Raw genomic sequence first — 53846 nt, 5'->3', positions numbered from 1 at the left:
TATTTGTTAGCTTATAAATAAAATTATCTCATGAAATATTACATTTTAAATAATTTATTTGTTTAATTGTATATTAAATATTTTAAAATTTAATTTTATTTATATACTAATAATTAAATAATAATGTTAATATGCATAAAAAATTCAAAAATTTTTGTTCTTGTCTTTTTGATATCTACTTGTAAGCTTGTAAATAAAATTATCTCACGATATATTACATTTTACATAGTGCAACTCTGTTTTGAGGTTTTGCCCATGTGTTCTCTTAAATTCGTGTGTTGGCAACACTATTATCCATATTATTTCATTTTTGAATGTTCTTATCCACCATTTCCATTTAATATGAACATTTTGAGCATTGAAACGAGGCGAAAGTTGCGACTGACTTATTTAATGATGATATGTCAAATTTTTTATTTAATGAAAGAAGTATTTGCTGGCGAGTTTATTCGTTTTAAATAAATTACAACAAAAAGGAATTTATCAAATTTAAATTGAATAATTTGTTGTGCGTTAATTGTTGTTGAAAGAATTGAAAATAAATTTTTTCTCTATATTGAAAAGTGAAAAGTTGTAGTTCAAACGACAAACAGCAAGCAAGCAGCAAGGCTATGAAAAATTTCATATGAAATGTTCGATTTCGGTGCTTCTCTGTACAAATTTTTTCAGCAGTATTTGAGTGCAAAAAATTGAGAAGATGACATAAAACACAACGAAAAAAAACTATAAAAAATGAAATAGTTAAATTAAATTTGAGGTTTTTACCTTTAATTAAATCAATTGAAATTTTAAATATATAATCTATATATATATATATTTTCAAAAAAAAAAAAATTAATTAATTAACACGTGTGTGTGCGTGTGCGTGTGAAATCAACAACAACAAGAGTGGAATTTAAAGATTCCAATTACGACAACTTCAAAATGGAATACTATTGGGGTTTGTACCTATTTTGTACTTTTTCTTTGACATGAATATAAGAAGAAGTTCTTGACATTTAATAATAAAAGAACTACAATATGTTTGAGTAGCCAGACATTTAAAAACATGTATATATATGTATTTGTTCATTTTTTTTTTATTTGATTTTACGTTGGTTTAACAGCGCATATTGTATTTTTTACATTCCTTCATAAACATGTTAGGAGTAATTCATTTAAAAGCGCCATATGTAGAAAAGAGATAGCATTATTACACTTACCGTTGATTTCTTTATTGAAATATTTTAACAGCAGTTTTAAGAAAAATGTTACTTTTTTCAAAGAATAAGTAATAAAAATAGAAAATAGGCAACATAACTATGTGCCCCACTGTTAATGAAGTTTTTTTTTGGTTTTTTTTTCTTTATTGTTGTTCGAGTAACGAAATCAATCAGCATTAACATAACATAACAATAATAGATTTAAATAATATGAAAACTGTTTGTATTTCAAATGTAAGTTAGCTATGTATATGTATTGTATGTATGTTAAGCGGTTAACAGATAAATTTATGTATTGTACATGGGATGTGTTTTATATTTAAATAATGTTCATTATTTGAGTACACAAAAAAAAATTAAAAAAAATAAAAATGATAAAAAATTTGTCATATTTAATTTAATATAATTATATTTAGATATAATGTAAAAATTTTAATTAGTTAATTACTTATTATTTATAGAATTTTCTTGAAGTAATTTATTTATTATTATAATTGTTATAAAATAATAAATTTATTATGGCAATAATTTTAAGTATATAAATTTTTAATTATTTGAATAATTGTAATTAAATAAATTATTTTTTATTTAAATAATTTTTATCAAATAAATTAGTTATTGAATATTATTTATTTATTAATTATTATTTATTTGTTAATTATTATTTATTTATTGATTATTATTTATTTATTAATTATTATTTATTTATTATTTATTAATGTTAATTTTTTCTTGTCGAGAATAACGCGTTTTATGACGAAATGAAACTATTTAATATTTAGAAGAGTTCAAATAGAAATGAAAAGGCAACAAAAATTTTATAAATTATTTATTATTTGAATAATTTTAATTAAATAAATCATTAATTATTAAATATATTACTTATTAATAAAATTATTGTCATTAAATAAATTATTTAATTACCAAATATATATATATTTAATATATATAAATATATAATATATATATATATATATAAATATATATATATATAAATATATAAATGAATAAATTACATTTTTGTAAATTTAAATAGTTAATAATTAGCAATAATTTAAGTTGAATTTATAGGTAGGCTAGGTTATACCGGCGAATCCAAGGAATACACTTAGGCCTTTAAGCGCATTGTGCTACGAATTTATAATTGAAAGAACAAAAATTGTTAATGCAATTATTATAATTTTAATTTGAAAAAAAAAATAAAGAAAAATTAGATTTTATAACCTTTTTACGAGAGTCAAAGTTTAGGTTTAGCAATATGGTTAAAAATTTTACGATTTCAAACATATTTTTAAACACTTTAATTCAATTACGTATATAATTAAGTAAATTTAATTTATTGTTAAAAAGTATGTGTTAAATTTTTGTATAGTTCTATAAATATAATATAATATATTAAACCCTGATTTTCAAATTATTCTTAAACTTTTAAGTGTAAGCCAAAAATTTTCATAATATAAAATCCGATGTCTAATAGTGTTTAAAATAACATAAGAGATCATAAAGCTATATCTGTAAAATTTAAAGAACAATTGTATAAAACTATTTTTCGTTTTTAAAATTGTTCTGGTATCACTTAGAAAAATAACTACTTATTGTGCATACAGAGATTATTGTAAGCTATAGTTATATATGAGGATAATTTTAGAAGAGAAGAAGAAGGGAGTATTTTTTCACCCCCATAAATACATACTGCAAAGATAGTTTTTTGAGCGTGATAACATATATATACATATAAAATTTTTTTTTTTTTGTTTTTGAAATAATACAATTAAAATCTATTTCATTTTTACGGAATGATAAAATAAAATACGACACAATATTTTCAGTGTCGTAAGCTCATTATTATTTAGTTATGTTCATTCTTCGAAATTAAACTCTTAACCTTTATTGTGTAGGCTTTAAGACCTGCGCAAATCAATGTCACACGATACATTGTTTTTAATACCGTACGATATCTTTACATATCCGGCATTGTAATGGTACCAGATTCAGGACAATGGACGTCGCAAAACAGTAAATATCAAAAAACAGTAAATATCAGTTTTTTTGATATTTAATTCTTATAAGCAAAATAGAAGAATTTGAGGAAAATTTAATAATATTGTATCCGCTAGCACGAATTTTTAATCTTAAGAGGTTATTTAATTTCTGGTATCATAAAAACATAGAAGTAGAGAGTCTTGAAAATGTCAAATACCTTTCATCTCATGGTATATATAGATAACATCAAGTGAATAGTAAATTTATAAGTTTAACTGTTAACTAATGTTAAAAAACTTTATATCTTATCCCTAAGAGAGGAAGATATTTTCGATATTGGCATTGGTGTAGCAAATGGACTTGATGTGTACCTTCCCTGAACCGTTGCTCTTCATAACTGTTCAATTGTTAAGGCAAATTTATATACAATTTTTCGTTAACTTGAGACGTTCTATTACTATTATTATACATTCACATATAGTTAGAGATTGATATATATATATATTCATATTAAGTTTCTCCATAATATATCTTATATGTAACTATATATCGTATAGTTTATATTAGACTTAGTTCCTGCAGTTGATAACATTTCTTGGTTTAAGCCGTTCTATTAGTATTCTAGTATAACTAGTTTCTCCAGTATATAGTTAACATGTTATATATCTACATATCTATATATACATCGTATAATTTATATTACCAACTCTTACATTTGGTAACTTTTTTGTCTCGAGTCATCCTATTAAAACTTTTCTAATATAAGTAGGTTCATCTTTATATAGTTTATTATAAGACCTTGCGTTCTACAGTTGGTAATGTGTCTTGAGTTAAGTTGTTCCATTACTCTTACTATTACAGTTCCTAATACATTTTTTTTAGTTTTGGCTGTTGTTGTTGTTGTCCGCAGGGATTTGCTTGCATAGTACCTTTTGGGAGCATTGAACCGGCCGTTCTTGGTTGCGAATAGTATTGCTGCGTGCGTTACTTATAATATATTTTTCTTGTTCTAGTATTTCTTTCTTATCCATTACAAGTGAATAAATAATTTTGAACGATTTTAAATTCTAGTAACCTTAGTAACCAAATTGAAATTGAATGACAGACTATTTCAAACCTTATACTCTCTTATTTAATTATATTATTATTGTGATATTTTCTATATAACGTTTTACGAACTTATTGTTTTAATGATCAAAATTTTAATTTATATCTTTTTGAGCGGGCTAAAGGTCAGTTGTTTCAATAAAATAAATTCTTCAATAAATTTTAAAAAAGATATATTAATTTCTTATCAGCAATATTTCGACTAGAGTTAGTGATACTTTGAAGATGACTATAGCCTATTATTGAAATTATAGTAATAAAAAGGTAGAGGTAAAAAGGTAATATATTTTAAAATTAATTTAAATTTGTGTATTTAAACAATTTACCAAAAAAATACATATATTAAGAATTTTTACTATTATACAAGGGTATTGTATAATTGTGCAACTGATAATAATTATATCTTATCACTTAATATTTGCATATGGGTCAGTAGGGGAAAAAACTTTGTGTTACATATTATTTGCAATCCAACAGGACTAAAAGATTATTTGACAGACTAAATTAATCTTATTTAATCTGTAAATAATTATATTAGGTTATATACGATTTCGTCATACAAAAAATTCTGTTTTTACTCTTCATGAACTACAAAGATATTAAACTTTCATTAAACATTCAAAATTATAAAAATTTATTATTATTTGTATAATCTTTTTACAAACTCAAAATTTTAACTATTTATTATCTTAATAGGCGGTTATGTTTATATGAATGGAGATACTGTTAAGCTACAACCACCTGTCGCCACTACAGTTTATACAAATGTAGATCCGGCAATGTTGGCTCCAAATTTGTATGCTTCGACTACACAATTGGCAGCTTCGGCAGCAACACACATTCCTATTATAGCAACCACCGCAACTCAGCCGCCCCATCCACAAGCATTACAAGTGGCAGCTCCACAACCAACTCAACACCAACAACTGTTACAACATACACATGCTCATAGTCACACCGCCGCCCATACGCAACAACCTACAATGCAAACAGTTCAGCCGCAAGTGCAACAACATCAGCAACATTTGCAATATGCACATCAACCGCAAGTTGCAACTGGTGGTGCTGCCGCTGTGACGACCACAACGATTGATAACACCGAATATGCCGTTATGAATGGCACTGTCTGCTATAGTCAAGATGATTTATCCGGTGCTGGTACAAATTTGGTCACTGTTGAACAGTTGTCAGGAGCAGCTGCATCAGCAGCTACACACAACCCACACGTACAACATCATGTTGTTGTACCCAATGGTGTTATACAGCAGCAGCAACATCAACACCATCAAGTGCAACAGCAACAACACCAACAGCATCAACATCATCAAATCTCCAATAGTGGCAATAGCAATAATATAGGTGGAATCGGCGCTGAAAGTAATGTCATGTCCTTGGAGCAATTGAAACAGAGTTTGGCTACCCAATTAGAATATTACTTTTCAAGGTACTTAACTTAATTTAAATCTCATTGTTATTATTTATATATAACTTAATTTTATATCTATAATCCATTAGAGAAAATCTGGCAAATGATACTTATCTGCTTTCACAAATGGATAGTGATCAATATGTACCCATATGGACTGTTGCTAATTTTAATCTTGTGAAGAAATTGACTAAGGACATTAATTTGATAACGGAAGTGTTGCGAGAATCCCCAAATGTGCAGGTACATGAAGACGGTAAACATGTTCGGCCAAATTGTAAGCGTTGCATTGTTATCTTAAGAGAAGTTGATGAAAAAACCCCAGTAGAGGAAGTGAAGGTAAGAAGTGAAAAGAGTTTTAAACTTATAATGTTTATTAAGAAATAAAATTTACAATTTGTAGAAAATATTTGTTCACGATAATTGCCCCCGTGTGATATCTTGTGAGTTTGCGGGTAATGATTCGTGGTATATTACTTTTGAGTCTGATGAGGACGCTCATAAAGCGTTCCAGTTTTTACGTGAAGACGTTAAAGAATTTCAGGTATGCTTTCAAAAATCAATAATATATGTCATGTAAATAATAATGTCTTAGTTTTTGTTATAAATATAAATATATAATCTAAATATATATATTCTTTATATAAACAAATTAATTATATAATTTGTTATTGTATTACAGGGAAGACCAGTAATGGCTCGTATGAAAGCCAAGCCTTATGTACACCGTCTACCAATGTCGAATGTGAACCCTAAGAGTAATAATTACAGGCTAACTTCTCCACCAGCGGCTGTCTATGATCCTAATGCTGCAGCTGCTGCTGCAGTTACATACAGTGGACCTCAACGTATAGTTTATGCTGCCAACGGTGCAATGGCGCAAGCACCTGTACCATATAATGGACAAGTACATTTAATCGTAAGTAAAAACTAATTATTAAATTATATGATAGATATGTTATTTATATGCAATTGTCTTAATATCTTTATAAATATTTTTATTAACTATTACAGCCATTCCAACAACAACAATTATATCCAGGATTTGTTGCTGCACCTTGGCAACCGACGGCTGCTGCTGTAGCGGCAGCCGCTAGCACGGGTCATGGTCAAAACTTCTATGAAATTGGAAACGTCTTTACAGCCAATGGCTTAACGGCGCAAGGTTTACCTGCTTATGCTACATCAGCACCACAGCCTGGTGCACCGATGGGCTCTTCGAAGTCTCAAGGCGGCGGTGGGCGATATAATAATCATCGGAACAATTCTAATAATGGAAATAACTCAACTGGTCATAGAAATAAGCCACGAAACTCTTCACAACAAATGCAACATCAACAACCTCAACAACTAGCTGGCGGAAATATTATTGTGTCAAATAATGTAGCCGGAGGTATAGTCAGTGTTGTGCCTGCTGCACTAGTAGATCAGCATTCTCAACACCAAACTCAACAGCATCAAATGCAATCACAGAATCAACCCCAACAAGTTGCTGTAAGTCAAACCCATCAACAGCATCAGCAACAAGGCGTCAGTTCCAATCGACACTTTTCAAATATGAAAACAAATACAGGTTAGTAAATCGTAAAATTAATCACAATGAAAGATGATGAAATATTTATTAATGAAAAAAACTATTATTAGGTGGTATACCAAAATCGTCCATGGAAAAAACATATGTAAATAGTGGCATATCTACCCATCACCTTTATAACACACAACCGCAATCAGTTGCTACTGCACATCATGTGCAAAATCAAGCACAACAGCTTCAGCAACAAGCAAATAATAATTCGGCGCTTATGCAACAAACTCACTATCAAATGCCTTCCTCAAATGCTGTGCCCACAGGTTCTATTCAACATGCTTCCTATGTACATGCAACACCAACAGTGTCAGCACAACATTTACAATCCCACCACCAACAACAATCACAACATTCACATGGTGCAGAATTACAAGATGATGCCTTAATTGGTGGCAATGAAGGGCAACAGCAATCTTTGCATGCACCACAACACAGTCGAAATATGTCTAGTTCATCATCTTCATTGGCAACTTCTGTTGGTGGTGGTGGAGGAGGCAAGGATCCACCACATTGGTCTCAGCCTAGACATCGACGACGACGACGTGATGATGATGGCAGTGGCATGAATTACTCACCTAATAACCGTATGAGTAATGTTGGAGGCGGCGGGGTCAGTATTTCATCGTTTTATACAACTAATAGCACATTTGTCCATACTGGGGGTGGTGGAGGAGGTATGGCTGGACTGGGTAGTGTAGGGGGAGGGAGCAGCATTGGATGCGTTGGCATCGTGAACGGAGGAGGAGGCGGCAGCGGTACTGGAGAAGTGCATTCAGTTACTAGCAACCCCACCACCACCGTCATCACTGCCGTCGGCACCAGCGGCACCCCAATTTCTAATTTGTATAAACTTAATCCAAGCCAAAATCAATCTCAATCTTCAAATTTAAATCATGCCCAAAATATGTCCAGTAACTTCCTTAACATCAATAATAATAATAAATTAATAAGTTCTACTAATACTACTAATACAAATACTATTAAGTCCACTAATAATTGTCATAATGAGATTACTAACGATATAAACAATTCAAATTTGAATTGTATTAATATAGCAACTACTACCACAACAATTACAATTACAACAACTACAAATATAAATTCCCAAAAAGCCAAAATAATTATGCAATCCTCTAATTCCCAGCAGCAATCCTATGGTAATTCGCATCATGGTCACCAACAATCTTCCTCGGGTCCATCAAGCAATGTTTCCCAATCGTCCAATAGTGGCCATCACTCAAGCCGTGGAGGTGATACAGGACATCATGGTGGAGGTTATATGCATCATCGCGAGGATCATCGCGGTGGCTATAAAGGAAATAATTACAACCCACATTACAATAGTGGATCGCATCATCAGTCCCAGCATGGATCGTCGTCATCTTCACATCATCCCCATCATTCTACCTCTCAACATCATCAGTCTCATCATGTTCCCTCCAGTCATCACTACAGCAACCACCATCATAGCGGTGGTGGTGGTGGTGGCGGAGGCAATAACATTAATAGCTCTAGCGAACGGGGTGGCGGACATCACAATCAGCAAAATCAAAATGTTCAACCAGTGCAACCTCCACAGTTCGACTTGGAAGCAGATGCGTTCCCACCACTGCCAGGTGAGAAAATCTATTTTAATAGTTTAAATTGTAAAAAAAAATATTTTTTAAAAAAAAAATTTCCAGCCAAAAGTGGCAATAAAAATTGGTAATTTAATTTTTGAATTTTGAATAATAGCAACATCTTCATCGGCTGCTTCTTCCGCAACATCAAACCTTTCCGCATCTAATATTACCAATAACAATAGCGCTTTAGCTCTAAGTAGCAAACAAACTGCCAATATAAGCCAGCAGAGTCATCATCAACAGCAGCAATTGGGTTCAAATGACGCTACTAATGCTACAACATCTGCCATTATTAGCAATACTTCTAGCGGCGATCAATATTTAAAGGCTTTCAACAACAATCTGCAACAAATACAGCAGAACCAATACCATCAAGGCTCAAATAGCAGCGGTACGCTGCCATTAAATAAAGGTTCCTTTATTAATACCAGTAGCAACTCAGGTAGTGGTAGTGGCGGAAATGGTTCCTCCGGTTCCAATAGCAATTGGACAGAAAATAGATTGTCTGATGTGGTTCGAGGTAGCGGTGGAAATACAAATAGCAAAGGCAATAAATCGCGAAAAGAATCTACTCATAACAAGCATTATCATCAGCAAAGTCAACAACAACAACAACAGCGGTCAAGTGCAATAAGTCCACCAATGATATCTGCCGCTGATACGGTTACTGTTGAGGAAGTCTCATCAACAGTCACAACTGCAGCATTGACCAAGTCCAATAATAAATCAATGACAAATAAACAAAATAACTCCTCATCTGTGATAAAGTGTATAACACAAAATAATAAAAATATAAATAATAATACGAACAGTAGTAACAGCAATATATTAGCAATGCATGCTACTGAGATTAGTAATAGCAACACTAACATCAACCACGATAAAACAATTAACAAGACTGAGGAATCATTTACTACAGAAGCTATTAATAAACAGCAATCAATTAGCGATAATAGCAACGAAAGGTCTAGCAACAGTAATGTAAATAATAATAATAATAGCAGCGCGAAAATATCGATTGCTACACCAGCTACCTCATCGCCGAACATACTTGCTGTTACCTGCAACGTTTCCACTATGACTACAAATTTAGCAGATTGTAGCTTAAGCAATCATAAAAAGCCACCCGCCATTGCTGCTTTACTCGCCAAAAAAGATACGCCAAAAGATGCTACTAAACAAAAAAATGCCTCGACATCCACTTCATCGTCATCAATTGAAAATATTGCAGCAGCTGTGGCTGCTGCAAATAGTGCGCGTTTAAGTTATGCGCAGGTTGCACAACGAACTGATGGTAATAGAGATACTGCTGGAACTTTATCACCAATTGCCATTAACAAAAATGAGATTGTAACTGGACCAGCTGTGGTAACCACTACGACCCCAACAGCAACAACTGCTAAAATCGAAATGACTGCAACAATTGGTGAGAAAACTAACGAAAAGTCTGCTGCTAGTACAAATGTAATGGTGGAAAAAAGAAATAATTCAAATGCTACAAATCAAACTTTTGTCCCTACTGGTGCTTTAGCCGGAAACAATAACAATAGCAATATTGGTGCTGTGAATACAATTGGAAACGTAGTAATGCGAGGTGAAAATACAAAAGATAAAGGTAAGTACTGAACAAAACAAAATATAATTGTAATATACATATATATTTAATTTATAATTTTTTTTTGTTTTTGTAGATGCTTCTCGTGAAAATAGACAAAGCACTGGTAGTAATAATAGTGCTAATAGTAGTAGCAGTAGTTCAATAACGACAGCTACAGTAAATGTTAGTCGTAACCGTTCCGATGCTAAAGACAAAAATGTACGTGACAGAGTTGATACTGGCGATAGTAATAGTAGCGCTGCCAATTCGTTTAGTCGTAAGGCTGGACGTAATAATTAGGATGTATGATAGCATAAAGAATTTACATGAACCCAAAAATGATTAAAATAGTTAAGAATGCACATAAATTCTTACGTATATATATATATGCCAAAATAATATATAACAATTTAAAAATGTGACGTAAATTTGATTTTAATATATTAAAAATATAATATATAATACATATAAAGTAATAGTATATATTATGATAAAAATAATATACATTATTAGGTGATGTATATGATAAAATTATTTTATACAGATTATAATATATATAATAAATTATATAAGTATAAAATATGTTAATATATATCATAACGTATCATTATAACGTATGTAATAAAATAACAATTAAAAATAAATAATAAAGTATAACGTAAAAGTTATATGACAAACTAAACATAATCATAATTTATATAATACATATATATTATTAATAAAATACGTAACATTTATAGTAATTAATATTTTATATATATTTATATATATGTTTGTATACATGTTTATATATATGTTTATAGAGTGCAATATGTGTTTAAGCTGCATTAAATATATTTACTAAATATTCTCGAATTATATTCAATATAACGCATATATGTATAACATATATATGTATATACGTAAATATATACATATAAGTATATATATTTTAATATCGCTAATATTTAGTTAATATGATATTTAGTGCAATGTACATTAATATTGTATTTTATACAATATAATATAAATGTAAGTAATGTATTATTTATATATATAATATTATATATTTAATATCTTACATATTTATACATATATTAAAATTGCAAATAGATATAACCAAAAATATGGCATATATATGAGAAAAAAAAATTAAAACGTGTTCTACAAAATGTATCCGATTGAAAAAACTTTAATGATGCAACATAAGCAAATTATCAGATTAGAAACTTGACTGCTAAAACTAAAAAACTATAAAATTTATATAGTACATACGAAAAACTTATAAGAAGTATTTTTGGCAAAAAAAAAAAAAACAAATTGTAGTTATTGATGATTGCGTTACGACGTAAGGGTTTCTTTGCACTAGAGAAGTGAGCTTAAATTTAAACTAACAAAAAACAACTACTAATGCTATTACTTACGACACAATATGATGAAAAATTGCTGGACATACCTTAATTTACGAATATTAAACTAAACTATTGCTTATATACTCGTTAATATATATATTGTAATAAATATATATGCATCTGTATATATTATAATGTTGCTTAAACTAGAGAATTTAACTATTTTAACTAAACGGGAAAAAAATTGGATGTGATTGCGGCAACAAAATAGAAAAAAATGTAAGTAAAATATTTCTTTATGCTGTAGACAAATTCGATATATCCTACATAATAATTTTATATAAATTTTATTTTTTATAAAATTTATATTATGGATATTTTGTATGGATGTATTTATTTTTAATTTACTTTATTCATAAATATACATATATTATTTTTGAATATTATTGTATATTGCTGTAATTCTTTTTATACTTTTATTTATTTGTCTTTAAAGTACTTCAAATTTATCATATTTGTTTATAACGTTTAGTTATAATTATTTAATATTTGTTACTCAAGATTGTTACGAGTATATTGCTACCTATTCTTCCGGTTTTTAAATTAAATATTTTATAATATTTTTAAAGTCCATATTTTTTAAAATTACAATGTTTTAAATTACACATTTTTCTTCAAAAGTTAAAATTGTAATATTTAAAATATTTAAATATTTTTTATAAATCACATATTCTTTTAAAATTACGTTTTTTTAATTACAAATTTTATTTTTAAATTGTATATTTTTTTTAATTAAATATTTTGTTTTAATTACATTTTTTTCAATTACATGTATTTTATTAAATTATATATTCAGTTACTTGTGTGTATATTTTTGTTTATTTGTATATTTTTTATTATATCACGTTTTATTAAAAATATTGATTTTCTATTTGTTATTGTTATCTACTTATATATTTTTTAGGTATTTATTTTAAGATTATTTTTAAATATGTATTTTTTAGTTTCTTTTTATTTTGTTATATATATTTTTATTTTATATAACATTATTTACATGTATTTTTCATTTGTTTATATTTATTTATATTTATTTATATTTATTTATATTTATTTATATTTATTTTTAGTTTCTTTAAATTATATTTATATATTTATATTTATTGATATATATTTTTATTTTCTTTATATTATTTATATTTATTTATATTTATTTATATTTATTATATTTTATTTATATTTATTTATTATTTATATTTATATTTATTTTTAATTTCTTTAAATTATATTTATTATTTATATATTATTGATATATATTTTTATTTTCTTTATATTTTTATTTTCTTATATTATACTTATATTTATGTGTTTATATTTATATTTATTCGTGTATAGATTTATACATATGTTTTTCATTCGTTTATATATATTTATAAGTATATATATGTTTGTATTTATATATATTTATAAGTAAATATATTTGTATTTATATATATTTATATATAGTTTTATGTATATATATTTATATTTATATAAATTTTTTGTTCTCTTATATATATATTTATATATAAATATTTATATTTTTAAAAATGTTTTATTAATTACTATTTAAAGCATATATGTTTTACATATTAATACAAATATTTAATATTAATTTAATTTTGTATATATCTATTATTCTATTAACTCTAAAATTTAATATTAATATTTTAATAATATTTAATATTTTGTTTCATTTTTAGATATCGATTTTGTATGCACGCTTAAGTTGTATTATACAAGGACCAGTCAAATATGTAAGGAAACTATTAATTTTAAATTCATCGTTTGTGAATAGACAAAAAAAAAACGCAACGCAATGGTGTGTTATAAAAATAATCAAATAATATTATAAAAAAATGTAAATGTTATAAACTTATATTTGAAATGTTTCTTTACGTGCGCAGGCATCTATACATATAAAATTATTTATGTTTATAAATCAAGTGTATATATGTGCGTATATTTGTGAGCTGTCATAAATTATAATAACTTATGTGACTGACACATGCATAAACTTATATCATAAACTTATGTAAAAAGATTAATTAATATGTATATGTCTCTATATATATATACATAAATATATCATAATATTATATACTGTATTAATATATAAAAATATCTTAGGTTAAATGAAATATTCAGTTTATAGCTAGGATAGATAGGTAGGGTAAAAGTACATACATGAAAAATTACAAGAAGTACACTAAAAATATTATATAAAACATGAAAAAATATGAAAAATGCTACTGGTTGCAAATGTAGAATAATAACCAGAAGTTCTAAGTATTTTTTCATTCAAATAAATTTAAAAAATTAGTGTACAAAAATGTATGCTGTAATAATGAAATATAAATATATGGTAGAGCAAATTGAAAATAACAAAACTATTAATAAAAACACAAAATTTGATAAATTTTCATTTGAAATTATGACGATGACGACGATGTACATTAACTATTTTATATATTAACTATTTTAATTAAAATTTCTCTATAATACAGAAATTTTTTTGGAAAATGCTTATTCAACTTATCATTTCGTTCAATTATTGTTAGTGTACGTAAACACATTAAGAAAAAAGGAAACAAAATACATAATACGAAACAAAACTAAAAATAACACAGATGCATTTCTTCTAATATTCTCAGTTAAAAGGTTTCATGATTTAAAATATTAAAATGATCTATTTATATATATGTTTATATATATAATAAATTTATATATATACATATTTATAAAACTTATATATGTATAAATAAAAATATGTTTTTCTTAAGTTTAAGAAATGCCAAAAATATTTTTTTTTATTTAAATGCATTTAATTTGGAATTTTATTTAAAAATTAATGTTTTTCCTTTTTTGTATTCCGATGCACAAAATTTAAATTGAACATATTCTATTAATTTAAATATATATTTTTGTTTGCATACATCATTTTGTTAAACGTTTACACAAAAAAAATTAAAATTTTTGCCAATACGTAAACATACATACCACAAAACATACGTCCAAATAGTTAAAATGAACGAATTATTAATTCAATCATATTATTCGAATGAAAACAGTTTTTTATGTGCCATAAAATATAAAAAAAAATTGCAAAAACCAATGAATCCAATACATGAATTCTTCATTATTTTTTATTAAAATACCTTTCAGAATGTACCAATAGAATTATATTTTTAATAAAAATAATAAAATTATAATTATTTTTCTCAAAACATATGTAATAAATATTATTGAATTTGTGCTAATCTTTTTATATATATAATTAAATTTAATTTTTTGTATTGCAAAAAAAAATTGTCTTTATGGAATGGTGAATTATCATTCAGATATATAGCAGCACAGCGCTAAAATTTTGTATAGCTATTAGTTGCATATGTTTTGGGCAGCACTAAGAGCATATTTTTCGTGTACATATACATAATATCATATATTAAATACATAAATAAGTATAGTATGATAGTATATTTGAAATGTAAAAACTTATGCATAAATAAATTGAACTATAACAGAAATGTAGTTTAATGAAATGCTTAATAATAAAAAGATTAAATAGAATTAATATAGTAAGTAAGAAACGTGAGAAACAGTTTTAAGTTCATTTAGTAATAAGTACATATTATAATAAGATAATTAAATTTAAATAGCAAATGCATTAAATATTTATTAAGTTATAATTTTTTGTGTCTTTATAGTTACAAAAAATATACTTAATAGGTGTCAGCTATTTGATACAGATGTATTAGCATTAAGTTATATATAAAACAATATTTAAAACGTTAATGTACCTAACAGTTTTTGAGTAACAAACACAAACGCGTTAATGTAACAAGCGTTATAATATATAATGTCATCTCATAAAACACATAGGAAAATATTAACTTATAAACTGTTACAAAAATTTATTTGTTAAAATTATATTATATATTGTTTTTGACTGCATTAAGAGAAGAAGGGAGTTACTTTAAGATATATTATAATTTATTTTCGCTTTTATTCCCTTTTTACCTTTATTTTTAATCTTATTTTAAAAAAGCAAAATCTATAATATCCACTTCAATATCTTGCTTGATAGATATACTACTATTAATCATAAATAAAAAAATGTATCATAAATTTTGCAAGTTTAACACAATAAAAATAGTGCATAAGACAATATGCGGGCTATTTAAATTCGGAGCATTTTGATGTTCAAATACACTTGTGCTAGCGTATTTTGATGCATTTGTGCTTGCTCGACCACTTAGATATTTGAGTACACTTTTATTCAAGTTTTTTTAATGTTTAAGCACATTTGTGCTCTAGAACTTCAATGTTCGAGAACGCTTGTGGTCTTGCATTTTGATATTCGAAGTCGAACATATTAATGTTCAAGTCATTACTTTCAAGCAACTCGATTTTTTTTAAATATTAAAAGTGTTTGACCCAAATGTTCCAGTTTGGTTCTATTCTAACTGTTCGAATATCGTAATACTCGAATACTATAAGCGCCAATATAGACCAAATATATATTAAAATTCTAAATCGTTGCTTGCTTGTGTTAATTTTAATGAATTTTAGTTTTAATCATTTAGTTTTCAACGTAAAGTAGCACTTTTCATACTTTAAAGTTAATTGATTATTCAAAGCTTATGTGTTCTATAAGCTGTGCTTTTTTTTTTGAAAATTATTTTAAGTTATTTTTATTTTTTTTATTTTTTTTATTTTTTTTTTAAAATTTTTAAAACTTTTTTTATTATTTTTATTTCAATTTTTTTTAATTCTTTTTAAATTTTTAAAATTTTTTTTTTGAAAAGTATCTCTTAACGTTGATTTTAAAACTCAAATTAGAATTGAACTGAAGTTTATAAACGGTAGAAAATCGTGTTTAATGTTAAAATTAAACTGTTGTAACATCCTATATAAAAAATGATACTATTTTTTTGTTTTATCTATTAAAAATTATTATGTTTTGCATACACCTATATAAAATCTTACATAGTTATATTACAATTTTTATGATTATGTACTCTTTAATACATTTTCCTTATTGATGAAACATTAAAAAAATTTTCTAAAAATTCTAAAAAAAAAAATTAATATATAATTTATAAAATAAAAAAAAAATTGATTTTGTTATTGACCTCTAATACTTGACATAATAAAACAATTCTGTATTTTCTATATAATTTTTTTTCATTTTTATTCAAACCTAAAATATATGATTTCATTTAATATCTTTTATAAAAAATAAACTACATACAACAAAACACATAACGTTATGTTTTATTTATATACCCTAAACACATGATTATATATTCAAGTATATAAAATCGAAAGCCTCTAAATATATTGAACTGAATATAATTATTTTTCTCTTAAATATATTCAATAAAATTATATATATTTACGGAGTTATTCATGTTTGTACACAAAACTTTGAATATACGAATAGATCTGAAAGTTGTAAAAGCGAATATAACTCAAAATTGAAAAAACTTAAAACAAATATTTTTTAAATTTAAGAGATTTAAAAATTTTTAAGATATAAATTTAATATAATTTTTGCTCACAGTATTTTTGTTTAGTTTTTAATGCTTAATAGTTGTTTAAAAAAAAATTAAGAAATTCATAACGAATGATATACACACTTAGTTGTTTAGAAAACTACTGAACCATTGTAGTATGTAGTTTTTCATTTGATTAAGTTTATAATTAGCAATTGTCATTTATATTATGCACTCATAAAATGCTAGTAACGTAATCTCTGTGCTATGCATACATTCTTAGATTTGATATACAATAAACTTATAAATTACTTTAAAGTTTTGAGAGACGCGAGTTTACATAAGCTTGAAGACTGTGATCAAATAAGAAGTTATGTGTATGTCTTTGTTTGGATTTATATACATAAGTATATATATGTACCTAAAACTGATATTCAAATATACATATATACATACATATTTAAAAATTTAAATAGTATAACACAACATCTTGATATACATTTATATGTGCATATATATTTACAAATACATGTATTACGTGTACAATAACATTTAAATATATGTAGTAATAATTACTATGGACTACATTACATGCGTTATAATAAATATATGATTTGCATATAACAAATAGTTTATTATATTTGCAATAGTATTATATCACTTATATAATAAATGTTATATTATGCTCACTACGGCATTATATGTACAATAAATATATATAGGTTATGTACGATAAATAATATATATGTTATGTACACTAAATATATATGTTATGTACAATTAATACATATGTTATGTACAGTAAATATATATATTATATATGTTATATGTCACATATGTATATGTATTTAATAAATATTGTATACACAATAAAAAATGTTTAGCATATATAATAGACAATTTTTACGCATGAAAAACATATATACATATATAATCTATAGATGTATTTGACAAATATTGTTTGCATTATAGATAATATGTGGCTTATATAATAAATACTTTGTTATATATGAAAAATAAATATGTATATGATGTATATGAGCATTTATTAAAATTTGTATACACTACTAATAAATAAATATGCTATATATAATAAATAATTTGTTATATATATGCATATATATTCTATATGTATATATTTAGATCTATACTATATATAATAAAATTTATTAAATATATTAGTGAATTATTCGGTTGCAATAATCATATAAGAGCTTTCCTAATAAACAGAAATATAAAGTTTTTTTTATAACTGATGTTGATTAAATCTAAAATAAAATACATAACAAAGTTATTATCAGTAATACAAAAATTTTCTTGTCTCAGTATAATAATTATATATATTGCATATAAAAGATGTATGTATGTATGTATATATGTATATTTTAAAAGGATTTTTAATATTTAGTTTTATAACAAACTTATTTTCCGCCACATCCACGTAATTTCGTGAATTAACGAATTTATTTTTAAATTAATATTAATTTCATCTTTATTTACTAAACATTGCATTTCCTTATATTGTTTAAATCACTTTATTATTATTATTATTATTATTTGTTTTTGTAAAATTTAATGATTGCTGAAGTGCCTATGACTAAACATTTTGATGACTAAAATATTTAACTAAATATAAATGAATAATATAATATGTTGTAAAAATAAAAAAAGAGAAAAAAAGTTTTTTTTATTTTAAATTTAAAAGCTCTAATCTTTTGAATTAATTAAAAATTTTTTTATTCTTTTTGCTATTTTTATACAAAACAAATTGTTTAAAACAAATTTTTTAATACCACAAGCAAAATACAAATGCACATAAAGTAAAATTGTTAAATAAAGATCAGTTCACTGTTCACTTAAAATTGATATAATTAAGTTTTCAAAGTTAGTTACTAACTTAACGATACAAAATAGCAAACTAGTTTGCTAACTAGTCTTACTAATGTATATTAAATTAAGTTATATCACCAAGTACTCATGTATATTTTTTTGTTTTCATACAATTTAAATTTATAGATAAAAAGCATAGATGTGAATTAGTTAAAATATAAAAGTTATAAAATTTATATAAGAAAATATCAGTTTGTACTAAAATGGTTACAATTTCGATAATCATTGTAAATACATATACATACATATAAGATAAGTATCTGAAGTCTTAAATATAATTTAGTATAAGCAAAAACATTAAGCAAAATAACAACAAATTATACAAATCAAATACACTTAATAAAATTATTAATAATAAGTATATATTACTACAAAGCAAAAATTTTAGATATTAAATAAATTATTTCTGTATATATTAAGTATATAATAACACTAAACTAAATAATATTTTTTTATTTATTAAAAATAATATATATTTAAATTTCATATTTAAATATCGTTTTGTTCAAAAATATGATACAGTGTATTTTTTTTAATGATAAAAACTATGTACTAAAATATTAATCTTAATTGATTATAAGATATAACAACATAATCAAATGGTTCTTTATTAAAAATCATTTTAAATTATTTGTATTAATATTATTTTTTTGAAATTACTCAAACTTTATAAACCATATAGTTATGTATGAGCACACGTAAAATATAATTAGAAAATGGGTCTGTTGCCAGTAAAATTTGATTTTTTACATGCAAAATTTTAAATACATATACATTTAACAAATTAAAATATATTTGAAAAAATTCTTAAATTGAAATTTTTCAATTTTTTAAAAGACGTATAGTATTGAGCTATGGACCCGTTCTTAATTGGAGCATAAAATTAATTCCTTTTATTTCTAGTTTCATTAATGGTTCAATGTACAATTCACTTATTTTTTAGTGCATCATAAAAATTACAATTAGTAGAACTTTTCATATATAAAAATAAAATGCATTGTATCACAAATTTTGTTAATTATTTTTAAGATTAATAAACATTAAAAAGAAATTTTTGAATATTTAAAATTTTATTATTAAAATCTTCAACTCAATACTGTTGATATGAAAATATTTTTTTTTTAAATATATTTATTACATATCTATATTTATATATTTTCCTTATATTTTAACCATTATATAAAAACATTTTTCATTTACATTCGAAAAAAAATTAATAAGTAAATATAAATTAATATGAGTTTATAAGTAATATATAAATTTTTTGTTTTATTTATGTTTTATATTTCAATCAATATATATTTTAAATTTTATACAATATTATGCGGGTTGTATCCTATTTCATAATTATTTTTATATAACTTGTCTTATAGTTTTTTATCTTTATATTTGTTTATATATTTATAAGCATAAATATATGTAATCATTTTTTTTTTTGTTTATTTTATATATTAATTGGTAGCGGAAATTCTTTTACTTTTTAGACAAAATTCAGTTTTATAAAAATTTGTAATGATTTTAATATACATTAACATTTTATTTTTTCTAATGGAGATTATATGAGCGTTTTGAATAATAATATATTATTAATAAATTAACAAACACTTGCAAATTATAATCTCGATAAATACTCTATTTTACAAAAATAAATCTAAATTTGTCAGAATCTCTGTTATTATTAGTCTTTGTTCTTTTTAGTAAAATCTTTTTTAAGTTTTATTAATTGGTTTCAAAAATATATATACGTAAACATTGTAATACAGAGTACATGTCGATTAAATTTTTTTTTATTGTAGTTTAAATAAAAATTTTAAATTTATTTATCAAAAATTAATATTTTATATTAATATTATTCTCAGTATAATACTAAGATTTAAAAATACATATTTCTGAAAATTGTTAGTACCAATTCAGAAAATTTAAAAAATTTTATAAAATGTTCATATAATCTTACATTAGTCTAATACTTCATGTTATTTCATATTTTTATATATTTTTGCTTATACTTTAACACTATTATTATATCCAAATCGCATATAAATACAATATTGCTTATAAGTCATATTTAAACTTTAGTTTATAATATTAAATATTTTTAATTATTCAATTAATTTTTATGTTGTTATTATTATAAATTTGTTATTTATGAATTAATTAGTCAATCAACGAAAACAAAATGGCAGTTCACTCAAAATTCATTATAAATAAAACGCTATGCAAAAAAATGTATTTTATTTTAGTATTTACGCACATTGTTATCAATATTATTGTAATCATTTTGTAATATGTAAATTAAATTGTTTTGTATTGTTATCTAATGTACCAAATTAGAAATAAATTGAAATCATTAATTCTAAGCATTCAATTCATTAAAATTATATATTATATAAATCGTTCTATACAAATAAATACATATGTATTTATATATATGCATAATAACATGTATGTATTGTGTTTATGTCTATATATCTATATATATGTACATCATATTTGAAAAATGATTAGAATATAAAAAATATTGCTTGTAAATAAAAAATAAAAAGCAAATTTAATAAAATAGAATAAAATTTATGATGTGTAAAAATTAATAATTTCATTAAACTGAATGCATCAGCAAAGCAAAATAGAAAAAAACATTTTTCATCATACAGTAAAATTATTTTAAATAACAATTAAATAAAACAGGAATTAAATTTATAATATAAATATGTAAAGAATTGAAAATTTTGCATGAACACAAAAATACAACAAATAAATATAACTGTAATAAAAAGAAACTATATATATATATATTATTATAAAATAAATGTAACAAAATTAAAGGAGAAAAAAACATTATATTTACTATTTTATAATAAAAAAAAAATAAAACAAATACAAATAAATATTTAGCAAATAAACGACAATTAACGAAATATGTAAAAGAAATTATAATTATATAAATACTTATATATGATTTGTAAAAACACAATTTGCAAACTTAAATAAATTTTTATTAAAGAATTCTCTTTTAGTGAATATACGCTAAATTTAAGAAAATAATTTATTTTATTTTGCTTTAATAAATTGTTTTTATTATATAAAATGTAAAGCAAATGTGAAGAATTACAAAACAAAAAAAAAAAAAAACTGAAATAAACAAAAATATATATTTTATTGTATTTATTTACATATTATTTAAGAAACAAAAAACAAAAAAATCTTATATGAATACAATAAAAATATTTAATTTTGTTTTAAAAAGAAGAGAATTTTTATGTTTTATTTTCAATTGTTAATTTTTCTTTTTATTTTATACTTTTTATATATAACATATATATATATTTTTTGAATTTAAAGAAATAAGAAATAATTATTGAAAATTGTAAAGTCTATAATGCAAAAAAGAATGAAAAAAGAACTTATTATTAATTAGTTTTTAATAAACAAAAAAAAAAAAAACAAAAAAATATAAATAAAAAACGCAAAAACTAAAAATAATTGCAGTTCTTAATTGTTATCGTGTTGTTTTGTTATGGGTAAAGTTCCAAAAATAATTTAGAAAAAATTGTTTAAAATATATAGCGTTACTATTTACTTTTGCTAAATAATAATATTTTTAGATAACAGTTTTTACAATAAGATTAAATTGAACAGATAATAATGTAGAGTAAAGCTGCAGATTCGTTAGACGTAAGTAATGGATAAAAAACATGTGAGAGGTAATTGTTTAACACATGGATATAACTTGAAGTGAATTGGGACTAAATGAAAATGATTTTAATTGAGGAAGAGATTTTTCTTCTTTGCAAATTACAGTTGGCAGTTGGTTAAGAATTGAGTTGTAGTGCATATAAAATCTTAGCAAAAATTTAGCTCAGGTGCCTATATACACTTAAACATAGTGTTTTTAGTTTTCGATGATATTTTTCTCCTTCCTATAATAATTGTCGATACAGTCGAGATAAGAAGGCAGTGGTTATCATATTCAACGGTAACTTAGAGTTGTACTGATATCGGTGTAATTTGGTTGACTATTCACAAGCACGCAAATAGTAAATGCTGCTTTTAGTGGGTTCAAGATAGTTGCTTTCATAAGGAGCATTTAAGTATTTGTGACAAGGGAGAATTGCCGACGAATATCTGTACTGTCAATTTTCAGAATAACTGAATGTCATCAATAATCGCTTAAAGCAAACTAAACAATAGCTTGCTATTTAGAACAAGGTCTGATGTGCTGCTTGAAGGAACGTTGAGGTTACTGATAGATATGTACGAAGACAAGGATACTTGTTCACTGTAAATTGAGTATGGTGACTAAGAATTGAGTTTTTAATCGAGAGCTTACCCGCATTTACGGACAATGAAAATCTATTCTTCAAAAATATTTCTATTTGTAGAAATTGATTGTAGTTGCCGAAATTACTTTTTTGCTCTAGAAAGTGAAAGTGAACGTAGTAAATTCATTATTTGAAGTACGAAAATGTTTTACAATTTAAAAAACCAGTTGACTATAAAACTATGGATTAATTATTTTAAAAAGTGTTAAGTGTTTTGACTTATTTAACTGAAAGTATCAGATTCGATTCGAGAGATTGCAAGTATCAAGTTTCGAACTGGTAGCCAAATTTGAAGCTCAAGTCAGTGTTAATTAGCCAACTGATCCAAAGCTGTACTTGACTTGTATTTTTTTAATTTTAAATTTTGTTAATTTGCTGTGAAAGTTCATTAACAAAATCACTCGCCGTGTTACATTAGAAGGATTTTTGTTTTAAGCTTCGCAATGGTGATATTTTACTTCGTTTGTGGTTCCAGTGAATTGCTGGTCTATTTTCAACAAAATTTAAAGGACCCAGTCATTGATTTTTTTCGATATTTCACGTAAGTTGTAAAGTGTTTCAGTTGGAGAACATATCATTGCTAATGTAAAAATTTGTAATGTCTGGTTTGCTAGTTAACGTGTGAATCTTTAAATAATTTAATATGAAATCATATAATTACAAATTAATGCAATAACGTAATAAGTTTACTGGTTAAAATAATTTGTACACAAACAAATCCCTAAACTTAAAGCTCGAAACAGTGTGTCACAAACAATAGTGGTAATATCTCCAAGGAAACCTAGAACAAAATAAATAGGTTATGTTCGGTTAAATACCTGGCTGCAAATCTAACACACATATATCTAGTATCTAGTGTTCTGTGTGTTACCAATTAGAGTAAGAACCCTATGCAAACTTGTAGTAGATATCACCTAAGATATGGAGACTTTCTGGAAAATTTATGCTTATCCGTGTCAATGCTGAACATAAACATAAGAGATGTTCCAAAAGCTTCTTTCTTCTCAGTTCTCTACTTTTGTCATTTCTGGTAATTATGTTGTATGTTGTATTGCTGAGAGACTGGGGACTATATATATAACCATGATAGTTTTGCAAGCCTTTTATAACTTCAACTGTTGTGCACATGCTTTTAGTAATTTTATAGCAGGTTGAACTGTTCTACCTTACCATTATCTATCTTTTTGTATCTTTGTCGATAAAATAAAAAAATCCAAATATATTTTTATTATAGTTTATATATTCTTCGCATATACGAGTAAGAAAGGTTTATTTTTTATTACATCTTATATTTAAAACTATGTATATATTTTTTATAAGGATTTTTAAAAAAGTTTTTGTATTTCATTATTGTTACCATATGTTGCGCTATACCCATATAAATGCGCAGAACATATTTTGAAATTAAATATTAACATACTTTGGAACATGTTTGAATATAGTAAAATTATTATTTATTAATGTAGTTTTTACACTTAAAGAAAATTATAATTTCTAAAACAGTACTTATTTAAATTTGCACATACATATTACAATATCCGCTTATATATGTTACAATCAGTTTAATATTAAAAGATATTTTCTTTAAGTGTAGTATATGTATGTATTTTACAATTATTTTTAAACGTTATTCTATTCAGTTTGGTTTATTAAATCGCTTAAGAATTACCTTTAAAGCATTTTTGGAGGCACAAATTTATCTACTAATAATAAAATAATTATATAAAAACAGTAAACTAGTAACCCTTCGGGTAAGGATTTTTTTTATAATTTTTAAATAATATAAAATTTAATTATTTCTTTTTTATAATTGCAATTTTGAATATATACAAAATAAATTTTTACAATCGGTCTTACTAAATTGTTTACATGTAAAATAATAAAAATTAAACTAGAAAAATATAATTTAAAGTTAATACCGGAATTTGATTAATTGCTTATAATTATTTTCATATTTTAATGTTAAATCGTAAAGTTAAAATCGAATATTAACAAGATTTAGGTAGTTAAATACTTTTGGTTATTTGTCTCTATTGCATTTATTTTATTTTTTTTTTAAACTATGTAGAAATAAAATATATTTTTCGTTACAGTTAAATTTAGGACTTTTCTATTTGTTTTACAATAGTTCTTTGATTTTTTTTATAATTAAAATAGGGAAGTGCTAAATAACCAGCTTTTTGAACAAACACGAATATTAAGTAACGTATAAGTAAAAATCATAAAAAATAAAAGCCCAATTTTATATCGAATTGGGCATATAATTTGTTTTTGACTTCCCTTAGAGCATTATATGCAGTCACTTCTCTTAAATAAAATAACGATTCACAGACTTAGTGAGTGTGAATGTTATTAAGAATTGCGACAATTTTCTATAACATCAGGCGTCAGTGCGATCTCATTTGTTGTGGTGGGGGTCGGTGTAGATGGATTTGATTTTGGGACAGTACAACGCGAAATCAATTGTTCATATGCCTTATTATGTAGGAAACAGACTAATACTACGGTCATATTATCGCCGCCAAGTCCACCCATCTGGCAATCTGGTGCTAAACAGAGATTCATCAACTCTTCGCAAATCTCTTCCGGTTGCATGCCAGCTCCAATACGCTTACGACAAAAATCGATAACTTCCTTATTGCTCATAACATCCCAGATACCATCACAAGCTATTATAATGAATTCCCAATCTTCGGTTATTTTACGTTTTTCAACATCCGGATAGGCTGCAGGGAAGAGAAAAGAAAATGTTATATATAATAATTGACTAGTAATATTAATATCAGAACAAAAAACATGTTAATAGTATTTAAAACATCGAATTGTGGTCATCGGGCATGGAGTAAGATATTACCAGAGCTAGGTGAAATGTACTTATATTATTGGAATTTCTGTTTGTTAAAAGAGAATTTGATGTACTAATAGATATGTTGATTTTTATGATAAAATTATACTAATATAAAAATAATTATAAATTATTTCCATACAATATTGGAAAAAGTAGTGCAGAGAATATTGTGGTTAAATTTTAATTGCAAAAAAATTATAAATGTATTCATATTTCATATAATATATATTTTAAAAAAGGGAACAGAGGTCAATTCTCTCAATTAATGTGGTTTTTGTGACAAAGGATTAATATAAATGAATATCAAAAAATAAATTAAATAATGTAAAACTATTAACTTGAATGACGATTGGAAAAACTTGGCATCTGATCGAGTCAGATGACAAAAATTCGTTGGGGAAGCACTGGTTCATCCAGAACTACTATGCTAAGAAAGAAAAAGATTAATTAATTCTGTTTATATCATTTAAGTAAAATATGTGATATTTGTCTTCGTTACTTAAACCAAGTGTGTGGAAAAACAAACTTGTCGGTGGGTTTACGTTCTGGAACTATTCGTAATTTTAAATGATCAATTGCTGCTTGCCTCTCCTAATTCGAATTACTTCAATATGCTACAAACATCTATAAGAATTTTTATAACAAAATGCAAAAGGTTGTGTAGTAGTAATTTGGTTATGAGAGAATGGGAGAATCCATTGCGTTACTCCAGGCATATTGTTAAAAGATGTTCGCCTTCCAAATGTTTTGGTTTCATTCCCTTATAAAGAAGATTTCTATGCCACATTTTTTTCAACTTCCTTTGAGAATTTTTTGAGGATTCTGATGTCAGTTTTTCAGTTCTATGGAAGAAGAAGGAACACCAAAGTTCTTCGGTGTACTCGAAATCGATTTTCTAAAGAATCAAAGTCCTTGACCTTTGGTTATTTTTGCGGAAGTCAAAAAGATCTCTATGCAACTCTAAACTTAATAATAATAAAATATCTATTCCAACATAGTCATATATTTCATATACTGAATTAAATTTTGTGAAACAACTTAGTATAATATTTTTTCAATATATTTAAAAAGAAATGCATATTATCTTATAAGGGCCCCTTGCCGTAAAGTATTTGTTTCACAACAACTATTTGAACATACTAAATTTTGGTTAGGGTAATGTTATTTAACTTGCAATAAAGCATAATTCATAAGTTTATCAGGCAATTTTTTTTAAGTTTTGTTTTCAAATTACTTTAAGAAATCAATAAACTGATAAGAATTTGTTAGAGATAACACCAAGTTACAAGTAAAAATCCAAAATAAAAACAGAAATCATATGAGTCATTTTATTTTTACCTGTAACGATTTGTTCTTCAGGCTTTTTTGCAGAATTGCGTTTGAAAACGAAGTCTCCAAGGGCACGGGAAAGTGCTAAATTACCATTCACACGATTGAATTCTACCCAACCGCCAGCTTTTGTGATACGTTTTGTCTCATTCTCATTATTTGGTTTATGGTCCATTGATAAGATCTCCACCTCTCCGTTGATACAAGCAACAGCACGCGAGTCTCCAGCATTTGCACAGTACAAATAATTATCTTTAATGAGTACAACGACAGCAGTGGAACCAGCCATCTGATCACCCCAAGACTCGTTATACAACATTTCATAATCAATATCAAGAAAAGCCTGAAATAAAATATATATTAATAATAAAAAAAAATTTCATAAAATGATCAATTTTACTTACTTGTTTTAATGCTAATTCCACATTATCTTTATATTCGGGACGCTTTAATATAAATTTATGTAAATGTTTTCCAGCATATTGTGCCACCGTTGCCCCACCATGACCGTCATAAACTGCAAAGAACGAAGTACCTGGATCATCTGGTAAAGATAATATATGTGTGTGTGAATCTTCCATATTAATTCGCCATCCCTGCATACAACTAGAACCAACTCTATATTGACTGTTCTGACAATATGAGGATTCCTTTGCAGTCACTGGTTCTGATAATGTTTGACCCATTTTAGATGTTGATTATAACGGTGAAGTAAATACAAGTCAGTATTTACCCAAGCGGGTATTGGCTAAAAACTACATATAAAAATAAAAATTTTAATAATTCTATTTTTATTATTTTATTTATAAGTATTTTTTATTTTAGTCTTATGACTTTAAAATCAGAAACAAAATTTATTTCAACTTAAAAAAAAGTTATAAGTACATTCTATAAAAATTTGTATTTTTGACTGAAGTAAAAAGCAAAGTAGTATAGTAAAATATCAATTTGTTGTGATTTAGGGTAAAAGGCTTAAAACTTCTAGAAAAAAATGTTAGACGGATTAGAGGTATCACAGATATATATATGCAGTGCGTTGCGTGTTGCCTGTGCTTATAGAAAAGTGTGTAATGATACAATTTGTGTCACGGCTGGATAGCTACCACTGGACACAAATGCAAAAGAGCTAAGCCGTCTTTATGACAGGCAAGACATGACACCGATGACAAATCAAAAATCTGCTGATCGCTCATATTCACTTAGAGGATGACAGCAAAGATTGGAGCACTGCTCCAAGAGACGATGGACATATGCATTATGCACAAATGAAACCACATAGGCTAAAAAATGTAGGTAATTGACGAAATGACGACAAAAAAAAAGAAACAGATGTTTTGAGCTCTGAACACCCTCTGTGCGAAATACCAAATCGGTGATCCCGAGAGTGTAAGCAGTCGTTCTTCGGGGTGATTTAAAGTCTCACACTGACTTATGATTTCGTTTGCTTTACACCTCGTTAAAAAAATGCTTCAACATCTGCTATTTTGTTTTTTATTTTACATATCTTATTTCATATATATTTTTCTAACCTCTCCTTTCTTTCCAATCTATTTTCAGTGTATGTTTTGTAGTTCAATGATGTCAGTTTTTATAATCGTAATAACCGTATAATCGTAACAATAAGGAGCTACATATAAATAAGCTGAAGGAAAAAAACATAATTTAAAAAAATACTTTCACTGCGGATTAAGTCATTCTTCTTTTCATAATAGCTAGTCCTAATAAATGCGCTTTATTTTGACTTTTTTTCGATAAACATGTATACGGAATTTACAATACTACATGAGTATAAAGGGACAGATGTACCTCGTACAGCAAGAACTATCCTAGCTCAATTGAGTTCAGGATATAATCGAGTGTTAAACAGTTACTTGTCGCACGTAAACACGTTTATTCTTAATGTATGCCCAAACTACGGTTCTACCCCCATGACGTCGGCCTTCTGTTCTCTTGTCCTACTGCACACACAAACTTTCGTTCAATTGACCTTTGGACTCATTCCATTGAAGTACCAGGTTTCTCCGACTGGATCTGAGTTAATCTTCAATTTAATTTCTACCAATCTCAATCTACCCCTTCTTTCTATTCCCCCTCTATCGCCTTTAACAGCCACCCATCCATATTCTAACACATTTAATCGTCATGTAAATGTTTTCCTGTTATCTGCTTTCAGGTCGCAAGCGGGTTACAACAACAAAATAAAGGCACATCTATAATAGTGGGGATTTTAATATATTTAAGTAGACATTTCCCTATATAATAATTCAAGTTACAGATGCTTAACATCAATCTTTTTTTTTCAATAAAATGTACCATGAAAACACGGCTAATATAGTTATCCTTGATGGACTTTAATATATTTAATTTAAAAGTTTCTTAAAATAAGATGTAAGTACTTGCCTTATATGTAAGAAGTCAGGTAATCAGATAATAATTATGGAATATATTGTATATAAGAGGTAGTCGTTTTTACTAGTATAAATAAAATTCCAAACTTTAATCTTCTTATATTAAAGAATGACGAGGTGGGGCTAAGTGGAAACGCAAAATATCCTGGATATTTTAACTTCTTATCATCCTGGATAAGAAGTTAAATTTAAGCCTCAATATAAACGAAAGGGTAAAAAGGCAGTTAATTATAACAGATTATTCACATTTACTCGTATATTTGCGGTAGTAAAACGGTAAGTCTTTTGATCTATTTCCAAGTTCAAATAGAAGTATGAGTAGATTATAAAATAATAATAATAGATTATAATATAATCTTAACATTTGATATTAGTTTTAGGATATTGTACTATATAATTATAAGAAATTAATTACATTTCATGATTTTTGACTAATGCAAAAATATTTTAAATTCATTCAAATTATTCAATAAATTCTATTGTAGCATAAGTATTTATAGATTCTTTTGTAATATTTAATAGAATTTGCGTTACTGGTTATTAGCATGAGCATGCCAGTTTTTTAAACTGATCTAATACGTTGTGAATTATTGTATGTCATCATTATGTAAAAATGCGTGGTCTGCTTTATTAATGTAGTAATTGCATTCATTACGAGTAAATTAAAAAAAAAAGCACTAGACACTAGACACGAATTACATATGTCAGGAAAATGTTTGATTATGATTCATTAGAAATTATACTTAAAGATACTCGTATCTTATATTTTTTAAAGCAGAGATACAACGATACTTAAGTAGTATATTTGCTAGTTCAATGAATTTGCAAAACAGTTTTAATCTTTTTGATAATGAAAGCTGTGTTTTCATGTCTTCTGATATATTCCACTTAATTATATATTTTTTTTTGTATTGATTCAGAAATAGAATTGGTGAAACCAGCTGAGCGTAAATTTATCAATAAAAAATTTAAATGGTTACGTACTACGTAGATCATGACTCAATATTACTACCATCTTGTGATCATTTACTTAACTAAATATTATACTGATTTCATTGATTTTTATACTATTTATTAGAAAACATATTGTGGAAATTTTTTACACTTAATGGATATAATTTTTTTCAGTGGCTTATAAAAAATAAATTTAGATAAAAGAATTATCACTGAAACTGATAGACATTAAAGCTATTAACTTAAAGTAGGTGACACGTGAGTTTTCATTGATAACATGTAGAAAACTTGAAGTTCTATATACAAAACATATACATATAGTATAGTAAAAGGTTTATATAAGTAATTTAAAATTCTTATCTATTATTTTTTTATCAAATAGATTTATTTTTTTTTTCTAAAATATATATTTTTCTGTGGTAGTAGTAGTTGTTGTTGTTGTTGTGATTTGAGTTAGTGCTATTGCGCACATTTACTCTTTTGTGGCTGGGGGGGCTTATCCCTGTCCCACATTAAGCTTTAACTATACTAGAATTATTATCATTTATTTATCTTTTAACCGATGACGGACCGTAGATCAGCATATCTTCCTGTGCGTCCTGAGGTGAGTTAGTGTTTTCATTATAAAATAATTAATTGAAATTTTATATATATATTTTATATATATAAGTGTAGAGATTCCAAGTTACTCAGCACAAATTGAAATTACTTTACAAACCACGTAATTTTTATTATATTTCAAAAATCAAATATTTTGACAGTTTTAAGATTAAACAAAGTATGTAGATCATCTACATATTACTCATTATTTGTATATTTATATATAGATGTAATATATCACTGTCATTAAGATATTAAGAAATAAACGTTTAAATGACTCAATTCTTGGAACAAAAATTTTTACTTACTTTTTAAGTTTTTTTTTTAATATTCATTATAGTAAATATTTGAATGTAAACAATAATATTTGCAATATGAAATAATTTATATTTACATTAAGTAAGAAATTATGAACTCCATTTTTGTTATTGTATTTTTTTAATATGACTCGGAAATTAAAACAGAATTTATATAATGAAATATTGTATGAATAATTATTCCCCATCTTGGTTACGTCTCCACAAAGATCCAATACTTTCATGTGGGTTTCATTCAAACGAATAAGGTTTAGTCTTGAATTTTCATCTGGGTTTCATTAAACTGAATGTTCTTTCATATCTTGAACCAAAGAACAATGCTAGGTGCATTAAGTCTTACTCTTTTACAAAAAATCTTGAAGATCCTACCATTATTTCCTACTATATGTTTATATTTAGAGAATATTCCCAAATAAACTTTACATACTTATAATTAATAAGTATATAAGTAAATTACTTATAGCTTGCTTGTCATTGTGAAAGAATTACCAGATTTTGGAGGTTGGCTTTTTCTATTTATCTGAGAACTTTTGGCAAACAAGTGTTTGCTTAAAATAGTAGAAAGTATACTATATAGAGTATTTAGAAAATGTATTTAAATGAATGACAACGCTATTCACAGTTGTAAATTTATCTTCATCAGCAAAAGTGAAAGTAAGTTCATTGACGAACTCTTGTCTTAATAACTCATATAGAATAAATAAGCTATGCTCGTCTTAATTAAAAGGCCTTTAGAGTAGAATGGTTAGAAGCTAGGAGCGCCCAACTAGATGACATTGGTTTGAAATCAGTTCTTGAAGGAGACTAAGACAGGCCCTACCAGTGACATTGACAAAGTTTTTTTTTGTAAGTACATTATATATTATACTGTCACTCAAGTGGTCTGTTGTACTAACCGTAGTTTTTTTTAAGCGGTCATTAGGTTTTTTATTAAATGTTTGCAGCTTTGACAGTTTTATTTTGTTCCACATATTGAACAGGATAACAAATCTGTCTTCCAGATGAATAGTTTGCCGCTGCTGCTAAGTTTTGTTTATTTACAGACGGGGTGTACAGACGTTGAAAAGTAGATAAAAGTAGATTTTGTAGATATGATACATAATTAATAGTAGTTAGTGTGAATATTGATATTCCCTTTAGTGCAGGGAGTCGAGCTGAACGTAAGAAGTCTAGCTCTTCTTATCCTATATGATTACTGGAAGTAGACTACTACAGTGTAAGAAATCCAGCTTAATGTAAAGAGTTTAGCTTAGTGCAAAGAGTGTAGCTAAGTGCAGGGAGTCTAGTTCAGTGCAGTGTCTAGCTTAATGTAAGAAGACTAGCTCAGTGCAAAGAGTTTATCGTAGTGCAAGGAGTTTAGTTCAGTGTAAAGAGTCTAGCTCAACCTATACAATCTGCTTACTGTAAGTAAACTTCTTCAGTGCAGGTGAGCTTAGCTCAGTGCAAGGATTTCAGTTCAGTGCAAAGACTTTATCGTAGTGTAAGAAGTCTAGCTCAGTGACAACAGTTTAGCTCAACTTATCCAATCTGCTTACTTTAGTCAAATTTCTTCAGTGCAAGGAACTTAGCTCAGTGCAAAGAGTATAACTCAGTGCAAAAAGCAGTCTATCTTAACTTATCTCAAATAGACTTATCTCAAAAATGCCATTATGGTTTGTTGAATCTCTTTGCCTGCAGTTGACCTTTATATTTCGTTCTATAATGTTCAATTCTAATTATTTCTGTAGTATCCCCTTGTCCGAAAACAGATTGTTTTAGTTTCAATTAACTGATGCTATCTTTAATGTCGGAGAAGTAAGTGATGAAGTAAGTTACGCTTTTTTATATATTTACAGAGAAGACAATATTTCTTCGAATTGTATTTTATCTTGCGTATTTGAGGAATTTCCAGATTGGTCCTGATATATGATCCACCCTAAGGGATGAGAGTCGCTATATATGTGCAGGGTATTCATTTAAATTTGGACACTTAAAAATATGTTGATTGTTTTTATTGTATAAGAAATGAAAATAAAAGGATTTTTTTTTGTTTAGTATTCGTGGATCTGTTTTATATTGTTAAAGATTTTCAAAAAAACACAGTTGGTATTTGTTAAATAAATTTAAAATTCTATTTAATTTAAATTTTAATTAAATATAAATTCTTAATTATATCTTTTGTACTTATTTAGATACTCATAGGTAAAGTATGGTATATAAGTGAAAATGTTTAAGTTAATTTAATTGTTTTAGTAGCTCAATAGAATTGTGTACTGACAAAAAATTTCATTTTCTATGAAAATTTATAAACAAAAGAAATTAATGGCTTAAAAATTATACTATTTTGTTATTGTTTGTTTGTGTTTATATTTTATTGAATTGAAATGTTAACAAATGTGAAGTATCTGTAGTGTATGTAGTGAAGTGTACTATGGTGCGTGAATTTATTAAGTCAATAGACAAAATACGTTGGCAACAAAAATTACAAACAATTCAGTTTCAAATAAAAAAACGCATTCTCCAAATGACTCACATTTTCCGATGCTATCGGCGATTAGTGATGAAGCGTTTAATTTTGGAAATGAAATAGTTTTTGCTTACAAGAATTCGTAAAAAATAGAATTGCAACAAAATTCGTTTATAATTAACACAACACAACACAACACACAACAATTAAATGCCGGTCTGCAAGAATTTGATTTAATTTTAATACACATTTTTGATGTTTGTGTTCAGTGCACATAAAATTAAACAAAAAGTATCTCAGGTTATTTTTAAACACTTCGACACACGCACCCATTTAATGCTGTAAATATTTCAGTTTCAATTCATAAAAAAATAATCATAAGATTATTTTCATAAGAATAAAGAGAAGTATCTTGTGGTTTAGTAAAGTTAAGTTAATAATTTTTATAAAAATTTAATTTTTAATATTTTTTGTAAATATTTTTAATTAATTTTGCACGTATCTCAGCTGAAATGAGTTAGTATTGCGTATTGCGATTCGTGCACGTGAGTTTAATTCACTGAATTTTGTTTTAAATGCAGCATGTGATTCATTTCGAAACACAGTGAAAACTCTAATAGATACAGTTATTATTTTATTCCATACTCTATTAGGAACTTAAGGATACAACAAATGATTTCCAACTATCTCTATTTTACGAAATTTGTCGAAGTTCGTTAAACGATTTGTTAGTTTCAGTATTAATTGCTCTTCGCCATGTAGTCTAACTATCTCTATTTTGCCAAATTTGTCGCAGTTCGTTGAGATTTGCCAGTTTCAGTACTGATTGTTCTTCGCCATATAGTCATTGGTCTGCTTCTACGCCGGGTTCCCTGGGGATTCCATGTTAACGCTGCGTTCCGGATATCGTAATAAGGCCTATTCACTCATATTTTCGCTTTTGAATTTCAACATTAATAGACGTTTGATTAGTTTGCCTCCAGAGTTCTTCATTTGATATTACTCTTGACCACCATATCTTCATTATGTTTCGCAAGCAGCACATACAATTAGATAGATAGAAATGTTTTCTAAAACGACATTTTTGTTTTTATTTTATTTGGGACAACTTAAACACTTTTAACCTGATAACTCTCTTCGACGAACAAAAGTTTGTTGTCGTTGGTTGGTATAAACTTAATAGGGTTTTCACTGTACTTCTCTTTAACGAATCTTTAACGAATTTCGTATTTCACTTTAACTATGAAGCGGTAAATTAATTATTATTTATTCTCAGAATATCATTATAAAATTTGATTCGGTATAAATATTTCATTTAAGCTTAAATCTCATCCTCCCTCAGCACACTATATACTATATACAAATGGTTGAACATATATAAGATACAACTGAATGGATTTATTTATTAAATTATTTGCATTATATGTATAAGCTATTATTTTATTATTTTTACAAGCTTCGGGTATTCATGTCTGTATGTTTTGCATTGTTTTGTACTATATTATACGTGTATGTATATATGCACTTCCGTGTAGGTCGGCAAATTTATTAGGTGTTATTTTAAGCAGCTGAATTAAATCTACAACATTTAAGAACAACAACAGATAAAAAGGTGAAATAAATAAAAGCAAACAGAACAGAGTAATTGCAAACTCAGAATAATTACTTTTCGGTTATATAAAATACACAAAGAACAGAAACACAAACACCTTAAATTTATGTACTCACATAAATATATAGGTACATACTATATTAAATTATATATATATATAAAATATTTCGTCTTAAAAAAAGCAAATTAAAGAAATTGTAAGCTTCGAATTTTTGTATTTTGCTCAGTTCGATATTTTATTATAATTAATTAACAAAATTTATGCTAATTTTAAGGTCATATTGTGACTGACTACCTCAGGCCTTATTGGTGTAGTTACTTAGCAACAAATAAAATTCATCGTGACATTTTAATCGTGATATTTTTATATAAGAAACAAGAAGGCTTTAATACGAAATGTAAATAAACAAAGTCAATAACTGGCTGAAGACTGCTTTAATAATTTTTTTACCTATCTAACTACCTATCCACCTACTTACCTAGCTACCAAGTAGAACATTTAAACGGTTGAGTAAATAACGTTTTCCAACACTGCTGGAAGAATTTACATGTCATCAATTTACAGTGTCGTTATTGTGCAGAGATACGGAACACTTGAGTGGAATTGGTGGGTAGGCAGGCAGCATTGAATGAAGCATAAACTTGTTATGAAAGCTCAGAAATGTTCTTATTTTTGAGAGCATATGAAGTGGAGAAGTAAAGTATTTGTACTGAAGTGTAAATGCTAAGTCACAACGGCAGGCATATGTTATATGTAGGTTAACGGGATACTTTTAATTTTTGCATGCACAACTGGATTATAGGACAACAAAATTGGTAAACCATGTACACATACTTTTAATGCGGTATGAAACTAATAGTATAATCAGGCGTGTATATAGGGTGATGAAAACAGTGCTATAACATTTTTAAACGTGTATCAAAATTGAAATAGAAGTTCGTTTTTGTTTGGTTAGGGTAGAATGGTGGTTTGCATGACTCTTAAACCAACTTTAATAGAAATAATCGTCCGTTGTAATATTGTGGATAAATCATTGTTTAGATTTCAATACAAAAGGACCACCAAAACAGGTAGAAATACCGTAGTAGTTAGCACACTGACAATGATGAAGGTAACAGACATAGGGAGGTCTATTTAAGTAATAAAGGACTAACCTTACACGTCAGTAAGATACGTTATGTCCCTACTTTGATAAAAAGAGTGTTTTCAAAGAAATGCCATCTCCTACAGACCAAAGATAAGCATTGATACATAAAAGGAAATACTGTCAAGTAATTATGGGCACACCAAGTTTCATTGTATATATTTCTAACACACAGTGACTCATCAGTACCGATTCCATAGTACTGAGTATGTGTTGCGCTTTAATTAAAGCAACTGTTAGGGAACCCCTTTGTATAAATTGGATCAAAAAATGTTAACTTCTAGTTGCCAACGATGTCCACTGATTCATAAAGAGCAACAAAGTATCCTACATCTTTGAAGAATTATAACCATGGTAAAAGTCATTATGGGTACACAAGGCTCGCTGCACAGTGATTCGTCAGTATAGACATTGTAGTACTTAGTAAATTTTGTTCAAGTCTTGAAATCTGGTAAGTATTTTTATATACACAGGATTTATGCAGCGCATAGAAATTTTTAAAATGTTATTACAAAAAATAATAAATTTGACCAAGTTATGTTTAGTGAATCACCTAAAATTGACGGATGAGAACTATAGGATAGAGAACCGATTACTTTTGACTAAAAAATGTATTTTACAAACGAAAATGCCTTACAAACGAAATGACTTACTTAAAATAAAATACATATAGCTTACTAATTTAAGCTTAAAATAAAACAGTGCATATGTAATTCATGATGTATTTATATTTTGGGAAAAAAATCATTTACCTAAGATGAGTAAGTATTATAATTACAATTATAATTGATTAATTATTTAAATAGAAAATTCTTTCTTATGATTCACAAAAATAAATTTAGTACAGTTGATAATCGAAGCACAGATCTACACATTATTGCTTTGTTGAAGCACTTAAAAAGACTAATAATGATGATGTGTGAAAACATTATTAAAAGCTGTTAAATGGATTCTGTAGTTGCCCTCGTATTTTATATTTTTATCAACTTTATTTTACTTTAAACGTTATAATTGTAAAACTATATTTGACTAAAAAACTGGTAATCTTAATAGCTGCCAAATATAGTATCTAAATTTGCATTTTAAAATGTAAGATAAAGCGTTAGTTGAACCGATAAAAAACCTACGTTTGTTTTACGAGTATCTGATACATGTTTTTGCTATGTGACGTTAATTGTATGTTGACTTAATAATTTTGTAGTGAATTTATGAACTCACAAACATCTTTAAAATTTAGGAAAATAAACATAATGATATATTTAAGTATTAAGCTAGTTATACACATAATATATAAATATTAGAAGACATGAGATTTTATTTATCTTGAATGTAAGGAACGATAAGAAATGTTTTAGAGTCTACAAGCCATTGTAATTTAAGGGAATAAGAAATTTTAATAAATAGAATAAACAAAATAATAATGGAAAACAAAATAAATTATATAAATGTTTATTATTAATTTCTGCTTGTAATTTAATTGGTTTTGTTTTAATTAAATTTTTAAACAAGCTTTAATAGACTTTTTAAGCAATGTTACTTTTGACAGTAGTTCAATTCCTTTCCGAATCTTTAGTAAGCCATTATTAAGTGAATAGATTGGTTGACTATACGTAGGTGTCCATTTTAGTCTTAGACAGTATTACCGTTTGGGACGTCTTAGATTGAAGTTCACAAACAAACAAGTACAAGCAATGAATTTAGTGTAGAATGGTATGGACATTTAGAAAATCAGTGAATTTTTTTAGCGACATATGTTATACAATTAACATAAAGAAACGCCAGAACAATATAGTGAATGAGTTGAGATTCAAAAACCACGATACATTCAACTGAATTATGTGCGATATATTGTACGTAAACTAAAGTATTTTTTTGTGTATTGCTTCCACTAACTGACCACCCTAACACCCATATCTATGATGAAAGTTGGAAAAAATATAACAAATTGTATTTTGTAATTGTATAGCTTTGTGCACATTACCCCGTCCGTCAGATCTCAAGATAGACCTGGTTCAAACTGGCCAAAAAAAGTACCATTCAGTTGACGGGTCACTGCGTACTAGGAAAACATACTACGAGACGGGGTTTACGCTATAATGCCTATTGTCGTGGTTCGGGTTTTGTTTTGTTTATACGTAATAAACAAAATACATAATACAAAAAAAAAAAATAAAAATAAAGAATGTTATATATTATATTAAAATATAATATACGGTATATATTATATTATAATTTATATTAAATTTAATATATGGTATATATAAAAATATGATTACATAATACAAAAAATATTAAAATCTTATAATATATTATAATATATACATTATATTAAAATATAAACAATATAATATAAAAATATAATATATATTAACTATATTAAAACATAAAATAAAAAATATTAAAATTTTATGTATATTCTATATATATAATATACATATATGTATATATAATATACATTATATTAAAATATGAACAATATAATATAAAAATATAATATATATTAAGTACATTAAAACATAATATAAAAAATATTTAAATTTTATGTATATTCTATTGCAATGAATGCCGAAATTAGTCGAGTTCAAAGTGCCTTTTTTTAAAAAAATTTCCGGGAATTCTTTTTAAAAGTCATATTAATCTCAAATTTTTAAAAAAAAAATTTTTATTCATATTTTGCATATCAATTTCTTATCGTATGGTAACATGTCGTACATATACATATCTATACATATATATATATATATATGAATATATATATATATATATATATATGATATATATTGATTATATATATATATAAATATATTGTATTATATATATATGTATATATATAAAGAAGTATTAATATATTATTATACACTATTATCTTAGTAATTCATGTTAATATTTAAAGTAATGGAGTAATGGGTTTTTTAATATTACGTTTCTTCGTTACTGTATAAACTACCTCAACTCCAAGTAAGGTTGGCCATACAATAGACCTCATAGAATGAAATCGTATAGCTGTTGACAATATAAGATTGCAACTTCTTTCGAAACTATTACAACAGTACCATTCATGATCTACAGTAAAGACTTTAGTGAATGAGTAAACGAATAACAGTGCAAAGCGTTTAAAAAATATAGCATTTTCAGTTGTTGTTGCTGTAACCCGCAGAGATCTGTTTGTGTAATCCCTTTGGGAGGTGTTGATAGTCGATATTGACGAGTGGCTCCATTCATGATCTCTAGTAACGACTTTAGTGACTGAGTAACCGAATAACAGTGCATAGCGTTGTTTTTGTTATAACCCGCAGACCTGTTTGTGTAATCCCTTTGGAAGGTGTTGATCGTCGAGATTGACGAGTGGTTCCGAAACGTAGACTCAGCCGTTCTTGGAATCATTGTTCCCAGTAAACATATTCAGTTGTTTTTGTCAGTAGATTACCGAGATCGTAAAGGTTACTATTATGTTAAATGTAAAAAGAAACCGCAAGTTGTTGTAAACTATGTGATTACCACTTTGAGACCAAAATGACATATGACACAAAAATATTTATTTAATTTTTTTCTAGAATTATAAATAAATTATTTTATTTATAACAGAACAGAACAATGCGAAAGGTTAAACAATTTTCAATTGAAAAAAAAAAAACAAAAATTTACTTTTGATTTTATTTATCATACATAAACTTTTCGCTCAGCAGCCTGCATTTGTGCAAAAAACGATTTAAAAATAAACTCTGGAATAATTTAACGCAGTAAATTGAAATGTTAATAAAAGCTGATAACTGGAAAAGATTGACGTTGAGCCGAAACAGTAAAACGCAGAGTCAGAGTCAGGCCGGGCAAGGGAGTCAGGCAGTGCAGCAGCAACGACAAACTTCTCAGCAATCCAACACACACACACACACACACACACACGCATACACATGCAAAATGTACGTAAGAAATAATCGTTAACGACGACATTTTCATATGTATAAATTTAAAGAACGCGCAAAAACAAAACAAATGTTTGCTTAATCATTCTTAGATAATAATATTAAGATATTATATTATATAGAAGTTTTATATAAATATAAGTACACATAAAAATTCTTATATATCTATTTAAAGTGAACAAAAAAAAACAGCAGTCATTAATTGACTCTTATACATTATATGTATATAGAAGAAGAACTAATAAAAACATAAAAATATGTTTTTTTTTAAACTCCAACATTTTTAATGTCTTAATCGATTTCAAATATATTTTTATTAAATTTTAATAACAAACAATTTAGTTTCGTTTTTGGGCGCTCGTTTGGTTCTTTGCACGCCACGCCAAATGAAAATAAAACCGCTTATTCGTAGCATGTTTTTCTATTGGATTGGATTCGTGGCCCGGCAAAATGGTTTCGTTTACAATTTCTGACAAGGTTAAAGGTTAATGTAAACGCCTATGTTCTAAAGTTCAAACAAAATTGTATACTTAATTGCAAAACTTTAAAAAAATGTAACAACAACAACAACAAAAACATGAAGGGGTTAAAAATTATTGTGCAATAATTAAATGAACTTACCTTTTAGATGATTAATGCTTATATTTTGTATTATCAGTTAAGATTATATTATGCTATTCCTTAATGAATCACTCTTAAAGTATATATATAAATATGCCTTATATTACGAATTATTTAATAAAAGCGAGGCAAAATTTGCTTAATTTTGAGATCAAAATAACAGTTGCTGCGCGAACGTAGAATTAAACCAGAAAAACAAAGTAAAATTTTATAAAAAAATAAAAGCACGCAACACACAACTCGACAAATGCAATATTATTTCATTGATTTTTCACAAGTATATCTTTAATATATATATATGAAAACCTTTTATTAAATATATGAATTTCGTTTCTTTTATTATTTGTAAAATATTTCGTTTTGCGACAAAAATAAACACAGCTCTCTACGTCTGATTCGATTCAACTATACATGTTGGAAAATATTAAAGCGTTCGCTCCTTCTTGTTTTTATTCTTAATCATTCACAATGTTTGACATTTGTTTCATTTTAAGAGCACTGCCATCATTAATTTTTATTAAGCAACCAAAATAAAATTTCTAATATATGCTAAACGGCAATTCACAATAAAATGATATGAATTTTTTATTTTATATTAGGTCTTTTCTTTTGTAAGCAAATAAATAACAAATAAATAATAATAATAAAGAACAAATAAATAGTGTTTACACTACTTTTGATGGCAACTCTGTAGAAAATGGCAATTTCGTTATGTGCAAAACACGTAACAAAATTTAAAGTTGAAATTTTGAATAATAATTGTTAGCAATTATTGGTAAGTATATATTTTTTAACATGATTGTAAATGAAATATAATTTTTCATGCATTTTAACAGTAAAATAATAAATAGAAAAAATAAGGCATTTTTACGAATAATGAGGACACGAAAAACAAAGAATTAACGGAATCGTATGTTCACAGATATCTGGAAATTTCGTATGTACTTCCAAAAATGGTTCACAATAGACGAATTTTTAGTGTTGCCAACCATGTGATTTGAGCTGTTTATTAGTTAAGCGGTTTCAAAAAGGTTGGACTAAATAAGGCAGCAGTGTTGTTGTTTCATATGTTATTTTTAAAATAAGCAGTTGTTCTTTTGTAATATGTTTACAAAAGAAATGGTCTATTATTATAATTTTCTTTTATATTACGTTATATAACACTGTCTTTTTTAAGTGGTTTAATAAATATACGCAATATAAATCAATAAAATTATTCAATATAAGACCTTTTGCAGTTGGACTGGGGAGATAGTACAACGCCAAGATACTTTAGCTTGTTCAGAAGCTGAATGGGGGTATTACCGAGCTCTAGTTTAATTAGCGAGGCACTAAAGCCATTAAAAGCGATCTCGCAGAGATTTTATTGGGAATGAGCTTAATTTTACTCTTAGTGTAGAAATCAACGAGGGTTCTAAGGTGGTTATTTAGTTTGTTAGCTATGCGGCATGGGTTTGACGACCGCATGAATACGAGGCATTCGTTGGCTGTATATCACTTCTGTTCTGTGTCACTTCTCTAGTTTTACAACTACCAATAGATTTTCTATGTTAAAGTGTTATTATGCTACTCAACTAATTAAAATAGGTAATATTAGGTCTGTTTCACGAGTTACTCGTAGTAAAATTCAAGTAAAACACAATAAAGAACTGAGAGCGTAACACAAATAAAGTGTTAAATTATGTTCTTTACATATATTTTCATGGAACAGCTTTGTGTAAAATCTGGCGAGAACACCAGTGCCGCGCAAATAAACAATAGGAAAATTTAAATTCAAACCAAAACAGCTGATTCACACATCACCACAAATTTTACTTGATATAAAATGTGAGAGTCTGTGTAACATTTTCAATTTTCGACAGGGATGTTACGCTCTCTCAGATGTTTTCATTTACTTGAAAATTTAATGGTAAAACGCACTTGATATACAGAGTGGTACTAAAAGTTACTACGATTAGCTCGCGGAACATATCTATTATATATACGATTATGATTGTGTATACTATGACTTGAATTTAAAAAAATTGTATACACAAGCGATATCATAGTAGTTAAAAAAAACTAATGGATTGTGCGGATATTATTAAATAAACTTATTATTAAATAATAGACTATGAATGCACACCGGTCTAAAAGATCTATTGTGCGCCTAAAGGCCTAACAAAAACAATTTCAGACTATTTATAAATCTTGTAATTGTTGTAGACTTAATGTTACCTATTTGATTTGGGACTCAGATCCCGCTTCCAAGGTAGTCGAATCTACTTCTTGACGCCGCTGTGCACTTGCATAGAATATGTTCTGCTGTTTCTTTCTCCTTATGACAGGGCGAACAAGATTTATTTTCTACTGCACCTATATAATTTTCATGTGATTATTAAGTCTACAGTGTCCTGTAAGAAGTTCAGTGTAGATTTTAATATCGTTTCTGCTAAGGTCAAGGATTAATGAATCTTCTTGACCGTCACATGCGTGTTTGTGTTCTCCAGTGTTCAAGTAGATGTTGTTTCTTCCGTTCACATAATAAGTTATTTGTGAAGCTATTTGTTATTCCGCAGAAGGGCTCTGGGCCTATGAAAGGAGTACATGCACTCTTCTTTGCTAGGGAGTCTGCCATTTCATTGCCCTCATGCCCTTCATGTCCCGGTACCCACATAAGAGTAACATAATTCCTGGATGCAAGGGTATTGAGAATAAATAAATAAACGTAACCCACATCTTATTGAGTTCACTCAACAATTCTGCATAGTATAACAAAAATAAATAAAATATTTATGACCAATTAAACAAAATAAACTCCGTGACAAATTCAGGCAAACACGCACTCTTTACGGTTCGGAACAAATTAAGCGCCATTAATTACCATTAGGAACTGTCAGAGAGGTGTCTTATGTACGGCCCATATATATTATAATTTTTATTTGTTTTAACGCATTAATTATGCACAAATTAATAACTATCAAAAGTGGTCTTGTTTTAATACAAATATTAATAAATTAATATAAAAAAAATATATGTGAACATTTTTATCTTTCGATATTTTTCAAAGTTAAAATATGATTTTATCACCTGAATATGAATATTGATAAGCTTGAGTAAAATATGTATTGTTGAATTTTGTTAAATTACATAAATAATATAAAAATATTAAATATTTAATATGACAAAATAAATTGTGAAGCACTGGTCACCAGGTTACTGTAACGACGAAACTCGGTCAAATTCGATACAAGATTCGAGATGCAGATTTGCATAACAAACTCAACAGATGTCAAAAATTATTATTTTAATGTTATTAATTTTGGTTTTGGATTTTTTAGTTTAATTTTCAGTTCACATACCGCATATTTGATTTGATAGAAATTTATGGTCCATAAAATTTGCAACATTGGAAAAATTTACATGATATGAATCAGTGCAAATATTTTTCGCGTATATAAAAGTTTTGAATTTTATGCAGAAATCAGTATCAAAAGTTCAACAAGCAAAGTCATTTATTTACACTACAGGAAATTTTCTACAGAAACTTGCATAAAAAATGTTCAAAATTGTAATAAAACTTGATGTAACGAACAGTGAAATTCTTACTTAAAATATGTCTTCTTTCCATTTCACATAGATTTTAATCACTGTTACACTTGTTACGCTTGTCAGTGCTGGTGGCAATCCCGAGGATGTGCATGCAACGATTATCAAATATGAGAACGAATTGAATCCTGATGGCAGCTACAACTTCGAATATGCCACTTCAAACCAAATACAAGCACTAGAGTCTGGCGTTGGCAGCTCCTACGCTTCAGGTTCATATGCTTATCTATCGCCAGAAGGACAACCCATTCAATTGCAATACACTGCGGATGAAAATGGATATCAACCAATTGGTGAACATTTGCCAACACCGCCACCAATTCCAGACTACATTTTAAAATCACTCAGATACATTGAACAGCATCCGTTCGATAAGATTGTTCTCACTAAAAAATAAAATTTTACATATAAATTAAAAATTTAAGGGCTTTAGTTTTAAAAGAAATGGTAAATATTTCTTTTTAATTTTAGTATAATTTTAAGCATTAAAATGAAATAAATGTTTTAGATTTAATTAAAAATATATAATACAAAATTTTGAAAGCGCGGTATCTTTAGAATTAAACACTCAGTTAGTCGCTATGTAGCGTGAGAACTTAAGCGAACTTAAGCCAAAGGGAAATACACAACTAATCACACCTGTGTATTTCGTTTTAACAAAAGTTCATACGATACATACCGATTAATAGAACCTTAACCTATATCAACATATAACTTAGTAGAAGAAGTTGCTTGGAGTAATTAAATTTTCAAAATTCGTGATAAATCCCAGTCCCTGGGAGATCAAAATGAAGATTGGAATAGAGATCGGACTTTGATTAGCTCCTAAATTTACCAAAAGGATACTGTGAGTATCTATAAATATATCGAAAGACAGTAATATAATACGGCCAAGCTGAAGCTTGGAATTACGATAAAAGCAATTAAATAATAACACTGAAAGGTTATTCAAGTGTACTAATTAAAACGGAAAATTATATATTAGGTGACATACGAAGTATTCGCCGTTTTTCGATAAATTTTTGAACAAAATTTTTAAAATAAAATTAATTTAACTAATGCTTATATTGGCCGTTATTATATATGACTTATTACACTTTTATCCAACTTCGCCGATACCGATGCCAAGCTCGATTGAAAAAGGTGGTAGGAACGCAATCAGCTAACCTTAATGGCCTTTGAACACCCTAGCGTCTCAGGAAGTAGATGAGAATAAACAACTCTTGTACAACTCAATAAGAAAGTTTGTCACCATTTTTGTCACGTCTTTGAATCCAACACTCAAGAAATAATCTTTATATATTAGTTACTTATTTATTTACTGCTGTCCTTCTCTCCTAGTAGAGCATAGGATCTTAATAGTATACATATATTATCTGATGTGAAGGTACCAAATTTAAGTTTAAGTATCCAGATGATTGAAACCGTGACGCTGTATACTTCATTGGAGAAAAGGATAACAGTAAATAAGTAAGTAACACTTTTATCCTCGAACAACTTGGCCACGCGATTTTCGGTCGGTGGAGTTCTTACACTTTTATCGGCGAAAAACTTGGCCAAGTGATTTTTGGTCGGTCGATCTATTACATTTTTATCGGTGAACAACTTGGTCAAGTGATTTTCGATCGACTGAATTTTTATCTTTAATATAGTTTTGCAGAGAATAAAATAAGAGGTAGCCAACCAGTGTATGCTCGGGGTTGTACAGTGAATGCATTAAAACTTTCCATGCAAGTTGCGTTGATTTGTTTCTAATCATCAAAGATGTGTATGGCCTGGTATTGTCATGATGGAAACGGCTCCTTTTCTGTTTTTCAATTCTGGTTGCTTTTCTTTGATGTTTTTTTTATTTAAGCGGACGAGTTGCGATCAGTATAAGATGAAATTAACCATTGTACCAAGCTGCAGTACTTAGCAGTAAACAATTTTATTCAAATCCTTATCAAAGTAACCATGGCACCAAACTATTCCAGCTAGTAACAAATAATTTCTTTCCAATCCTACGAATTACTCTACATAAACAAGCCTTTACAATCAATTCAATCTTTGAAGACAATTGTGGAGGATAAACAGCTTGCGAACAGATTATTGCGTTGAACATTGTCGTATGGAATCCATATTAATTCGCACGTAATAATTCATTTTAAAAACGGTTTGATTGTGTTGTATTTCAGTTACTTTTTACTATTAGTACTAATGGTACTAATTCGTACTATTAAATTTCTTCGCGAACCTTTGTTCAGTGCTTCCGCTATCTTCTGACAGCTTGCGTGTCGGTCTTGTTCCAATAGTTGCAAAATTTCATCGGCTCTTTAAGTGACTGGCCTAACAGATTAAGGTGCGTTTTTGACATCAATATATCTAAGGATACTTTTCATATTGCCCTATTTCATATAAGGTGAAAGCGTTAAACTTGTTTTTTTTATTTTTGCTACTACTTGAGGTTAGCCTACTTAAAAATTATTAAACCTTGTTGCCATCGACAAGGCAATAAGGTTACTTTGACAGTACAAATGTCTTCTTATTTGCCAATTTAAATTTCAAAGCATTTTTAACAGATCTTCCTGGGAAAAATCTTTTTTTACACGTAATATGTGCAAGTATCTTTTCGTAATTTGTTGTTTGCATTCTAGGGTTAAGAATCAGAAATTTATTTCTCATAACCGAAATTCTGTCGTTTTTGTGAGAAAACTTTTAAATGATTTCATAAGTATTTTTGGAGTATATAGCTGCAGTTTTTAATATCCCCGATTAGGGGCTCACCTCTCAGATTTTGGTCACTATGAAATGCGTCACCTTGTTTACAAAACTATGTTTTTTAAAAATGAAATAAAAGTTTAAATAAAAAATATAAATTTATTATCACATAAATTTTAATTTATTTACATACACAACTTCTATTATTTTATATAATTCAATAAAAATTATAAAAATGTCAAAAATAATCCTTAGAAATGTCTTTGACGTCCAAATTGTGCCTTCTGTGGTGCTCTGTATTGGTTTTGATGTTGTCGTACTGGAACATGATATTGTTGTTGTGGAACATCATATTCGGAATGGGTGCGAATGTATTCCAATGATTTTAAGATTTGATATGGAATTGGCGGTGGTGTGGGCAAGTGATCACCTTGTGGTTGGAAACCATTTTCATCAGCCTTATAAGATAATTGAATGTGTTCGCCTTCAGGTGAAACGTATCCGAATCCACCATTGGCATAATAGCCACCAACACCAGCTTCTTGTGCAGCAATACCATTAGATGTTTCGTACAAGTATTGGTAGCTGCCATCTTCCTTAACATCGCTCTGATATTTCAAAGTCTCAGCGTGTACATCTCTAGGGTCGCTGTAAGCAAACGCGCTTGTAATGGCGATAGCAGCAATGAGGACCTGCAAATAGATGCAATATAACATAAGTTAATAAATAAAAATTAATAATTTTATTAATTAATTTATTCCTTAGAACTTACAAACTTGAACATTTTGATATTTTTGAAATATGCTTGGTTGTGCACTGTTTGAAAGACGAAGCTGATTGATGCTGAAGATTAAAATTTGCCACAAATTTATACTAAATCGTTTGACATCTTTCAATCACATTGAAAACTGCAACTTTTAGCATTTCAAGAAATATCAACTTCTTTTGTTATTTTTATTTTGTATATTATTTTCTAAAGAAATCCAAACGAACTAGTCTAATAACTTTAGTCTATTGTATCATCATTAAAGACTAATACTATTATTAAAATATTTAGTTTATAATATTAATAATCTTTAAATGTTCATATATATTTTTTTTAATATATAAAAGTGATTGTACGCATGTGAACCTGTCTGTCATTGATCACTCGAAAAGGTTTCTTGTACGGTTGATGGCGCGGCGGCAAGTCTGGGCCCGGCTGCAGTTAATTTTATTCATTTTTTATGCATTTTAAATATTTTATTTCTAATTTCGTATAATTTATTGATTTATTCATAGAGCATTATTTTATTTCACACTAAATAAATTTACGTGGAATTCGCAAAGTTTTGGAGATAACTTTTTTATGCCTTTGGTAAATATTGTCTAAACCCAGGTACCCTACGCAGTTTTGGCCACTTCTATATTTATACTCGTAGTTGTACTACGAACGTATTTGGTATATAATCTTGTTATAAGTTTATATTCTACGAATAATAGAAGGTTATTATAATATCTAGAGTCTTTGTGCTGAAGTCTTTGTGTAGTTAACAAAGGGCATTGGATGCCAATTTAAGAGAAACAACAATTAAGAGGCGTCTCTTGGTCTATGGACTTATTAGGCTTATTAGACTTATTATTAGGTATGAATTTAACATATGCTTAATCTATTTTTAAACAAAATTTATGAAAATTTACTTATTTATTTCTAATAACTTCTGCTTCTTATTTAAAAATAACTAATTATGTTTAATGTTGTTTAATCTTATTAAAATGTTCACAAATTGTGAAGAAATAAGTTTTAAACATTTATTCTTCTCTTAACTTGTACCTTTTAATAATTATGGGGCAGAAGATACTGCGAATAATATTTAATGAAAAGAAGAGTTTATTTTTTTTTTATAGGCTAATTGCTCAAAACTTTTTTATTATTGTTGTTAAAAATAAAAACAAAAATTAAGAATTCACAATTTGATTTTTCAATAATTTTTATTTTTCTTCGATATTTCGACTTTAATCTAAAGTCATCACATCAGGAAATCGTCTTTAAGAAGGTACTATACAATGGCTCACAATAATAATCAGTTGATAATTAATCTTTCAACTAATTAGGTTCTACATGTACTCAAAATAAATGTTCAACTACAAATGTTTACAAAGTCCTGCACTAAAAGGATCTGAGACCTAATTTTTCTCATTGATTATCGATGCACCTGAAAAACATGAACTTGGTGTTGTTTTCGGACTGGTGATATAAAATCTTCTCCAAAAAAGAAGAAATGTGTGATATTCTCATCAATGGGTAAACTTACTCTGGCATACCCTATTCTATCCATATAAACGATTTTAACATTTTAATGAATAAGTTGTTAAAAGAAGTGTTCGAAAATTATATATTCGCCACATATGTGTTATGGCATTATATCGTTCAGTTTGCCGCCGATGAAGTATTTTTTGGGTATTTTTCATCTTTAGCAGTGATATCCAATCCTTTTCTAGCGAATTAATCCACAAATCTACTAAAATCTTGTCATTACAAAATACAACTCATGTTACTGTTCTATAAACAAGTTCTCTTATCACGAATTATGCAGAAAAATTACTTTACCCTCTTTAATTGGAATATGTAAGTGAATAAGGAAAGATCATGTTTCTAAAATGAGTATAGAATTTATTTTATTTATACTTGATTAACAAAGAAATGGTTTTATCTTATAAATCAGCAGATTTCTATTCATTTCTGTTTTTATTTAGAAATGATGTACTTATATTTAGTTAGTGTTATTGGAAATGTTTAAGTCAGATTTATTCAGTAATTACAAAGTACCCGGATTTTGTATATAAAACACACAAATTTAAATTATATTCCAAATTTATTTTATCTCCTTCAAAATATGCTCCTTCTGAACGCTTAACCTATGCCAACGTTTAACCCAATCTTCCATACACTTTTCGTAGGCCGGTGCAGGTATGACTTTTAGTTCCTTCGGCGAATTCTCTTTTACCGATTCAATCGACTCAAAACGACAAAACGACTCAAAACTCAAACGAGCGATGACAGTAGTGCCGTGTTTGGTCAAAAAATCGCGTACAGCAAGAATTTTCCATAGTAAAAATCGCTAAATGCACTTGAGGTAGTCTCACATTAACAGCTTCTGTAAACAAACTAATTGACAGATGGCGCTCAAATTTGTACCGTATGTCAAGAAAAGGTGTACCAACAAAAAATTTTTGAAAAAGGTCTATTACTCAAGTAGTTAACAAACAACAAATTCCGAATACTTTTTGAGCAGAAGGTATTGTAGGGGGAATTAAGTATATTCGAACTAAAATCTTTCAACACCTTAAAAGCTAAATTGTTTAAGGAAAATGATTTATGTATATATCCTTAAAAGAATATATATTTTTGATTTCTTAAAATACACTAAAACTTCAAGTTATTAATTAATTAATTATTAATTTTATGTATACGTGAGTTGTGACGAAAATTGTCTACTATCCATTTTTCAGGCAGATGATTCCTTCTGTTAAAAATTTTTTAAGTAACTATAATCTAGTTTTTTTTTTTTTTAATATGCGCTACGACAATAAAAATATTAACCATATTGCATTCAACACAATATATTTGGATGATGTTATACATTCAATCTTCAATAAGCACGTAGAGATTAACTTGTTTTTATATTGCAGAATTCATAAATTATTATTCACGCTAATATTTTTCAATTTAATAGGTCAAGAAATATCAATAATAGAAATCAATAAAATTAATAGCAATTAGGAAGTATTAAGAAGTGTTGATATATAATCGATTTGCATAAAAAATTCTAATATTTCAGCGTTGATTCTTGGTATAAAAAAAACTAAATAAGAATATTATTAAATGTTTTTAAGTTAACTTCAACAAAAGATTAAACAAATTAGGTTAGATATTTGTAAATGATAAGTTATTATAGTGATATTTTAATTAATTCGGCGCTACTGAAAATGGCACCATGACAATGTACATATAGTATGCTTATTATTATGGAGAGTTTTAAAAATACAACTTCTATCAGGGAAAAAAATCCCATAAAGTTACGCTCAATATGTTCCACAAACGAATATCGTCAGAAATATCTCTGTAAATGAATTTTCCACAAAAATTTTTTATCTATCTGCACATGGTCGAAGACGTCTTTCAAATGTGTCCTCTCGACTCTTTTTAATTTTATACAGATGGCACATTAATAATGAAACTTACATTTACTGAGGAGTTCACATATGTTCAGGTATATAGTTTTAATATATATATATAGAGAATCTTCTCATTATTGGCACATAAGGTTGGCACATACATTTTTAGGCTAAAATTTCAAGAAATTTTTACAAGGTATGTGGACTTAGTTGTGAGACACACCTTTCTGTTATATAATTGAAAATTTTGACATCAGAAAATATTCTATATTGGTTATACCAATTAATCCTATAATAGTTCTAGTCACTTTATTAATGTTTTCAATAAATGTAAGTTGAACTAAATATGTTAACATTTCTCCTCCCTGATTACTGGAATGAAGTTTCCTCAATGCTGTGAAAATCTTCTCCATTCATTCCTAATAGGTGATTTTAGTGGGTTCAAGTCTCACATGAAAAAAAGCGGAACTAAACTTTTACAGAAGAATTAGGCTAATATACTACGAAAGCACTTTTCAATTAGAAGAGCACATCTTTTTTAATAATTAAAAAATAAAATTAATTTCTTTTTCGATTCGAATGGCTATAAAACAAAAGTTTCATACATATATAGCCTATCATAAACTTTGCAATATTTTTTCCGATATTTAAAAAAAAATTGTTTGAAATTGCGGTACAAAAACTTAGTTTTTAGAAAATGAATAAAAAAGAGAAAGACGATTTAAAACGAAAATACTAGAAACTGGAAGGCTCCAAAAAATGAGAAACCCGCAACAATATATGGGGAAAGAAGGTCTAAAATGAATTGCAACGATCACGGTAGGAACTGAAAACATTTGTTGGCGAAAGAGATAGATGAATGAACCTTGTCTCTGCTTGCATACTAGCTATTCACAGTCATTATAATGTTATATTACATTATTATTACTCACAGTCATAAGTTTTAGAATGATAAGAATAACAAAAATTAGTCCATTAGCTTTCGATATGAGTCCATAGGGCCTAATTAAAATTTTTAAAATTAGTGGCATTAAAAATAGATTAGGAACTTTTAAAACTTTTAGTGCTTGTAAATGGATTCCAGTAAATGTAAGACTATAAGTATTAAATGTGAGACTTTGATTGAATTAGAATTTCACGCGGTCCATTGAGATGATTCTACGTTTTTTTAGGTTCTTAAAATTGACATGGTTCTCAGATGTGTTTCTATATTTTTGAAGTCTAATGAGCCCTCAAAACGTTATTAGCGTAGTATGCATAACATACAGAAAAATATTAGAAAAACTTTATATGACATTGAATACCTTCTGAAGGTAAATGGCAGTTACCAGTGATATCATCTTATAGAACAAGATGAACTTTATGTTACTTATGTCTTTCATGAGAATCTTTGTAATTGCATTGTTTGAGCTAGATCTTTTTCCGGAAATTAGTTTATCATTTTAATAAATTGGAAAATCTACATTATTTTTATGTTAGCAATATTCTATAAATACTAGAGATGAAATGGTTATAAATTGGTTATAGAAATGGTCATAAGGTGGTTATAAATAATATGAATTAATTATTATTATTATTTTCTTAAATAGTTGGTTATTATT

General features: G+C 27.0%; 4 protein-coding genes across 6 annotated transcripts; 2 read left to right on the top strand and 2 right to left on the bottom strand.

Annotated features, from left to right (window-relative positions):
- Positions 1 to 847: 847 nt before the first annotated feature.
- LOC119669029 (la-related protein Larp4B-like) lies at positions 848 to 10945 on the top strand. Of its 3 annotated transcripts, XM_038078758.1 has the most exons (11): positions 4379 to 4417; positions 4484 to 4570; positions 4989 to 5736; positions 5808 to 6057; positions 6122 to 6262; positions 6401 to 6637; positions 6733 to 7291; positions 7363 to 7916; positions 8454 to 8922; positions 9041 to 10543; positions 10620 to 10945. In XM_038078758.1, exons 3-11 carry the CDS (start codon positions 5003 to 5005, stop codon positions 10823 to 10825), a joined length of 4653 nt encoding a protein of 1550 aa, XP_037934686.1. In that variant the 5' UTR covers positions 4379 to 4417; positions 4484 to 4570; positions 4989 to 5002; the 3' UTR covers positions 10826 to 10945. The 3 variants fall into 3 exon arrangements, with proteins under 3 accessions (XP_037934685.1, XP_037934686.1, XP_037934687.1); XM_038078757.1 differs by lacking the exons at positions 4379 to 4417; positions 4484 to 4570 and adding an exon at positions 848 to 940; XM_038078759.1 differs by lacking the exon at positions 4379 to 4417 and having other exon boundaries at positions 4442 to 4570.
- A 14738-nt stretch (positions 10946 to 25683) lies between these two features.
- On the bottom strand, positions 25684 to 42054 carry LOC119669028 (probable protein phosphatase 2C T23F11.1). Its single transcript, XM_038078755.1, has 4 exons — positions 41803 to 42054; positions 28181 to 28531; positions 27786 to 28119; positions 25684 to 26325 (listed from the first exon to the last, which is right to left on the bottom strand). The coding sequence occupies exons 2-4, from the start codon at positions 28460 to 28462 to the stop codon at positions 25952 to 25954; spliced, it is 990 nt and encodes a 329-aa protein (XP_037934683.1). The 5' UTR covers positions 28463 to 28531; positions 41803 to 42054; the 3' UTR covers positions 25684 to 25951.
- Positions 42055 to 45340: 3286 nt separating this feature from the next.
- On the top strand, positions 45341 to 45787 carry LOC119666338 (larval cuticle protein LCP-17-like). Its single transcript, XM_038075621.1, has 2 exons — positions 45341 to 45352; positions 45422 to 45787. The coding sequence occupies exons 1-2, from the start codon at positions 45341 to 45343 to the stop codon at positions 45785 to 45787; spliced, it is 378 nt and encodes a 125-aa protein (XP_037931549.1).
- A 2551-nt stretch (positions 45788 to 48338) lies between these two features.
- On the bottom strand, positions 48339 to 48871 carry LOC119666337 (pupal cuticle protein Edg-78E-like). Its single transcript, XM_038075620.1, has 2 exons — positions 48860 to 48871; positions 48339 to 48779 (listed from the first exon to the last, which is right to left on the bottom strand). The coding sequence occupies exons 1-2, from the start codon at positions 48869 to 48871 to the stop codon at positions 48339 to 48341; spliced, it is 453 nt and encodes a 150-aa protein (XP_037931548.1).
- Between the last annotated feature and the right edge of the window lie 4975 nt (positions 48872 to 53846).

Source organism: Teleopsis dalmanni, chromosome 1, assembly GCF_002237135.1.
Source record: "Teleopsis dalmanni isolate 2A chromosome 1, ASM223713v2, whole genome shotgun sequence".
In the NCBI taxonomy this organism is placed as follows: domain Eukaryota; kingdom Metazoa; phylum Arthropoda; class Insecta; order Diptera; family Diopsidae; genus Teleopsis; species Teleopsis dalmanni.
The sequence above is the reverse complement of the archived record's forward strand: the minus strand, read 5'-3'. Positions and strand labels throughout refer to the sequence as shown.

Excerpts from the sequence above, each read along its gene's own strand:
- LOC119669029 (XM_038078757.1), top strand. Across the intron at positions 5,737-5,807 it reads TTAGAATATTACTTTTCAAG|AGAAAATCTGGCAAATGATA; the intron begins GTACTTAACTTA and ends ATAATCCATTAG. Across the intron at positions 7,917-8,453 it reads GTAATGTTGGAGGCGGCGGG|CAATCCTATGGTAATTCGCA; the intron begins GTCAGTATTTCA and ends AATTCCCAGCAG.
- LOC119669028 (XM_038078755.1), bottom strand. The coding sequence starts at position 28,462 with ATGGGTCAAACATTATCAGAACCAGTGACTGCAAAGGAATCCTCATAT. Across the intron at positions 28,120-28,180 it reads TGGAATTAGCATTAAAACAA|GCTTTTCTTGATATTGATTA; the intron begins GTAAGTAAAATT and ends ATTTTATTTCAG. Across the intron at positions 26,326-27,785 it reads TGAAGAACAAATCGTTACAG|CCTATCCGGATGTTGAAAAA; the intron begins GTAAAAATAAAA and ends TCTTCCCTGCAG.